The sequence below is a fragment of the Pelophylax lessonae genome, assembly GCF_965119305.1.
Source record: "Pelophylax lessonae genome assembly, chromosome: 2".
In the NCBI taxonomy this organism is placed as follows: Eukaryota; Metazoa; Chordata; class Amphibia; order Anura; family Ranidae; genus Pelophylax; species Pelophylax lessonae.
Window position 1 is genome coordinate 721547292 of NC_138769.1, and position 67500 is coordinate 721614791.

At 45.3% G+C, this 67500-nt stretch overlaps 1 protein-coding gene across 1 annotated transcript; it reads left to right on the forward strand.

The window, feature by feature from the left end:
- The first annotated feature begins 4626 nt into the window (after positions 1-4626).
- On the forward strand, positions 4627-24240 carry LOC309546193 (dicarboxylate carrier UCP2-like). The gene is made up of 6 exons (XM_082245745.1): positions 4627-4821; positions 6324-6531; positions 9428-9631; positions 11909-12010; positions 21680-21860; positions 23809-24240. The coding sequence occupies exons 1-6, from the start codon at positions 4696-4698 to the stop codon at positions 23921-23923; spliced, it is 936 nt and encodes a 311-aa protein (XP_082101871.1). The 5' UTR covers positions 4627-4695; the 3' UTR covers positions 23924-24240.
- Positions 24241-67500: the final 43260 nt, after the last annotated feature.

Genomic DNA, 67500 nt, shown 5'->3' on the forward strand with positions numbered 1-67500 from the left:
TGCAGGAGGTGACTCCGAACTCTGACTTGGCAGGATAATGGAGATGGATCTCATTTCCTGCCCGTGGTGCCTCACCCCGTTCATTAGTGGTCAGCATACCTGATGGAGGTCGCATTTCACAGCCCTTGGCATTCATTGTATCAAGTCAACAAGTCTGACCCTTCGCCCAAATCCCGTCTGCTCTCACTTGAACCCTCACTGAGATTAGATGAGGAAAGCAGACTATGAGCGTATCTGTTCAGAGGTTCCACAGGACAACCTTGAGGGTTCAAGTTTCTATAGAAATGATATTCATTCAGTAGGATTCTTTATGTTGTCTCAGAACAAAGCAATACTGACTGTTGGTGGCCCAGAAATCGGTACATTGATAGTGGAAATCCCAGAAATCAATACACAGATAATGGGGGTCTCAAAAATCAGTGCACAAACAGTTGGGGTCCCAGTAATCGATACATTGACAGTTGGGGCTCTAGAAATAGGTTTACTTATAGTGGGTCTCTCAGAAAGCAGGACACTTATTAGTGGGGTCCCAGAAATTGGTACACAGAGTGTAGTTTCTACAATGACAGTTGGGGTCCTAGAAGATGGTATACTGACAGTGTGGGGTCCAATAAATCAGTACAAAGCTAGTGGGGTTCCAGAAAGTAGTATACTGGTAGCTGGGGTCCTAGAAATTGGTATACTAATGGCTTGTTTCCACTGAGCTTTTTGGTACGGTTCGGTACGGTACGCTATTTATGCCGTTTCCATTATGAATGGTACCCTAATTCCGAACCGTACCGTACCACTTTTTGGTACCCTTTCGTTGGGATACCAAGCACATTAGAACCGTACCAACAGGGTGGAGCTACACTCTGCAGAACTTTGATTGGTTGACAGAGAATCGTCTATCACAGCTTTCCTGCTACACCACGCCTATCATGAAAGGGTACTATTGGCAGTGGAAACGCAATGTGTACCGTTCCAAACCGTACCGTACTGAACCGAACCGTACCGTACCACTCAGTGGAAACGAGGCATGACAGTGAGGTTTCCACAAATCAGTACACTGATAGTGGGGGAAGAGGGGGTCCCAGAAATCAGTACACAGATAGTGGGGTCCCATAAATCAGTTCACATACATTTGGGGTCCAAAAATTTTTATACTTATGGTGTGGTTTTTCAGAAATCGGTACACTGATAATATAGTCTCAAAAATTGATACACAGATAGCGGGGTTCCTAGAAATCGGTACACTGATAGTAGGGTCTTAGAAATCGGAACACAGATAGAGGGAGTCCCTGTAATTGATACAATGATAGTGGGGGGTCCAAGAAATCACTACTCAGATAAAGGGGGTCCTAGAAATCAGTACACTGACAGTGGAAGTCCCATAATTCTGCACACTGACATTGGGGGTCCGAGAAATGATAGTGGAGGTCCCAAAATTCCATAAACTGATTGTAGGGGTCCTAGGAATTAATACACTAACAGATCGGGTCTTAGAAATGGGTATTCTGATTTTTGGGCTCCCAGAAATCAGTACACGGCCAAGACCTACTTAGGCCCTAGGACTGTGTCCTCCCTGAGCCAGCACCTCCCATTAGTAAGTGGATGGTGACCCTAGCCTAGATGATGTCAGAACAAAGATAGCTCCTTCTATCTGAAGAGAAAAGCAGATGAAAAAATTGTCAGAAGGTGTACTGTGATCTCTGTAATAGGTGATAAATACAGAGAACTTACATACAGTATCTCACAATAGTGAGTACGCCCCTCACATTTTTATAAATATTTTATTATATATTTTCATGTGACAACACTGAAGAAATGACACTTTGCTACAGCTTGTACAACAGTGTAAATTTGTTGTCCCCTCAAAATAACTCAACACACAGCCATTAATGTTTAAACTGCTGGCAACAAAAGTGAGTACACCCCTAAGTGAAAATGTCCACATTTGGCCCAATTAGCCATTTTCCCTCCTCAGTGTCATGTGACTTGTTAGTGTTACAAGGTCTCAGGTGTGAATGGGGAGCAGGTGTGTTAAATTTGGTGTTATCGCTCTCACTCTCTAATACTGGTCATTGGAAGTTCAACATGGCACCTCATGGCAAAGAACTCTCTGAGGATCTGAAATAAAGAACTGTTGTTCTACATAAAGATGGCCTAGGCTATAAGAGGATTGCCAAGAACCTGAAACTGAGCTGCAGCATGGTGTCCAAGACCATACAGCGGTTTACCAGGACAGGTTCCACTCAGAACAGGCCTCACCATGGTCTACCAAAGAAGTTGAGTGCACGTGCTCAGCGTCATATCCAGAGGTTGTCTTTGTAAAATAGACGTATGAGTGCTGCCAGCATTCTTGCAGAGGTTGAAGGGGTGGGGGGTCAGCCTGTCAGTGCTCAGACCATACACCGCACACTGCATCAAATTGGTCTGCATGGCTGTCATCCCAGAAGGAAGCCTCTTCTAAAGATGATGCACAAGAAAGCTGAAAACAGTTTACTGAAGACAAGCAGACTAAGGACATGGATTACAGGAACCATGCCCTTTGGTCTGATGAGACCAAGATAAACATATATGGTTCAGATGGTGTCAATCGTGTGTGGTGGCAACCTGGTGAGGAGTACAAAGACAAGTGTGTCTTACCTACAGTCAGGCATGGTAGTGGGAGTGTCATGGTCTGGGGCTGCATGAGTGCTGCCGGCACTGGGGAGCTACAGTTCATTGAGGGAACCATGAATGCCAACATGTACTGTGACATACTGAAGCAGAGCATGATCCCCTCCCTTCAGAGACTGGGCCGCTGGGCAGTATTCCAACATGATAACGACCTTAAACACACCTCCAAGACGACCACTGCCTTGCTAAAGAAGCTGAGGGTAAAGGGGATGGATTGGCCAAGAATGTCTCCAGACCTAAACCCTACTGAGCATCTGTGGGGCATCCTCAAATGAAAGGTGGAGGAGCGCAAGTTCTCTAACATCCACCAGCTCTGTGATTTCGTCATGGAGGAGTGGAAAAGGACTCCAGTGGCAACCTGTGAAGCTCTGGTGAATTCCATGCCCAAGAACGTTAAGGCAGTGCTGGAAAATAATGGTGGCCACACAAAATTTTGACACTTTGGGCCCAATTTGGACATTTTCACTTAGGGGTGTACTCACTTTTGTTGCCAGCTGTTTAGACATTAATGGCTGTGTGTTGAGTTATTTTGAGGGGACAGCAAATTTACACTGTTATACAAGCTGTACACTCACTACTTTACATTGTAGCAAAGTGTCATTTCTTCAGTGTTGTCACATGAAAAGATAGAATAAAATATTTACAAAAATGTTTAAGGGTGTACTCACTTTTGTGAGATACTGCATTATGTAATATAAACTTAACATGGAAAAATATACCTAACACTAGTTCTACTTGAAAGGAACAGAAAATGACAAAAGTAAAGGTTATTTCTTTTTTTTTTTTTTTTTTTTTTAATAATATTTTTTATTGAAAATTCAACAAAGTACACGGATAATAATGCACAACATTGGAGAACAACAAAGCGAGTTGCAAAAAGGTAGCATACAATAGTGCCCAAACAAGATAAGTAGAAGGAGAGGGGAGGGAGGGAAGGGTGGGGAGGGGGAGGGAGCTGTTCCACAACAAGGAGAGTGTACACTCATCATACAACAACTGAATCAACAGTAAATCAAGATCAACAAACTAGACTACTGAACCACCTTACTCATCAGTGAGTACAAAAGTAAGCAGTGAAGTGGGTAAATACCACCGAGAACTAGAGGTACATTTGGCATTTATGCAGAAGAGAGAGAGACGGGAGGCGGAAGGGGACGGTACCACTCCCTAACGTGACACCCATTGGGAACATATTCGCCACAGGGAGGAGCACCATCCCAAATCCGAACACCCGTGTATACAGTAAAGAAGAAGAAGAGAAAAGGACCTTCTTAAACCTGACTAGGAGTATATTTCCAGTGTTTCCAGGCATCGTCAAACTTGGAGAGGGTAAGAGCGTTGACTGCCAACGCTCGTTCACATAGGTAGTTCTCGTTAACTAGTTTAATCAGGTCAGTGAAGCCCGGGATAACCAGGGATCTCCAATTTCTGAGTAGAAGTGTCCTGGAAGCCAGCAAGATGTGCGTTACCATGCCACGAAAACACTTAGGATAGTCCTCGATACCAATATTTAGCAGGGCCATAGCTTTCCTGGGAGGGTTAAGGATGCCCGTACACTCCGCTATGCAGCCAAATATTCTAGACCAGTAGCTCTTAAGTGAGGGGCACTCCCAAAGTACGTGAGCCAACGTGCCCCTACTACCGCACTCTCGCCAGCACTGGTCAGAGACCCCTGGAAAGATCTTTGAAGGTTATTTCTTTAAGTTCAGGGCACCTCCAGGTATAGTACAGCAGACTGGTCCACTGTGTGGCATCAACATACTGCCAGTGATTTGGGAACACCAATTGCTGAGCCACGTGAGTATGCAGACTGCAGTGACACCCACAAGCACACACGTGAGCTCTAATGATATAAAACTCAGATTACGCTAAATTGGGTGCACCGTCTGACTTTAGTACTGTAACATTTCCTAGAACATTAGTTCATTGTTTGATTTTCTTTCTCCCCTCTTTAATACAGCCTTTATTACATTATATGTTTTTAGGTGACCAGTTAAGAAGTGACGTCTTTCTTGACCAGTGAGTCAATAAAACATGGTCGGACTGAAACCTTCTGAGGTTCCCCCCACCCTCATGGTGAAGTTTGTCGGTGCCGGCACAGCGGCCTGTATAGCGGATCTGGTCACCTTCCCCCTAGACACTGCCAAAGTTAGACTGCAGGTATGGCATGAGGGGAAGTTCCCACTAACATTGTTCAGACTGGTTTGTTCCAGGTGATCTAGTTTCCTCCCACAATCCAAAAACACATTAGTGGATTTATTAGCTTTCACCACAAACGGGTCCTGCGGTGTCAGGGTGACTCTGGCAGAACATAGGGGACTCTAAAGTTCCTGAGAGCTCTTTCAATTCTCTGAAGTCAGTTTATCTAAAAGTCTTTGGTAGACTCTCTCTCATGGGGTCTCTATTGTAAGATGATGAGATCTCTGCATTGGGTCTGGGGGTCGAGGGGCTTCCTTCATCCCTGCTGGAATTTTCTATTTTTATATTATGGAGAATATGAACACACAAAGGTGGGCAGAAACATCAAAAACTCCAGGTTAACAAGAATAGATATAAACTATGGCAAGGAGGTCTCCCTCTTGGGTCATACAAGGATCCAGGGGTTGGCTGGCATAGCCCGCCAGGCTCCATCTATAATTACTTTGGGGTAGACTTGCCTATAGTAATGACACTGCAGTTGAATGAACTACTGTATGTGTCACAGCAGCCCTTAAAGCTTATAATGCGGTTGTACTTGGTTTGGGTTTGGGTGGAACCATGAACAACAGCGTTACCCATATAACTACCTAGACTTCTTATGCCACTCTTTGCGTTTGTCTACAACAGAAAATAGCCTAAACGATGGCATCTGAAATCTGGCTAATAATATTTTTAAGCACAATGTCCCTTGTCACAAGCACATTAACATTTCAGGTTCGAACTAGGAATGTGTATCTGTGCATGTTCTTAGTTCTCAGATCCAGCTGTCTAATGACCCATGATCCCAACTTGCAATGCCTATAGACTTTCTAAATTGGATGGTCAGTGGAATAATTTATAGAACAGCAAACTTAATCAGAACACAGTTCTTGATGCCCTGGTATAGTGAAGCAAGGGGCCATCAATATGGGCAAATTTTGGAAACATTCCAAAAGCTGGAGATCACACTATTACTGGCTGATTGGGTATCAGTGTCCAGCTAAAGAATTGGATCAGTTTCTAGGCAGTCTTTGCTTTATGTTTTAGATCATGGGTCTCCAAACTTTCTAAACCAAGGGCCAGTTTATTGTCCTTCAGACCTTTGGGGGGCCAAGCTGTGGCCAGCGGGAGTGGAAATTTTCCTGGTATCAGTGGAACAAAACATCGCCCCATTTGGTATTAGGGGGAGGAATAGTACCGCATTGTTGGTATCATAGAGAGAAATAGTGCCCCATCATTTGTGTCAATGGGAGAAATGATGCCCCATTGTTGGTGACAGATGGCAGAATAGTGTGTCATATCAGTGGGAGAAATAGTGCCCCAAGGGCCAGATATATACTTAGGCAGGCAAAGGGCCACATCTTGCCCTGGGCCACAGTTTGGAGACCACCGCTTTAGATGTTCAACTTTAAGCATGCAAATTGTGCACAGCCCCTGGCCTCATGGCTCATATAATGTCTAATCTCATGTCTTCCCATCTGCAGATACAAGGAGAATGTTTAGCCGAGCCCAGCATCCGGGTGGCACACTACAAGGGAGTGATGGGCACTATTACCACCATAGTGAAAATGGAAGGTCCCGCCAGCCTCTACAATGGCCTGGTGGCTGGTCTGCATCGACAAATGACCTTCGCTTCGATCCGTATTGGGATGTATGACTCGGTGAAGCAGTTCTACTGCCGCCAATCTGAAAGTGAGCTCTACTTCTATGCTAATGTCACCAGGCTTCATATTTACAAGCGAAAAAGGAACATTTGCCCACAGCAACCAATTAGCTGCTCTGTTTTTCAGTATGGTTAGGAAGAATAAAAGAGATAATATGATTGGGTACTTTAGGCCATACAGTATGAGTAGCCCACTGCTTTGTGTGGACATTCTAGGCCCTGCCTTTCAAAAAGGTTGTCTTGAGCAGTGTTCCTCAACCTTTTTTTCATCAAGGCACCCTTCAAAATTATGGACAATGTCGAGGCACCCTTGAAATTTATTGACAGTCTCGATGCACCCTCCAAAATTATGGACAGTCTCGATGCACCCTCCAAAATTATGGACAGTCTCGAGGCACCCTCAAAATTATGGACAGTCTCGAGGCACCCTCAAAATTATGGACAGTCTCAAGGCACCCTCCAAAATTATGGACAGTCTCGAGGCACCCTTCAAAATTATGGACAATCTCTAGGCACCCTCCAAAATTATGGACAGTCTCGAGGCACCCTCCAAAATTATGGACAGTCTCGAGGCACCCTTCAAAATTATGGACAATCTTTAGGCACCCTTGAAAATTATGGACAGTCTCGAGGCACCCTCCAAAATTATGGACAGTCTCGAGGCGCCCTCCAAAATTATGGACAGTCTCGAGGCACCCTTCAAAATTATGGACAATCTTTAGGCACCCTTCAAAATTATGGACAGTCTCGAGGCACCCTCCAAAATTATGGACAGTCTCAAGGCACCCTCCAAAATTATGGACAGTCTCGAGGCACCCTCCAAAATTATGGACAGTCTCGAGTCACCATCCAAAATTATGGACAGTCTCGAGGCACCCCATCCTCAAATGTAAACACCATTCTATTAGTTTTACAAAATGCAGCAACATCCACACATGTAGGAGACCCAATGTTAAAGGTGAAAACTGGTACTGACTAGTATTCCAATGTTTCTCTTCTTCTTCAGTTTTTCTACATCACTCAGCTAATGTGACCCCAAAGCTGATGGAGAGAGGCAGGGGATAGTCAAACAAGGATGCTATACAGACGACTGACATCCTCCTTATCAACTGATGACGCCATTGGTTGTTAGGAGGTTAGCAGCTAGAATGTCCTAATGGTGCACAATGAAAACCCGTGGCTTTGTGTAAATCAAAAGCAGGCTTCATGCACCTTCCACCTTGTATATCATTTTTGGGCAATTTTAAGCCATTTTGCTGAGGCACCCCTGAAGAAACCTCAAGGCACTCAGGGTGCCTGGGCACCCTGGTTGAAAAAGGCTGGTCTAGAGGGAGGTGCATATGACTAATCATTTTACAGCTGTGAAAAATAGGCTATGGGTAACATTGATGCTATACGTAAGCACGCTCTTTTTATATGTGGCGTGTTGTTCTTAGGAAGTTTTAGGCATTTTCTTACACTACCCTTGTGTATTAAACATCATGGGTAAAAAAGGTTAACATGACCCTTGGTTTTTTTTTTTAATTATGATGGTCTAAGCGTATAATACGAAGAATTTCTTTAAATAATTTGATGCTAGATTTGTAAGCCACTCCCACATACCATTAAGCCCCACCCATTTTGAATATGCATGTTATTTTGGCCAGTCTGAGAAAGATAGGTTGTTGGGTGAGAGTTGATTACCACAATGGTGTGCTAAGGATCTTAACAACAGCTTAGCTTGTATGTCACACCTAACCCTGCTCATCCTAATCTCCTAGTTGTCAGTATAACAGGCAAACCGCATTAATACACAGAGGACTAAAATTGTTAAAAAGTTTCATTTTATTATACTTCCAAAATACACTAAAACCATCATCATTGGAAGAACCAACATCTACCACCCCTTCCTTCTTCCTTCACAGTATTATGTTTCTAACCTAATTTCAACTAGATCTATTGTTTATTGATCACCCCCTGTTACCCTGCACATCTCACCCCCTGAACATCTTGAATACTGCTTTGGGAACCCACACCAGTTACATGACCACCAGCCAAAGCAGGATCTTTGCTAAAATGGAGGATATGAGTTCTGACTGGTAACAATCAAAAAATTCTTAGACCAGCCTTTCTTAACCTTGCTAACATGGATGAACCTTTAAAATAACTGTCTGGTCTCAGTGAAGATCCCCCCTAAAGCCCCGTACACACGCAAAGATTATCGGCCGACCGATCGTCCGTCTTTTGTCCAGAGTGGTGTCTGTTGGTTGGAATGTGCCTAGACTGCACACGAATTTTCTCGCCCAACAAAATTCTACTTCAGAAGTGATGTCATATGTTGGTTTGCTTTCTTTGTCTTTCTTCTCTGAGCATGCCCAGACTTGCTCATAAGATTTTTCCCTGTCGAAATCTGTACTGACTGACGGAAAATTGGACGTGTTTTGACGGCGGACAAAAATTTTATAGTCTGCACACCAGATTTTTTTCGGCCGAAAAGTCGGAGTCGGTTGTCGGAAGCATCATACTAACAAGCCGAAAATCGGCAGATCGGTCTTCGGACGAAAATTCCCTGCCGATTTTCGACGCGTGTGTACGGGGCTTTAGAGAAAGCTAAAAAGATCAATGGTGTAATTGGTTACTCATCTGAGAGACAGAAATTGCTAAATGCTCAAGGAACCCTGAGCAACCTCTTGAGGAACCCTGGTTGAGAATGTCTGGCCTAGAAGGTGATCGTGGACCAGCTATGATGGGACCCCAGGGAATTTGTTTCTCATTCTATAGATGTTAGCTTTTGTGATTCTTGTGGATCAACTGGGCAGGATTATAGGGTTTGTAGAGAGGGGTGACAATAGGTCCACTTTAAAGGGTCAAATCTCATTGCCACTTAAACAGTTGGCATGTACAAGAATGGCATATAACAGAACATCATCCAATCTCTTCTACCAGATTCTGGTGTGGCTTGTCGACTCCTGGCGGGATCCACAACAGGCGCACTGGCGGTTACCTGCGCTCAGCCGACAGATGTGGTTAAAGTGAGGTTCCAGGCGCACATCAAAGTCATAGACGGTGATGGTAGCAGGCGCTACAACGGGACGATGGACGCCTACAAGACCATCGCTAAGGAGGAGGGGATGCGAGGACTCTGGAAAGGTAGCAGTACACATTGTCTGACAGACAAGAACATCTTAGCTATAGTAAATTGAGATATAAAAAAAAAACTTATAATAAAAGAACTGGCCATTTAAATTTATTAGTGTAGTAATAATTATCCCATACTCATGAATCCAAATTATGATTTATATCACTTAACCACTTCACTCTCACTTTTAGTGTGAAAGTAAACAAATTAACAAACTAATCGAATAAAAGTTTAAATATTATTAGCTACATAAATAGAAAAAAAAAATGGGGAAGAAGGAGTTATTTATGGCTGATGAAACTAAATAAGAGGTTAAAACGGGGATAGAATACATTTTATTACAAAAAAAAAAAAAACATTTTATCTTTTTACTTGGCAGGTTTTTTTAATGGACATCCTAGAACAAGGATTTAGACTTAAGGGGGGGGGGGGGGGGCTGAAAATGGGCACTGTGAGTGGATATTGTCCTGGCATCAGTGGAAGTAAACAGTGCATCTTTAGCATTAGGGGAGGAGTAGTACACCATCATTGGTGTCAGTGGAAGAATAGTGCTTCATCTTTAGTCTCAGTGGAAGAATAGTGCTTCATCTTTAGTCTCAGTGGAAGAATAGTGCTTCATCTTTAGTCTCAGTGGAAGAATAGTGCTTCATCTTTAGTCTCAGTGGAAGAATAGTGCTTCATCTTTAGTCTCCGTGGGAGAAATAGTGTCAGCAGCGTGTTTTTTAATTAACACGCAGTCCCACACCTGTATAGATGTGAACCTAGCCTAACAGCATCTGTATTTATACTTACACAGCAACTCCCGGCTGTCATTTTGACAGCTAGGAATTGCTGGCAAGGGCAAGAGCAGTAGGCAGGGGAGCAGCAGGGCAGGACAGGAAGTACTATGGTACACATGCCTTAACCACTTAAGCCCCGGAAGATTTTACCCCCTTCCTGACCAGGGTTTTTGTTTTTGCGATTTTTTACAGCGTGACTTTAACGGACAATTGCGCGGTCGTGCGACGCTGTACCTAAACAAATTTCACGTCCTTTTTTTCCCACAAACAGAGCTTTCTTTTGGTGGTATTTGATCACCTGTGCGATTTTTTGATCATGCGCTATAAACAAAAAAAAGAGCGAAATTTTGCAAAAATAACAATATTTTTCACATTTTTTTATATGAAATTCCCCCCAAAAAAATGTAAAAATCAAAATTTTTTAACATTTTTGGCCAATTTTGTTTTCTGCTACCTATGTTTGGTAAAAAAAAATCGCAAAAAGCGTATTTTGATTGGTTTGCGCAAAAGTTATTGCGTTTACTAACTAAGGGAAAGATTTCTGTCATTTTTGGTGTTTTTTTTTTTAACGCGTAATGGCGGCGATCTGTGATTTTTTTTGCGGGACTGCGACATTGCGGCGGACAGATCGGACCCTTGACTGACATTTTTGACACTTTTGGGGTTACCAGTGACATTACTGCAGTAATCAGTGCTATACATATGCACTGTTACTGTAAAAATGACACTGGCAGGGAAGGGGTTAACTTTATTGGAGAGGGAGGGGTTAAGTGTGTCCTAGGGGCGTGTTTCTAACTGTGATGAGACATGTACTATTGTAAAAACAGAGATCAACGGTTCTACATAGTAGAACCGTCTGATCTCCATTTTTACACAGGGGAGAATGACAGGCGGCTTGTTTACATAAGCCGCCTGACTTTCTCCCTCTCTACCGACGATTGTAGTGTGACCGGCGGACATCGGGTCCGCCGGTCACACGCGCGGACTCCTCAGTGAACGAGCCGGGGCGGGTGCGCGCCTCAGCGGGCGCGCGCTCGCCCGCTATTGGCTCACAAGCCGGTCACAGGCTAGCGACGTAGACCTACGTCACTCTGCCTGGCCGGGGCTGACTGCCGCAGTAAATATACTGTGCGCAGTCGGCAAGCGGTTAAGTACTTTAATAGAGTTTTTTTGGGAGTGTGCAGCACTTCAAGTGCTTGCCATGGATCAAATTATTTTTTGTGTATTTAAAGGCTATTTTTTGTTATGGAGTGTAGAATAGTTATAACCACTGTCACATTTGTATTGCTGTCTGTCTGGAAACTGAGCTGCACTGCATTGTCCACAGGCAAATAAAGTAATAATATTAAGTAATAATAAAAGCAATAAAATTGAAAAAAAAAAAAAAACAGCGCATAAACACACAAACATATACAGTATGCAGTATAAAAAAATCTAAACTCACTTAGTTACATTTTTTTTCTTGTGTACCAAAAAACATGGCTGATCCACATGTTCTTTCCTATGTAGGGACCATGCCTAACATCACCCGGAACGCCATCGTAAACTGCGCAGAGCTGGTGACCTATGACCTCATCAAGGAAGCCATTTTAAACCGTCAACTGATGACAGGTGAGAAGGACTCCTATACAGGCAAACTAGGCAGCTGCCAAAGGCAGTCCTGTTCCCAGGGGGAGCAACACAGAAATATAATAAGCGGAAGCACTGTTTATTTTGATATTTTCTCTTTCTTTGCTTAGCAGGGCTGAGCAAAATTAATTTGGTAAAATGTATTTTGCTGCATAAATAGCAATTTCACTGTTGGCTAAATTACGCTGTTAGGTGTTAGCATTCAGTTTCAGTCACTAAGCTGCTAGAGCAACATTTGCTGATGTGACACCCTCTAGGTGCTAGAGAGAGAGTATAGTTTTTGGATCTTTTCTGCTTACCAGAGGGATTGCAGGTAAATCCATATTGTTCTCTGCCTACCAGAGAGCAGGATCTGCTAGTGAGGTCTGCTCATGGTGCAGCTCAGTTTGTCTGGAGAGTGTTTCACACTGGTCCAATGGGGAGGAATATTGGACAGTGGGAAGAAACCTGACAAATGAGTGCACAGGCATTCGTTACAGTCCAGGTGATTGGCAGAGGAAAGTGCCTCGATGCATTCTGGGATATGGTATAAATGCCAAGGGCACATGTGCCCGGGATCTTTCAGCTGGAGAGTGGGGTCCCAGAAGGAGGGGGCGGCTGCCCCTCCTCTGTAGAAGTTGCCATGCAAGCTGGTCGACCTGAGGGCCTGAAAGTCAGAAAGGAGCTATACCCGGAGATCCTGCAGAGCTGACTGGAAGGTAGACACTGGAAAGGATCGGATTCTGCAGTACAGTGAGTACAGATCTGTGTCATAGGGCCTGTCCTGAGAAGGCCAACCCTTCATCTAGAAGAGTCAGTGGACGGTTGTGTCAGTAAAGGGGATTGCTAGAGAGCGTCCTTGTCACGTACCTGGTTGGTGAGCCTGACATGCGGAAGAAGGTCTCTCGTAAAGCTCCAGCTCGAGGGACACTGGGGGTGAGACAGTAGCCGGTGGAGAACGGTGGGGTAAGAGCGCCTTTAATCAGTCCAGAAGTCTGTGTGGCAGACGTGCCAGCAGGATGGCTGGAAACAGGCAGACTGGCTTAAAGCGGAGTTCCAGCCATTTCACTCACCTGTCCAACGGTCCAGCGATGCGGCCACCTGAAGCCTCGATCCTCTCCCTCGGCGCCGGCATCACTGCTGTGGGCACCCGGCTGTGACGGTTTGCGGCTTCACAGCCGGGTACCCACTGCGCATGCGCGAGTCTTGATTGGCCGGCAATCTTCTGGGACCTCTGACATGTCCCAGAAGATTGCAGGGAGGGAGGGGGAGAGGAGAACTTCCGTTCAGGGCGCCGCGGCGCTCCGAGCGGAAGTGGGAGCGGGTACCTGTCAAAACTAGGTACCCGCTCCCCCCCCCAAAAAAATGACATGCCAAATGTGGCATGTCAGGGGGTTAGAACTGCCTAAAGCGGAAGTTCCACTTTTGGGTGGAACTCCGCTTTAACTTGGCTGAAGACACCTGTGGATGCACAGCAGGAAGAAGGTGCCAGAAGATGCTGAGCTGGACCAAAGGAGCCGTAGCAGGCTGGAAGAGCTGGAAGCAGGGTCAGACAAGCCAAGTCGGTAACAGACAAACGGATCAGGCAAGTACAGCAGGCAGCAGAGTAGTCAGGTCACAGGCAGAGTTGGCAATGGATGCGGGATAAATAGGTGCAGCAGGCAGAGGCAGAATCCAAGGTGAAGCCAAGTGTCAAGACAAGTAGCAGACAGAATGGTTGGAAGCAAGCCAGGTCAAGATCAGAGGTCAAATGCAGGAATCAGGAATGCAGGAACTACACAGAACGCTGTAGACCAAACAGCAATTAGCCAGTGCTGAAGTCCTGTTTAAATAGGCCGTTTGGCGCCAGATGCGCGGCTGCGAGTGCGCATTCCCACATGCGCATACGCGTGCACCTGGAAACAACATTAGTGCTATGGCGAAGCCTTTTCTGACAGTCCTGAAGATAATGTAGTTGCATCAAGACTGCTGCTGGAGAGAACAAGAAGACTGAATTCTTCCATACACGTGGCAGTATGGTTTAACCACTTTACCACCGGAGGATTTTGCTGTCTTACGTCTGGGCCACTTTTTGCGATTCGGCACTGTGTGACTTTAACTGACAATTGCGCGGTCATGCAACGCTGTACCCAAACAAAATTGACGTCCTTTTTTTCCCCACAAACAGAGCTTTCTTTTGGTGGTATTTGATCACCTGTGCGATTTTTACTTTTTGCGCTATACGCAAAAAAAGAGCAACAATTTTGAAAAAATAACAATATTTTTCACTTTTTTATATGAAATTCCCCCCCAAAAAATGTAAAAATCTAAAATTTTTATCATTTTTGGCCAATTTGTTTTCTGCTACATATTTTTGGTAAAAAAAAATAGCAATAAGCGTATTTTGATTGGTTTGCGTAAAAGTTATTGCATTTACTAACTAAGGGAAAGATTTCTGTCGTTTTTGGTGGGTTTTTTTAACGAGTAATGACGACGATCTGCGATTTTTTTTGCGGGACTGCGACATTGCGGCGGAAAGATCGGACCCTTGACTGACATTTTTGACACTTTTGGGGGTACCAGTGACATTACTGCAGTAATCAGTGCTATAAATATGCTCTGTTACTGTAAAAATTACACTGGCAGGGAAGGGGTTAATTTTATTGGAGAGGGAGGGGTTAATGTATGCCTGGTGCTTACTGACGTGTGGGGGGAGGTGACTGAGTGACACAGGGACAGATCGCAGGTTCAGCTACGCTGAACCCTGCAATCAGAGCCTGCCTGTCACTTAGGAGATCCGCCCGCTTTGTTTACACAAGCGGGGGGGATCTCCAGACTCGATTCCCCGACGATCGGGGAAGAGCAGCGGCAATCGCCGCTGCTCCTCCCTGTTGGCATAAACTGTTGGCATTAGATCACTCCCAGTGAAGTATAGACTTGATAGACTGCCTCTGGTGCACCACAAGTCTCAGCGGGCCCGGAGACTACTCTGAACAAAGAGACATCCAAAGCGTATAATTGCTCAAAGTCATCTGACGCTTTATTCCTTCCATAAGCTTATATGATAAAAATGTCCTCAACAGGAGAACAATGCATACACAGTTACACCTCCCCTTGGTCACCTGAGATGTTCCCACAAAAATACATTGTTTCATTATGACTTTATATAGAGAGACAAAAACCAACTGTGTCTGGGAACTGTACAGCTATTGCTTGGGAAGAACAAGATAAGGGCAATAAAAGAACACTGAGACCTAACTAGATTTTATTCTCAGCAAAATACATGAGAAATACACTTATTATTTCAACGTTCATAAAATGTCAGCTAGAAAATCAAAATGGTTGAACTATTGCTCAGACAAACTAATAAAGAAGAACTCTTGCTAAAATTCTTCTTTCACTCCCCTGGCCCGACTCCCGCTGTGACTGAATACAGCGGGAGCGAGCCTCCGGCGGCGCGCGCGCGCCGCCGAGAAAGGGGAGTGTCTGGCGACGTAGGTCTACGTCACCAGACGATAACGAAGCACTTTGCGGCAGTAAAGCTCTAGTGAGCAGCGGCAAAGTGCTTAAGCCAGGGATCCTCAAACTACGGCCCTCCAGCTGCTGCGGAACTACACATCCCATGAGGTTTTGTAAAACTCTGACATTCACAGACATGATGAGGCAGAATGGGAATTGTAATTTCTGAACAACTGGAGGGCCATTGTTTGGAGACCACTGGTTTAGGCAGTGTGCCTGCTTCCACAAGTAACCTGGTGAGGCCAAGAGACAGTTGTCCTTATCTACTGTAGATAGTTCCAGTTGGAGTATCCCACTATTCCCTTCTCCCATCCAAGTATCACAAAAAATTCCAAAAACCAAATCCCCTGGACTGTTTATTGAGTAACGAGCCATTGAGAGTAAGGATGAACCTGGGAACTGTCCCCTAGTGACTGTCTGCAGATAATCAGAGGAGTCCCGAGAAGTCAACACACAGCAAGCCCTATGAGGACAGTGCTACACTAAAATCATTTTTTTTTCTTTTTTTTATCTCTAGGTGTGCTTTGGGGGAGTTTAGTCTTATATTTTAGTGTTTTTTTTTATTTCTGCATTTTTTCCTTTTTTTGTGTATTAGATTTTTTTTTTGTGTGTACTGCCACTTTTCATCAAATTTTACATTCTTTTATTTAAATATGTACTATCAACCAAAAATCCCGAAAAAAAAACCACATAATACAAATGTTAAAAACTGAGTTACACTGGTCCAGTGGGGGGGGATATTGGACAGTGGGAGGAAACCTGACAAATGAGTGCACAGGCATTCGTTACAGTCCTGGTGATTGGTAGAGGAAAGTGCCTCAGCGCATGCTGGGACATGGCATAAATGCCAAGGGCACACGTGCTCAGGATCTTTCAGCTGGAGAGCTGACGGATCGGATCAAGTCGGATGTCAGCGGACATGTCTCCGCTGCCATCCGATGCCCCATAGGAACGCATGGGGGGACCGTTCAGAGCCGCCAAAAAAACGAACAGGCGGTTCTGAACGGTCCGCCTGTGTGAAAGAGCCCTAAGAAGGTTCTCCTAATGACAACTCATTATGTGTATAAAAGGCACCTGTCCACAGAATCTCTTTCTTCCATCCAAACCTCACCATCATGGGCAAGACCAAAGAGCTGTCAAAGGACGTCAGGGACAAGATTGTAGACCTGCACAAGGCTGGAATGGGCTACAAGACCATCAGCGAGAAGCTTGGTGAGAAGGAGACAACTGTTGGAGCGATTTTTCACAAATGGATGAAAAACAAAATCAATCGCCCTCGGTCTGGAGCTCCATGCAAGATTTCGCCTTATGTTGTAAGGATGAAAAGTGAAGGATCAGCCTAAAACTACATGGGAGGCGCTTGTGAATGATCTCAAGGCTGTTGGGACCACAGTCACATAATAAATCGTTAGTAACACAATACGCCGCCATGGAATGAAATCCTGCAGCGCCCACAAGGTTCCCCTCCTTAACCACTTTACCACCGGAGGATTTTGCTGTCTTACGTCCAGGCCACTTTTTGCGATTCGCACTGTGCGACTTTAACTGACAATTGCGTGGTCATGAAATACCGTACCCAAACAAAATTTACGTCCTTTTTTTCCCACAAATAGAGCTTTCTTTTGGTGGTATTTGATCACCTGTGCGATTTTTACTTTTTGCGCTATAAACAAAAAAAGAGCGACAACTTTGAAAAAATAACAATATTTTTCACATTTTTTTTATATGAAATCCCCCCCCAAACAAAAATGTAAAAATCAAATTTTTTTTATCATTTTAGGCCAATTTGTTTTCTGCTACATATTTCTGGTAAAAAAAATCGCAATAAGCATATTTTGATTGGTTTGCGCAAAAGTTAGGGAAAGATTTCTGTCATTTTTGGTGTTTTTTTTTTTTAACGAGTAATGGCGGCGATCTGCGATTTTTTTTTGCGGGACTGCGACATTGCGGCGGACAGATCGGACCCTTGACTGACATTTTTGACACTTTTGGGGGTACCAGTGACATTACTACAGTAATCAGAGCTATAAATATGCACTGTTACTGTAAAAATGACACTGGCAGGGAAGGGGTTAATTTTTTATTGGTGATCAAGGGGTTAATGTATGCCTGGTGCTTACTGACGTGTGTGGGGGGAGGTGACTGAGTGACACAGGGACAGATCGCAGGTTGAGCTATGCTGAACCCTGCAATCTGACCCTGCCTGTCACTTAGGAGATCCACCCACTTTGTTTACACAAGCGGGCGGATCTCCACACTCGATTCCCCGACGATCGGGGAAGAGCGGCGGTGATCACCGCCTCTCCTCCCCTGGCCCGACTCCCGATGTGACTGAATACAGCGGGGACGAGCTTCCGGTGGCGCGCGCGCACCGCCGAGAGAGGGGAATGTCTGGCGACGTAGGTCTACGTCGCCAGACGTTATCGAGCCACTTTGCTGCAGTAGAGCTCTAGTGAGCAGCGGTAAAGTGGTTAAATACTAACTTATTGTAGATACTTGAGTAGAAGTCATTACGAATATCAAGTCATATAACCTAACATGAGCAACACAACTGGGGCTAAGTTTTCATTTTGCTTATCCCTTGTGCTTACCAGCCACCATGACACCACCAAGGAATAGGTTGTATGGTGCTATTGAGGGGGTCTCTTCAGTCACAGAAAAAACATGGCTTGTCTGAATTGTGGGACAGAACATGTTCTTCTAGCAGATAACAGCAGATTGCATAAACTGATCATTAAATGGTAATAAAAGATTTCTCAACAGTGTTACACTTAGGATAATTGACTGTCTGTGAACGGTCATATCAGTGCAAAAGTGAGTATAGTGGGAGAAGGTGTAGTATAGCGTGAACTCCATGATACTTGGCTCAGGCGATCCTTGTGGAACACTGTGCTTGTTTTTATGGGCTGCCCAGGGTTCCCTGTTGGACACAAAGACATTGCTCCTATGGGACACCCTGGACCACCAGGCTCAGCCTGGCCTAACCGGAACAGGGGCCCTTTATTCCGCCTACTCTATTTGCAGACTACAATCCCAGCTCATCCCTGAGAACAAACCCATGCTTAAGACTAGTCCACCATTTGTACAGAATGGTAGCAGGCTCCTTTTGAAAGGGTAACAACTCTACTGAAGGAACATTCAGTCATACAGGGCTCTGGTTATGGAAGTATTTAAAAAGTAGAGAGAGAGAACTATGCCCATGCAAAAGGTAGAACAGTGTCCTGGAATTTCTCTAGATGAGGGGTGCTACAAGTCTATAAGTTCCCAGTGTGGGAGAAGTCCTAGTTTTCCCCCCACAAAGGGGAGAGAACCAGATTACATCGTCCCTGCTGGTGAATTCCAGACAGCAAATATACCAATTTATGTGTTGGCGGATCCTCGCCCATTTTATATAACTCATGATGCCAATGGGCAGGTGCCAGAAGGCCCAGATGGGAAGAATAATCTTAAAGGGGCTACACACTGTTATACAAGTTGTGAGCCAAGTACAAAATATGACATTTGGGGGGGTTAAGTTAGGAGACCATCAAACATTGCATAACCTGTGGAAGGAACCTCATGGATCAGACAAGCTTGCCTGTTCCATCGCTTAAAATGCTCCATACTACATTTGTTCAAGGAGATGGGTGTTGGGCGCTAGTGCCAAAGAGGTGTTCACCAGACGCAAAACAGCCAGATGACCAGAGGCTGTTTGCAGATCAGACTTCACAGTTATTGTTAAAATTCAGGGCAGCTCTGGCAGGTAAATAACTGGAAATCCCGCTGGCAGCAAATAGAAGAAAACAGGCGCCACTGAAATTAGCAAGAGGCTTTCTTACATGAAAAACAATATGTAGTAACTCACATGTAATATTGCTCTAATCCATGTTCCATAATGTGGCTGTTCCCCGGATTCAGTCCTCCGTGTTCTGACCGTCCCGCAGCCAGGAGATGACGATCCAGGAAGCTTAACCACGGAGCTGGTTAGATCGGAAGCCGCGGTGAAGCGCAAGCTAACCGGAAGTGACGTAACGCGTTTCGGAGCATGCGCACTCGGCTCCTTCTTCAGACGTAAGCAACAACTATCCACAATAGGGGTTATATAGAGACATACTCCGGAAGTTGCCATGACAAGTATTGACACGGCAAGAATACACAGCGGAAATTGCTTCTAACTTTACAAATATTACATGTATGCAACAATCATATTAAAAAAAAGGGGGAACAGGCTAAAAATAATTTAAAAACAACCTGCTTAAAAGCAAGATACTTAAAAAAATAACACATATCTAAAAGTGAATATATGTAGATGCAGTGTCCCTAGTAAAGTGCATAAAATTACAAAAATAATAAATAATAAAATAAAAATAAAAACAAGAATAAAAATAAAAATAAAACTAAAACTAAAAAATAAACTAAAAATAAAAATAAAAATAAAAAATAATCAAAATAAAAATAAAAATGAAAATAAAAATAAAAATAAATATAAAAATAAAAATAAAAAATAATAAAAATAAAAAGAAGGAAATAATAATAAAAATAAAAGTAAAAATAAAAATGAAAATAAAATAATAAATGGATAATGAATAGATATAATAGCTGTAAGAAACTGTGTCCGTGTGCCACTAGAAAATGTATATAGTAAATGTAGAAATTTACCATCCCAAAAGGTCCCCCGGAGGCTGAGAGTTTCAAGCGACTTTGTAAAAGGGTAACATATTGGATATATGCCCTTAATGTCCTCTCGCCCGGGAGACTTAATGAAGAATTAGACATCAATACTATTCTGTGAGTCATCTACATCTCTGTCTTTTTACATACTTTTAGTAAAATTTGTAAATTTCTACATTTATTATATACATTTTCTAGTGGCACGTGGACACAGTTTCTTACAGCTATTATACCTATTCATTATCCATTTATTATTTTATTTTCATTTTTATTTTTACTTTTATTTTTATTATTATTTCCTTATTTTTATTATTTTTTATATTTATTTTTATTTTTATTTCTATTTTGATTATTTTTTATTTTTATTTTTATTCATGTTTTTATTTTTATTTTTATATTTATTTTTATTTTATTATTTATTATTTTTGCAATTTTATGCACTTTACTAGGGACACTGCATCTGCATACATTCAGTTTTAGATATGTGTTATTTTTTAAGTATCTTGCTTTTAAGCAGGTTGTTTTTAAATTATTTTTAGCCTGTTCCCCCTCTTTTTAATATGATTGTTGCATACATGTAATATTTGTAAAGTTAGAAGCAATTTCCGCTTTGTATTCTTGCCATGTCAATACTTGTCATGGCAACTTCCGGAGTATGTCTCTATATAACCCCTATTGTGGATAGTTGTTCCTTACGTCTGAAGAAGGAGCCGAGTGCGCATGCTCCGAAACGCGTTACGTCACTTCCGGTTAGCTTGCGCTTCACCGCGGCTTCCGATCTAACCAGCTCTGTGGTTAAGCTTCCTGGATCGTCATCTCCTGGCTGCGGGACGGTCAGAACACGAAGGACTGAATCCGGGGAACAGCCACATTATGGAACATGGATTAGAGCAATATTACATGTGAGTTACTACATATTGTTTGTCATGTAAGAAAGCCTCTTGCTAATTTCAGTGGTGCCTGTTTTCTTCTATTTCCATACTACATTTGTGGTAGAGCGAGGAAGGGTTAGAGCGTTTGGTAATGTTTTATTGTTGTCTGCACCTTTGTTAGGTGACAACTGCACCCCTCATACAGGTGTCACAGGGGCACATGGGGTTACAGGTGGAAATAAAAACCTTACACAGATTTAGACTCTTTCTTTCTTACTAGAATCAAAAGAATTGGTTTGGTGGAGAGTTAGGTTTGAACTTTTCTGTACAGTCGACCTCCTTCACCTATACAGACAGTTCCCATTCTGACTACACCTACAATTGCATCATACGCCACTCCAATGAATGATGTCCTATATATCCCTTGGTTCCAGGCCACAGCCCAAACTAATGTCTTGTGAAAATTATCATAAATCATCATGGGAAGCTGTAAAAAGAAAAAAGGTTAACTATCTCCATCGACAATCGGGAGAAAAAATAATTGATACTAGAAAAGATGAAATTAGATACTTTCAAATGTGGGGATACATAATCATACTTGACCCAAGCAGAATTAATTTTTTTAAGACAAGGCAAATTTTGTATCTTCCAGATAACCTACCGTGTCATTTTGTGGCTGCGTTTGGCGCTGGGTTTTGCACGACGGTGGTGGCATCTCCTGTGGATGTAGTGAAAACACGCTACATGAACTCTACGGCTGGCCAATACAAGAATGCTATAAACTGTGCGTTCACTATGGTGGTGAGAGAAGGCAGCACTGCATTTTACAAGGGGTAAGTCTAACGTCAGCAAGATAATGCAACTTTCAGAGCACCCTGGGCTGTCTCAGATCTATGGCTCTCAGTTATGCAAATAGCAAATTCAAGTCCAAAGTCAGAGAACTGACCTGTCTCCTCCTGTCTGCTGCACCCCACTATTGGCTAGTGGGGGTGTGCATCACCCATGGTATGTATGTGAGCTGCTCAAGCTGCTAGAAAGTGTAGTCCTGTGCCTGCTGCTGTGAGTGCTGGCTGGGAAGGAGCTCGCCCATGCTCCAGACAATGACAGATAAGAGCAGAAGATCCCAGGAGTCGCACATCAGAACAAGACCTGCTGTGTGTATACAAGTGGCAGTCTCAGCCTGGACCCCCACCAGGCCACGCCCCCAGCACATTTCACTTCGCCCACTGGAGCTTACGCATGGTCATCCCCATGAGTAAGCTCCAGTGGGCAGAGTGAAATGCATTGGGAGCGTGGCCTGGCAGGGGTCCAGGCTGATACTGACACTTGTATACACACAGCAGGTCCTGTTCTGATGTGTGGCTCCCAGGGGGTGTGCATCACACTGAGGGTTCATTAAAGAGGTGGGAGCAGAATAATGAGGGGAACCAGAGTTTTGACTTCTAAACAGATGTTGGTGAACACATGTTGCTATTTGCATAACTGACCTAGTCAGAGATGAAGTTTCTGAACATAGCTAATTAGCCCAGTCGCCAAACTGTGGCCCATGGGCCTAATTCAGCCCTTTGCTTGACTTTAATGGTCCTTAGAGCACTGTTTCTGCTACTGATACCAATGATGGGGCACTATTCCTCTCACTGACCCCAATGATGGGGCACTATTCCTCCCACTGACACCAATGATGGGGCACTATTTCTCCCACTGACACCAGCATTGGGGCACCATTCCTCCCTCTGCCTTCAATGATGGGACACTCTTCGTCCTACTGACACCAATGATGGGAAACTATTCCTCCCACTGACACTAACAATGGGGCACTTTTCCTCCCATTGACACCAAAAATAGGACACAATTCTGCTTACTGACACCAAGGATGGGGCACTATTCCTCCCGCTGACTCCATTGATGGGACACTATTCCTCCCACTGACATCAATGATGGGACACTATTCCACTTACTGACACCGAGGATGGGGCACTATTCCTCTCGCTGACTCCATTGATGGGACACTATTCCTCCCACTGATATCAATGATGGGACACTATTCCACTTACTGACACCAAGGATGGGGCACTATTCCACACACTGACACCAGTGATGGGGCACTATTCCTCCCACTGACATCAATGATGGGGCAGTATTTCCTTCACTGGCAGCAATGATGGGGCACTATTCCTCCCACTGATATCAATGATGGGACACTATTCCATCCACTGACACCAGTGATGGGGCAGTATTTCTTTCACTGGCAGCAATGATTGGGCACTATTCCTCCCACTGACACCAGTAATTTGGCACTATTCTTTCACTGACACCAACGATTGGACCGTATCTTTTTATTCCCCATATTAACACCGAACATGTGACACTATTCCACCCGCTGACACCAACGATGAGGCACAATTTCTTCCACTGATACTAACGATGAGGCACTATTCCTCCTACTGACACCAATGTTAGGCACTATTCTTCCCACTGACACCAATAATTGGACAGTATCTTTTTAGTAACACCAGTGATGGGGCATTGATTCTGTCATCAACCACAGGCTATAGGCCAATTTTTACTTACAATGCTCACCGACCTTGGGGCATTTTTACTCCCAATGACTCCCTAGCCTGGGATATTGATTACTCCCACCAACAACTAACGCCAAGGCATTATCTACACCCACTGGCCACAGATCATTCCCCATAAGGTCTAAAGGACAGGGGGAGGGGTGCATCTCTTAATACCTTCCAAAAATACTGATAATATGTCTCTCTCTCTCTCTCTCTGTAGATTCATGCCAGCTTTCCTCAGACTCGGCTCTTGGAACATTGTCATGTTTGTCAGCTATGAACAGCTGAAAAGAGCCATGATGATGGTCCATGGCTCCTGGCAAGATCCTCATTAACTGCAGTCAAGGACTGAAGAGGTTTACCAAAAATCTGGGATCAGAAGACCCATGGTCAGTTGGAGGACAATACTCCAGCAAAGGGAAGGCTCTCGTTGAAGGTTCTTCCAACGTGCTTGGTCCACCAAGATGGGGACAAGTCTTAATTCTCCTTCTCTGTTTACAATACAAAGAGAAGGAACTGTACGTAGAAACATCTCAGGATGAATATGCAAGGGAAATTGTAGAAGATGACTGTGATATTTAGGTGTCACAGGCAACTTTTGTTTGCAATGCAGAGTTTGAAAACTTGAAGATAACGAGGATCCGGAGTTATAATGTAGGCAGGGCCAGTGCCAGCATAAGGCAGCCAAGGCGGCCCACCTTAGGGTGCCAGGAGAGGGGGTGGTGGGCGCTAACTCCAGTAGGCCTTGGGTAGTACCTAGACATAAGCTTGCATGGAGTCTTCCGCACTCTGGATACTCCAAATGTCAGGGTCCTATAATGAGCAAACTTTAAACTCCCTGGTAAGTGTCATTTGCTGGTCCATTCTCTTCTAACTTCTTTAACATTCTTATGGAGCAGCAAGGCCCATCCATCATAGTGATTGACCAGGAGGAGGAGGGGTGGGATTTAAGAAAATCTTTACGCTTGTTTATTACAACACCCCAGGATTTGGGGTATCCAGAGCACTGAACACTGCATGTAAACGTATGTCCAAGCAAAGCTTGCTCCTTCATTGTACTTCTGGAGCCTGCTCAGGTACTAACAGGTTTACCATAACAGACAACAGTCTATATTAAAGAAAACTATAGGGCATATGCAAAAAACAGTGATTTCTGAATCCGAAAACCTTATTGAAGGTACATCTTCCTGGTGTAGGTGTTTTAAATGGTTGATTCACCACTAGTAAATCTTTGGTATCCATCCATTGCTTTAAAAGTTTGCCCCCTAGGTATTTATTGTATGTAATTGGCCCAGAAAAGCAAAATTGTAATTTCAATTTTAGAAAAAGCTACACTGGTGCACACACATTGAGTGAAATGTTACACTGCCCCGAAGTGTCAGATATGTATGCAAAGTTTGTGTTCCTCTGTATGGCCTCCTATCCTCCTCACCATGTCGTAGCTGAAAAAGACTTAACCTGGAGAAGAAGCATTGCACCTAGGTAAATCCCTTCAAAATAGGGAAATCTGACCAGGTATCCTTATTGTGAGATTCCTCCTCCATTCTTGTTCTGGAGACAACTCACAATTTTGGATTTGCCCTCACTTTGTGCCCAGGTGGGAATTGTTTTCAGGGTAAATAGAGAAGGTGAACCTGTGGGGACACAAACAGAAATTAAAACCTTAAAGAGGCAGGCTCATGGTGCTGGGTTCGAAATGAAAGTCTGCTCACACAGGATAGCATGGGGGTCTTACAATTTGTTGAGCAATAGACAGCCAGTTCACATACAGTATACTGAGGGCAGGGCAGCCATCAGAAATTTTGGGACCCCTTACACAGCTTTAGGCCGGGGCCCTCCGGGCCTGACCACCAGGTTACATCCTCCTCCTCTGTGGGGGCCTGTGAATGCATATGATTGGTTGCTAGGTTGCCAGGCGGTCCTAGCAACCAATAATTTTGACAGCGGTGGCCAGCGGCAGGATGGGAGTCAGGAGCCAGTGCAGCAGGTGTCACCAGCAGGAGTCGGGACTAGTTGTCAGTGTAGGGGAGGAAAGGAACAAAATAGGTGCCAACTTGGAGCACGGGGCATCCCGAGGGACTGGGCCCCCCGGGACGCCCGGGCCCTCTACATCTGTATGGGCTGTACCCCCCTGATGGCAGCCCTGACTGAGGGTTCTGTATGGACATTTCTGATAGGAACCAAAGGAACCAGGATGGAACACCATACTTAGAATTGATCTGTCCAAAACAAATATCCAACATATTTCATGGGTCATAGGGTGCTTAAAATGTATTGATAAAAGTTGGAGTTGAATAAATGGTGGATTAAGACAGGAGTATAATGTGCAAAGGATAGCTCCACAGCAGGTTGTGGCTGTTATATAAACCTGACAGGGGTTCCAAGTTCCAACCCTTCCATATGCTATCCAAACTTATTGGCTTTAGGTACAAATTAAGGTGGCTGTCACTGCCTACCAATACTATCATCTATAGCATTTACTGGTGTTCCCTTAAATACCATGCATACCTAGGCCGTGAACAACCCTTTCCTGCCAAAGTAACTGATTTCTTTATAAGCATTTTAAACATTAAATATTAACTTTTCAGGCGTAAAGTCATGTGCGCAAAGGGCATGAAAGTGGGCAAAGGGCATATGGCGACTGTACACCAGTTGTCAGAAAAACATGACTATATAAATGTTATCAGATGTAGACTTCTTATAACCCAGTGGAAGGAAACTCCCTCCATGTGAGGTTACGTTGGCCATAAATACACATGGAAATTTTTGTAACTCTTATGTCTGAGACCCCTAAGCGGAGAATGTGGGATGAGGCCAATTTGTAGGGGTGTAGTCTATTAGTAAAAGGCTTGCAGGGGATTCAGTTATAATATACTATAAAACATAGGTAATTTTGGCAGCAATTGTGACAGAAGGTGGTCATCACATGGGCAACCATCATAATACATGGTCAACAAACGGACAATGGCAACAGCACATAATGATAGTCCAGTCTTCCTCATAACGGAAGGGGAAAACCAGAAACAAGATATACAGTATAAGGACCAAATACTGATACAATGGGGTTGACATACTAAAGGCAAATAGATAGTGCAAAATAAACAGTGCACGTTAAAGTGCAGTTGCTCCAGAGCTTAGTAAATGAGGTGAAGCTTCACTGTGCAAAAAATACCCAATCACATGCAAGGGAAATCCAAAAAAACAGCATTTTTGCTTGCACATGATTGGATGATGGAAGTCAGCAGAGCTTCCCCTCATTTACTAAGCTCTGGTGTAACTGCTCTTACAAAGTGCCCAGTCTATGTACCTTTAGTTAGTCAACCCTAACCACTTGCTGACTGCCCGCCACTGATATACTGCGGCAGGCTTTTGTTTTGATCCTATAGCAGAGTAGTAGTTTTTTGCCTCCGTCCCTGTGTATCTAGAGGGGTAATTTTTGTTTGATGCCTCAAGTCAAAGAAGAGGGGGTGGGACTTTTACGGGCAAGTGAGTTTATACACGATTTGTAAAAAATAGTCAAGGTTTATTTTATATACAATATTGTTGACAATGATACATATATCCAGTGCGTATGTGTTTTGGGTTATAGACCCAAGTGGTGTTTAAAAAGGAAGGAAAGTTTTGGAGAATATCCGTGACATAGGTGAAAAAGTGACTTTTATTTTGGACGTTGCTCTCTGTTTTTTCAGGCGTGTTGCTTGAAAAAGTTTCACAGAGATCCAACTGTGAGTCCAAAGCGTATTTCCGACGCGTTTCGGCTATGGGGTAGCCTTTTTCAAGGGCTTTGGGTTATCACTATTCTGTAAAGATAGTGATAGATGTTGTTTGAGTCTTTTGTATTTTAATAAAGTATTTTTTGACTTAGTATTTGTTAATTCGTATATACATACTTTTTCTGTTTATTTCTGTGAGCCTCCTTTTGCCTGGATGGATTCGCAACAGGAACCACTATGGTGCAGTCTGAGGGATATATATATATATATGCGTTATATATTGTTTGTTTGATGTGTATTGTATTAGGTTTGAAGGTAGGTATATGACTTACTGTATTGTTGTCTTCCAATTTTGAAGTTGGAATGTGGGAGGTAATATCCTATTCTTATGATGAATGGATCTGAGAATACATATATATAATGTTTAATGATTGTGCAGGATGGTGAAATGGGTTTTTTGTTGATTTTTTAGGTGGGGTACTTACAGTAGAAGTAACTTTTCCCCTTTTAGTTGATAGTTTTTTTGAAGGTTTTTCCTTTTTTATATTATAGTATTAGGTTTTTCTGAAAGACATTCCAGGTTATTTTGTTAGAGTGTCTCTACACACGTACACTCATATGTGCACATATGTGCATACATGTATGCATGCATACGTATGCACGAGTATACCGGTGTGAGCATATACACTTACTCTTATATCGTATGTAGTAAAGGAGACCTTTTTCCTCCCGCACAATCATTAGTATATGGTAGTCATAGTTACTGTTGGTGAGAGGTTATATGTAAGATAAATGATATATATACACATAGAGTCCAGTGAGCTAAAAAGTGCTGATTTTATTATTCCAGTGACTTGTGGTATTTCCAGTGGATGATGGATCATCCTTAAAGGACTTACTGTTTAGTGGTTGCTTCCTCGTGCTGCCATTCAGTCTCTCCAGTCCCTTCAGTGTGAGGGGATCGTGGGGAGACGTTGGTTCCCCGGCCTTATAAAGCCTGTCGCGCAGGCGCAATGGGTCCCGCACGTACTCGGCTAGATTACGCAATTGGCGCGGTCCGGGTTACTGCGCATGCGCCCGAAGGTGCGCGCGCATCCCGAGGTCCGTCATTGCGTATTGGCCGCCGACACGGAGAGGAGGAACCAAGATCCCTGGGAGGGGGATCTTGATGTGGAAGATGGTATGTCCCAGTGTTCCATCTTAACCCCTGGTTGTCCAGGGGCTTACCGTGCCGGGTGCGATTTTATCCAGGCTGATATGAGGTTCAAGTAAACAAACAGAGTAATCATATAATTGAAGGAAATCAAACATTGATGTCACATAATGAGTCATATATACGCAAGTAATAGAGCAAGAAGAATAAATGGAAAACAAAGTTAGTTTTAACAGCAGTTTCAAGAGTATAATTCTCTGGTTTATATGGGGGTAATCAGGCTTGGGGTATATTCTGGGAAGAGGGAGGGAAAAGGGATAATATAGGGATAATAATGGTGGGGGATAGTAAATAATAAGAAAAATAAAAAATATTAAATAAAAATAAAATAGAAGATATATAAATGCATAAAGGATAATAAATAGTAGATGGAATAAGATAAAAGGGAGGGAGGGGGTGGTGAGGGGGTTTTTTATTTTGTTTTGATGAACCTGGGTAAGAGGTTCCTTCATGGTCAGGTATCTCTATGGGAGAGTATCCTGTGGGGTGGGTGTCACATTGTTTTTAGGTTAGCAGGACTATGTACAAGAATTTGGTGAATGGATGAGAATACTTCCTTTTTGGGAAAAATGGGTATCTATTATCATATTCAGTCAGTTTTTCCCGAGGCGAAACCCTCAAGGAAGGGACGGAAACTTACGATCTCGTTTAGGCCTGGTGGTCTGGTTGCCTTTAAATGTTGTATCCATCTTGTTTCTATTTGGAGGAGTCTTTTGTTCCAGTCTCCTCCCCTGTGTGGAATATGTATTCTCTCAAGAGCAATAAATGTCACTTTGGGCATTTTATAGCCGTGTTGATATATTACGTGTCTCCCCAAAGGGAGATAGGGGTTGCATAGCTCCATACTGTTTATATGTTTGTTTATTCTCTTTCCCATCTCTTGTTTGGTTTTGCCAATGTAATATGATCCACATTCGCAGCGCATGAGGTATATTACTCCTCTAGTCCTACAATTAACGAAGTGTTTGGGTCTGAATTCTTCACCGTTGGGGAGTATTGTATCAGTACATTTTTGGATGACCTTACATTGGGCGCAACTTCCACAGGGGAATGTGCCTTTGGCCTTACAGGGGTCTTTCCTGCTTCCCTCTTTATATTCGCTATGCGTGAGGTTCTGTTGTAGGGAGCCAGCTTTTCGGTATGTAATCCTTGGGGTATCTGGTATAAGATGTTGTAATGTAGGATCTTCTTTAAGTATAGGCCAGTGTTTTTGTAGTATCCTTTTGATCTTTGGATATTCGTTAGTATATCTCATTATAATCCTGGTATTGTCACTTTCCTTCGTAGTTTTTTTCTCTTTCTTTTTGAATAGGATTTCTTGTCTTGATTGTATATTGGCCTTATTGTAAGCTTTTCTGAGGGTACTTTTTGTGTATCCCCTTTGGATGAGTCTTTCCGTTAGGAGTCTTGCTTCCTGTTGGAAGTCTTGATCGGCTTTACAGTTTCTTTTAAGTCTCAGGTATTGGCTATATGGAATAGCTCTTTTAAGGGGTGTGGGGTGAAAGCTGGAGGCATGTAGGATAGTATTTCCTGCAGTCTCCTTCCTGTAAAGTGTTGTCTGTATTTGGCCAATTTCATCTTTTATTATCCAGGTGTCCAGAAATGCTACTTTTGTATTGCTATAATTTGATGTAAAAAACATGTTATGATTGTTGGTATTCATTTTATTTAGGCATCCTTTTATTTTTTCTTCTGGTCCATCCCATACGATCAGGATATCGTCCAGATATCTTTGCCATAATAGTATATGGTCGGTATACATACGGTTTTCTTCATTGTTTAGAAATTCTCTTTCCCAGTCTCCCAGATATATGTTGGCGTAGGATGGGGCACAACTTGTGCCCATCGCTACGCCACATGTCTGCAAATAGTAATTCCCATCAAAGGTGAAGTAGTTATGATTAAGAATATATTCCAACATCTGGGTGATGAATTCATTAAATTTACTTTCACGGTCACTTCTTTGACTTAGTGTTTTTTTAATAATATCTATTCCTTTTTTGTGTGGGATATTATTATACAGCGATTCTACGTCAACTGTAATAAGGAATGCTGTTTCTGGTATAATCATATCTTCCAAGATTTGAAGGAGGTGTACCGTGTCCTTGATGTATGAAGGTAGGTTGGTGACGTACGGTTTTAGGTGTGCGTCAATTACCTGACTTGTAGTCTCAGTGATATTTCCATTTCCTGAGACTATAGGTCTGCCTGGTGGGTTTATTTTGTTTTTATGTACCTTGGGGAGGGCGTAGAAGGTTGGTGTTCGTGGATGTTTAATCTTCATGAAATTCCATAGGGTTTCCGTAATTATCCCTGCATTGAGGGCTTTGTCTAGTATTATGTTGAAATCTTCATTAAAGGCGTTAATCATAACTGGTGATATTCTTTTGTAACAGTTGGGGTTATTCAGAATACTGCGGCAGGCTTGCTCGGCTGTGCAAACCGCCGTACCTGTATGGCGGTTCGCGGGAGCAGGGCCGATGCTTCCACTAGGCAAACTAGGCAGCCGCCTAGGGCGCATTGCCCCCTAGGGGCACAGCCAGGAGTCAGCACTCTCTCTCCTTTATTAATGATCCTTGTGAGCTAAGGGGAGGGGCGGCAGTGGGGGAGGAAGAAGGGACATAGGAAGATGCCAGGTGTCTGGGGCAGTGGCGGAACTACCAAGCCTTGGCTTTGGGGGGGGGCCCCAGAAGGCAGGAAGGGAGCCCACCAGAGTGCTGCCTGCATGATGATCCTCTTCAGCTGGAGCTGAGCGGCCTAAACCCCAGGCAGGAAGTGATTCTCTGCACTGAGCTGGTGGGCAGTCGTCTTTTCTCTGGGACGGTATTAAGCAGGGAGCAGAGGAGAGCTGAACCTGAGCCGGAGCTCGGCACTGGAGGGCGAAACCTTTACTGGAGCAGAAGCGACGAGGCAACGGAATGGTCTGAGGATGTTGGTGATGAAGGAGGTGCGGAGCTCTCTGACTGCTGCTTCTTCCTCCACCAGGAGCCTGTTGGAGCTGTGGTGAGCACTGTGGTCCAGGAGAGGAGCGTCCTGGGAAAAGGAATCACAGTGAAGAAGAGGAGAGTGCAGGCCACTCTCTTCATACCACCCAGTGAGTGTCCCCAGAACAAGGGATCCGGGAAATTGGGGTCACCAGATGTGCCATGGGGAATGAGAGTACCCCGGTGTAACATGGGGGATAGGGGTCACCGGGTGTAACAGGGGTTCGGGGTCACCAAGTGTGCCATGAGGAATTGAGGTCCCCAGGTGTGACATGGAGGAACATCAGGGTCCCCAGGTGTGACATGGAAAAACATCATGGTCTCTCCAGGTATGACATGGAGGAACATCAGGGGCCCCTGGGGTGACATATAGGAACATTGGGGTCACTGGGTATGACAGCATAACATGGAGGAACCATCAGATCAGGATCACTGGGTAGGACATAGAGAAGTTTTTAACCCCTTCCTTTTTATTTTTTTTTGGGGGGGGGGCGCAAGTAGCTGGTCTTGCCTAGGGCGTAAAATAGTCTAGCACGGCCCTGCGCGGGAGCACACCTGGAAGCACACGCCGCCACCATTAGGCAGCAGGAAAGCAGATCCATGAGGCCTGCGGCCGTGATTGCCGCCAGGCACCCACGATCGCTCCCCGTGGAGAGAGAACAATGGTCTGCTGTTGTAAATACAGCAGACCGTTGTTCTCTCTGGAATGAACACAGAGCGCCTGTTATACTCCTATATAAGAACACGGGTCTCTATGATCATTTCACAAGTCCCTCCCCCATACAGTTAGAAAACACCCCCCTAGGCTCACACTTAACCCTTTGATCGCCCCTGGGTTAACCCCTTCCCTGCCAGTGTCATTATTACAATAACAGTGCATATTTTTAGCACTGATTACTGTATTAATGTCATTGGTCCCCCCCAAAAGTGTCAAAAATGTCAGTTAGGGGTCCGATCTGTCCGCCGCAATGTCGCAGTACCGCTAAAAAATCGCAGATTGCCGCAAGTTACTAGTAAAAAAAAAAAATAAATAAAAATGACAGAAATCTTTCTCCTAGTTTGTAGAGGCGATAACTTTTGCACAAAGCAATCAAAATATGCTTATTGGGATTTTTTTTTTTAACCAAACAATATGTTGCAGAAAACAAATTGGCCTAAAGGATGAAAAATTTCATTTTTACATTTCTTTTTGGGAATGTTCTATAGCAGAATGTGAAAAATATTGTTTGTTTTTTTTTCGGAATTGTCACTGTTTTTTTGTTTATAGCGCAATAAATAAAAATTGCAGAGGTGATCAAATACAGTAACAACAAAATAAAGCTCTATTTGAGGGGGGTAAAAAAAAGGACATCAATTTTATTTGGGTACAGCGTCGCATGACTGCGCAATTGTCTTTTAAAGTAACGCAGTGCAGAATCGCAATAAATGGCCTGGTCATTAAGGGGGAAATCCTTCCGGTCCAGAAGTGGTTAATGTACTGTATTCATGAAATGTGTTCTTGCTTTAATGTATTTCATGTTTGATTCCTAATCATTCCATAACTCTTCTGTTTTTTGTTTCAAATTAAAACTTGAAATGGAATTTTGATGTTTGTGAAAAAAAAAAATCAATAAAGAAATATTCAGCATCCGATCCTCGTTCTGTACTATGGTCTCTAAAGCAATACAGGGGAAGAAACGAAAACGAATGCTGGCCATACACCTATAGATTTTTGGATGAGAACATTTGTAGAACATTCGTACGACAATTCTTTGAACATTCGATAAATGGACAAATATCGTTCGAAAATTGTCTTTTGCTTTTAACATTAAATTTTAAAATGAATTTAGTTTCTGAGGGATAACCAACATACACTGCCTATAAATTTGTTGACCAAGAAAAGTTTTCTTTCCTGCCCCTTCCAATTTTCCCGTCACTGCAGTCGAAAACAGACATCGATTTGATCCCACATTAGAAAAATCAAAAAACTTTCTTAAAACAAAAATTTCCAAACAAAAATTTATACGTGGATGGCCAGCATTATAAACAACAAGACATTTCCCAGCACACCTACCAGCTAGCCTGCAAAAAAAAAAAGCCCTAAAAATTCATGTCAAAGACAGAGGGTTTAGTTGCACACATTTGCAAATATACATAAAAGCCGCAGTGCTTATGTCAAGGCTCCTCTGTGTTCTGTGGTCCTAACTCCAAATTTTTTATTTTTTTTTTGGAATCTGTACTTTGTCCCAGCTAAAAAAAAGCACTGAGAGGTACTACATTGTATGCAGCTGTTGGTCTATCTATACATTCTTTTTTTTTTAAATTCAACCAGTGTGTTGAAAGAAAAAAAAAAATGATCCATACGGCATTGGGCCGTACGTGGGCCTACAAAATCATTTGGTCCAGCCACCCATGGCACATGTCATCATGTGTCTCGGGCCAGCATTTCCCAGCAGCAGTACCAGCCAGCTGTATCCACCAGCAGTACCAGCCAGCAGTACCCACTGGCAGTACCCACCAGCAGTACCCACCAGCAGTACCAGCTAGCATTTCCCACCAGCAGTACCAGCCAGCAGTACCCACAGCAGTATCAGCCAGCAGTACCCACCAGCAGTACCATCCAGCAGAACCAGCCAGCAGTACCAGCCAGCAGTAACCACCAGCAGTACCAGCCAGTAGTACCCACCAGCAGTACCGGCAAGCATTTCCCACCAGCAGTACCAGCCAGCAGTAACCATCAGCAGTACCAGCCAGCAGTACCAGCCAACCAGCAAAGAGTCGACTGCGCTCCAGACTGACTGACGCAAACCTGGAAAACCAGTTGCGAGTAGCATCATCATCAATACCAGCTAACATCACACACCTCACCAAAGAGAAGCAGTTCCAGCTATCACAATAGGGGTGAGTTAATTAAATGTTTGATCACCTATAACAGGCTCGTTTTTTAAAGTTGATCATTTTGTACGGCCCCAGAAATAATGTCATAAATATCCAAATGGCCCTTGGCAGAAAAATGGTTCCCCAGCCCTGGTTTGGATCAAAGCATATTCATGTGTTAGAATGACCCAGTCAAAGTCCAGACCTAAATCCAATTGAGAATCTGTGGCAAGACTTGAAAATTGCTGTTCACAGACGCTCTCCATCCAATCTGACAGAGCTTGAGCTATTATGCAAAGAAGAATGGGCAAAAATGTCCCTCTCTAGATGTGCAAAGCTGGTAGAGACATCGGCTCTGCAGCATGCTTCCTCCAGCGCGGCTCACGCTCTCGCTCCGTTGATGTCATCATGTGTCTCAGGCCAGCATCTCCCACCAGCAGTACCAGCCAGCATTTCCCAGCAGCAGTACCCACCAGCAGAACCCACAGCAGTACCAGCCAGCAGTACCCACCAGCAGTACCAGTCAGCAGTACCAGTCAACAGTACCCACCAGCAGTACCTACCAGCAGTATCATCCAGAATTTCCCACCAGCAGTACCAGCCAGTAGTAACCACCAGGAGTACCAGCCAGCCAGCAAAGAGTCGACTGCGCTTCGGACTGGCTGACGCAAACCTGGAAAACCAGTTGCAAGTAGCAACATCATCAATACCAGCTAACATTACACACCTCACCAAACAGAAGCAGTTCCAGCTATCACAATAGGGGTGAGTTAATTAAATGTTTGACCAAATATTAAAGGCTCATTTTTAAGTTGATAATTTTTAACGGCCCCGAATGATGTTATAAATATCCAAATGGCCCTTGGCAGAAAAATGGTTCCCCACCCCTGGTTTAGATCAAAACATATCCATGTGTTAGAATGACCCAGTCAAAGTCCAGACCTAAATCCAATAGAGAATCTGTGGCAAGACTTGAATATTGCTGTTCACAGACCCTCTCCATCCAATCTGAAAGAGCTTGAGCTATTATACAAAGAAGAATGGGCAAAAATGTCCCTCTCTAGATGTGCAAAGTTGGTAGAGACATCCCCAAAAAGACTTGCAGCTGTAATTGCAGGGAAAGGCGGTTCTACAAAGTATTGTCTGGGTAGTATTGGGTAGTAATCCCCAAAAAGGGGGTCTCTGTGTGTGGGAGTCACCTCCGTAGGTCAACGCGTTTTTCTGTATCGCCTCAGAACTGAAATCGGAGGAAATAGGGGTATCAGAGTACAGGGGGTGAATACAAATGCACACCACATTTTTCACATATTTCTTCGTAAACAAATTTGGAAAACTATTTATCATTTCCCTTCCATTTCACAATAATGTGCCACTTTGTGTCGGTCTATCACATAAAATCCCAATAAAATACATTTACATTTTTTGATTGTAACATGACGAAATGTGGAACATTTCAAGGGGTATAAATACTTTTTCAAGGCACTGTATCACTTTTATTCCTCTATAATGGCATTATGAATTTATGGAATACGTATCTCTGTGTAAAGCAGCAGGATAGGGACTCCATCACTGAGCAGAGTATGGCAGCTTATTGAGATGACAGCGGTGCAATCCCGGGGTCGCACTGATCTCTGGTTTTCAGTCTTTGCAGCAATCATTGTAAAAGCCTTTAATGAGCCGAGCTTTGAACCAGGAAAATGCCCCATCCTGTAAAGCATCAGCTCTGCTCCTGCATGAGTGTGCTGAGTCCCTTGTTCAGTTGGAGTGGTTCTTTAATCACTTGCCGCCTGCCATATAGCAAAATGAAGGCGGCAAAGTGTTTGCACTATCCTGACTGGCCGTCATATCACATCCAGCAGGATAGTGCGCTCTGCGCGCCCCCGGTTGTTGCGCAGAGAGGCGATCGGTGATGCGGTTTGTCACTCTCCGATCCCGGTAAAGAGCATAATGACGTAGGCTCTTTACCATGTGACCAGCTGTGTCCAATCGCAGCTGGTCCCATAGTAAATAGGAAGTGCCGTTGATCGTCATTCCTCAGTTTGTGCCCACCCATGACAACCAGGGATGCCCACCCATGCCACCAGGGATGCCAATCAGTGCTCAGGGAGCCTGTCAGTGCCCTCATCACTGCTGTCCATCATTGCCATCTATCAGTGCCGCCCATCATTGCCATCTATCAGTGCCGCCCACCTATGCCTATCAGTGCCGCCTATCAGTGCACATCAGTGCCGCCTATCAGTAAGAACCAATGCTGCATATCAGTACTACCTATCAGTGTCCCATATCAGTGCCCATCAGTGCTGCATATTAGTGTCGCCTATCAGTGCCCATCAGTGCTGCATATTAGTGCCGCATATCAGGGCCCATCAGTACTGCATATTAGTGCCTCATAATAAGTGCCACTCTATCAGTGCCACCCCACCGGTGCCTCCTTATCAGTGCCCACCAATGCTGCATATCAGTGCTGCCTATCAGTTCCACCTATCAGTGCATATCAGTGCCGCCTATCAGTGAGCACCAATGCTGCATATCAGTGCTACCTATCAGTGCCACATATCAGTGCCCATCAGTGCTGCATGTTAGTGCCGCATATCAGTGCCCATCAGTACTGCATATTAACACCTCATCATCAGTGCCACCCCATCAGTGCCACCCCACCGGTGCCTCCTCATCAATGCCGCCTACCAGTGCCCACCAATGCTGCATATCAGTGCTACCTATCAGTGCCACATACCATTGCCCATCAGTGCCGCCTATCAGTGCCCATCAGTGCTGCATATTAGTGCCTCATCATCAGTGCCACCCCATCAGTGCCTCCTCATCAGTGCCTGTCACTGCGGCCTAATTAGTGCAGAAAAAAATATATTTATTTACATAATTTTATAACATAAACAAGAACATTTTTTTTTTTTTTCAAACGTTTCGGTATTTTTCTGTTTGTTCAGCAAAAAAGAAAAACCTTGTGGTGATCAAATACCACCAAAAGAAAGCTCTATTTGTGGGGAAAAAAATGACATAAATTTGGTTTATGTACAATGTTGCATGACCGCGCAATTGTCATTCAAAATGCAACAGGGCTAAAAGCTGAAAATTGGCCTGGGCAGGAAGGGGGTGAAAGTGCCCGGCATTGAAGTGGTTAAGGTATAGGTTTGGAAGGATGATGACGAATGTCCTTCCCCATCCACAGGAACGGTGTCAGAGGAAGCAGAGAATCGGTGACACCTCACCAGGACATAGAAAGAACTTCCTGTCTGAACGGGACACCAAGAATTGTCTCTTCCCAACCCAACCATCAGGACCATGAAATCTGACCTCCAGCTTTATGAAAACTATTAGGTTTTCCTGGAGCGTGTTCTTAGCAGTCTGCCTTTTTCTGGTGCTGCATAATGTGACCGTGGCATTCCCATAATACCGATAACAGTGGCTGGGACAGGACTGGATCAGACCGGTTCCTGTTTACGGACTCCGCACATACAGGCCACCGCTGATACACACAGCAGACAGCTGGAGCGGGTCACATGACTAATATTAGGCACTTGAACTTCACAAAGGAGCATCGTGTCCGTGCGGCTAAATATATACCGGAACCTCTCCGGGAGGAGTATACGGCTTCCTACGCTTAGAACATGACAAACGTTAAATCACTCCAATTTCAGAAAATAGAAAAGAAAAGCGGATCCGGAGTGTATCATAAATCATAAAATCCCTATAAACCCAGCCCCCCAAACCTCATAGAAGATTTAATATATTAATGTCACTTCAAAGCTCTTTTCAATCTTTGTAAATCTGCAGCTTTCATTAACCACTTCAATACCGGACACTTTCACCCCATTTCCAGCTTTCAGCGCTGTCACACAATTGCGCAGTCATGCCGCGCTGTACCCATATGACATTTGTAAAAAAATTTTGAGACAGAGTGATCTTTCTTTTGGTGTTATTTAATCACCCCTGGGTTTTTTATTTTTTTCGCTATAAATAAAGACAGAAAATTTTGAAAAAAAAAAGTTTTTCTTAATTTCTGTTATACAATTTTGTAAATAGGTAATTTTTTTCCTTCACTGATGTGTGCTGATGAGGCTGCACTGGTGGGCAGTGATAGGGGCACTGATGGGGGCACTGATGGGTACTGATGAGGATGATGATATGTTGCTCTGATGGGGTTGCACCGATATGATGTAGTGATAGGCACTGATATGCTGCACTGATGGGGTTGCACCGATATGATGTAGTGATAGGCACTGATATGCTGCACTGATGGGGTTGCACCGATATGCTGTAGTGATAGGCACTGATATGCTGCACTGATGGGGTTGCATCGATATGCTACACTGATGGGCACTGATATGTTGCATTGATGGGCACTGATGGACACTGATATGCTGCACTGATGGGCACTGATATGCTGCACTGATGGGAACTGATATGCTGCACTGATGGGGTTGCACCAATATGCTGCACTGATGGGCACTGATTTGCTGCACTGATGGGCACTGATATGCAGCACTGATGGGCACTGATATGCTGCACTGATGGAGTTGCATTGATATGCTGCACTGATGGGTACTGATATGCTGCACTGATGGGGTTGCATCAATATACTTCACTAATGGGGTTGCAGCAATGTGCTGCACTGATGGGCACTGATACTCTGCACTGATGGGCACTGATATGCTGCACTGATGGGGTTGCATTGATATGCTGCACTGATGGGGTTGCATCGATATGCTGCACTGATGGGCACTGATATGCTGCACTGATGGGGTTGCACCAAAATGCTGCACTGATGGGGTTGCATCGATATACTTCACTGATGGGGTTGCATCAATGTGCTGCACTGATGGGTACTGTTATGCTGCACTGATGGGGTTGCATCGATATGCTGCACTGATGGGCACTGCTATGCTGCACTGATGGGGTTGCACCAGTATGCTGCACTGATGGGGCTGCATTGATAATCAAGGCACTGATAATCAGTGTAAATGTCCCCTGTAATTGGAAAGCTGGTTATCGGCTTTCCTTTCCTCAGACACTGACTGATAACCGGCATTAGTTTACGTGTGATCGGCTGTGATTGGACACAGCGGATCACATGGTAAATAACCTATGTCATTGGCTCTTTACTGTTGTCACCATCAGAAGACCCGCCCCGAGAAATGCATGTCCTCTAAGAAATGCATGTAGACAAGAAGCAGCTTCAAAGAGGCTGCAGGAGATCAGCAGAACTGAGAGGCAACAAATAAAAAAAAAAATGTAAAAATATATTTTTTAACCACCGCCCACCGTATATTTACGTCAGTATTTTGACATTAAATAATGGGGTTATGACAGAAGCAAGCTGCCATAACCCTGGTATTTTTTTTACACAGCAGGCGATCTGAAATCGCCACGGGATCACTTTTATGAGCAGCGGGTGAGGACCCAACCCCCAGCACCCCCCCCCCCCCCCGCCGCTTCCCGGTCATTTCCCGACGTCAGTAGTGGGGGAAATGATCTGCTGGGGGGATGGGTAGGAAGCTGCGTGAGGGCAAGATGGCCCCCACTCAACTCTATGCCCCTGGAGGACCGGAGCGACGTTAAACGTCACTTCTGCCCAACGGCCTTAAAGGGACAATTTTTTTAATAGTAAAAGTAAAATGACTTTTTTTTTTTTTTGCTGTTATGTGTAAATGAGAGATCTGAGGTCTTTCTGACCCCACATCTCTCATTAAAGAGGTCCTGTCATGCTTATTTCTATTACAGGGGATGTTTACATTCCATTTATTAGGAATAAAAGTGATCACATTTTTTTTTAAAGGGACAGTGTAAAAATAAAATTAAAAATGAAATCAAAAAATAATTTCCCTCTGAGTTTGTGCGCAGAAGCAAACGTATACGCAAGTTGTGCCCACATATGTAAACGGCGTTCAAACCACACATGTGACGTATCCCCGCAATCGCTAGAGTGAGAGCAATAATTTGAGCCCTAGACCTCCTCTGTAACTCTAAACTGGTAACCTGTAAAAAAATTTATAGCGTCTCCTATGGAGATTTTTAAGTACCGTAGTTTGTCACCATTCCACGAGTGTGCGCAATTTTGAAGCATGACATGTTGGGTATCTATTTACTCATTGTAACATCATCTTTCACATTTTATAAAAAAAAGTGGACTAACTTTACTTATTTCTTATTTTTTTATTCAAAAAAGTGTATTTTTTCCCCAAAAATTTGCTTTTTTAAGATCGCGGTGTGATATAAAATAATGCAATGATCTTCATTTTATTTTGTAGGGTCTCTGCTAAAAAAATATATATATATAATATTTGGGGGTTCCAAGTCATTTTCTAGCAAAAAAATACTGATTTTAACTTATAAACAACAAATGTCAGAAATAGACCCGGTCCTTACGATACACGGGGCCTCAGCAAGCTAAATATCATTCATTTCCGGTTTACAATACTTTCTGTTATAAGCGTACTTTTGTTTCTTTGAATGGAGAGTATTTTTAGTGAGCTTGTATTTTGCATTGACCCAAAGAATTTTTTTGATGCGACGTTTACATTTTATGCATGTTTGCTGTACCATATTTACATACAAGTAGAGAGGGCTCCTGTGGTCGGACCTGAATGATTGGGTCCACATAAGTATGGAAGACAGGGACGCCGATGGGGGTAGATCCAGCCCTTCTGTGCCGAGCCCAGACCCCATCACTTCTGTGCCGAGCCCAGACCCCATCACTTCTGTGCCGAGCCCAGACCCCATCACTTCTGTGCCAAGCCCAGACCCCATCACTTCTGTGCCGAGCCCAGACCCCATCACTTCTGTGCCAAGCCCAGACCCCATCACTTCTGTGCCGAGCCCAGACCCCATCACTTCTGTGCCAAGCCCAGACCCCATCACTTCTGTGCCGAGCCCAGACCCCATCACTTCTGTGCCGAGCCCAGACCCCATCACTTCTGTGCCAAGCCCAGACCCCATCACTTCTGTGCCGAGCCCAGACCCCATCACTTCTGTGCCAAGCCCAGACCCCATCACTTCTGTGCCGAGCCCAGACCCCATCACTTCTGTGCCAAGCCCAGACCCCATCACTTCTGTGCCGAGCCCAGACCCCATCACTTCAGCAGGGGCCCCAGGGCAGAAATGGGACTCATTGAGTAGTGGACCTTTGCATAGTTGCCAACATTTTAAAAATATTTCCAGGGACACTTGCAGTGCAGCTGCCAATTACTTACCACACCCACTTCCCTGAAGCTCCACCCACTCCACATAATTAATATCCGCCTACTTATCAGATTATAGGGTCTACTTCATAAAGAGAGAATTACAGGAAATTGAAAAGGGAAATGTGACATACTTTCCTTCCTAACATATTACCCAGTCCATACCAGTATAGATCCTAACATATTACCCAGTCCATACCAGTATAGATCCTAACACATTACCCAGTCCATACCAGTATAGATTCTAACACATTACCCAGTCCATACCAGTATAGATCCTAACACATTACCCAGTCCATACCAGTATAAATCCTAACACATTACCCAGTCCATACCAGTATAGATCCTAACACATTACCCAGTCCATACCATCCTACACATTACCCAGTCCATACCAGTATAGATCCTAACACATTACCCAGTCCATACCAGTATAGATTCTAACACATTACCCAGTCCATACCATCCTACACATTACCCAGTCCATACCAGTATAGATCCTAACACATTACCCAGTCCATACCAGTATAGATCCTAACACATTACCCAGTCCATACCAGTATAGATCCTAACACATTACCCAGTCCATACCATCCTACACATTACCTAGTCTAAACCAGTATAGATCCTAACACATTACCCAGTCCATACCAGTATAGATCCTAACACATTACCCAGTACATACCATCCTAACACATTACAGAGTCCATACCAGTATAGATCCTAACACATTACCCAGTCCATCCAGTATAGATCCTAACACATTACCCAGTCCATACCAGTATAGATCCTAACACATTACCCAGTCCATACCAGTATAGATCCTAACACATTACCCAGTCCATCCAGTATAGATCCTAACACATTACCCAGTCCATACCAGTATAGATCCTAACACATTACCCAGTCCATATTATCCTAACACATACCAAGTCCATACCAGTATAGATATCCAGCATGAGATTTTTCCCATTGAGGATTGAGGTCTGTTTTCATTTTTTGAGCAATATATATATATATATATATATATATATATATATATGTATATATGCACACACATACACGGATATGTACACACATTTATCTAGAGATAGAAAACTATATATATGTATCAATTAACAGGTGTAAAAATTATATCTATAAAAAAACATTATTAATAGTAGTAATTAATGGAGTGTGAGGCCTCCAGCTTGTCGGAAGGTGCTCTGCCTCCCCCTGCTGGCGGATTTTGGAAAGTGCACCATGCTGACACCCTGCCTCCGGTGACACGTTAAATTTGCGACAGATGGGAAGAGTGAGCGGGCAGAGAGAGAGAGACAACCTGCTGCCAGAACTACAACACCTAGCTGGCGTGAGAGTGACACTGTGTGGCACAAAATAAAAAAAAAATAAAAAAAATTTTTTTTTTTTTAAATGATTTACATTGTCCCTGATTAACAGGGACAATGTAAATCACCCGGGACAGGCTCCTATTTGCCGGGATTGTCCCGGGAAAAACGGAACAATTGGCAGGTATGCCTTTGAGCACAGGCGGATTTATTCTGCAGTTCCCAGCAATTTAAAAAAAGTTCCCTGGAGGTTCCATCAGAGGGGGCTGGGGACAGTGAAGGGACTATTTTCTCATTTTCGGGAGCAGGTGGGGTAATTCCTTGTGTCACAGCTCCTGATAATTACATTGAAGTTCTGGCCTCTTCCTATATATCAATCCTCCTCCAGGACAGGCCAGAACTGTCAGTTAGGATGTACAGGACCCAGGCCTGGTCAGTTAGGCTGTACAGGACCCAGGCCCGGTCAGTTAGGCTGTACAGGACCCAGGCCCGGTCAGTTAGGCTGTACAGGACCCAGGCCCGGTCAGTTAGGCTGTACAGGACCCAGGCCCAGTCAGTAAGGCTTACAAGACCCAGGCCTGGTCAGGTAGGCTGTACAGGACCCAGGTGCGGTCAGTTAGGCTGTACAGGACCCAGGCGCGGTCAGTTAGGCTGTACAGGACCCAGGCGCGGTCAGTTAGGCTGTACAGGACCCAGGCCCAGTCAGTAAGGCTTACAAGACCCAGGCCTGGTCAGGTAGGCTGTACAGGACCCAGGTGCGGTCAGTTAGGCTGTACAGGACCCAGGCGCGGTCAGTTAGGCTGTACAGGACCCAGGCACGGTCAGTTAGGCTGTACCGGAACCAGGCACGGTCAGTTAGGCTGTACAGGACCCAGGCACGGTTAGTTAGGCTGTACAGGACCCAGGCCTTGTTAGTTAGGCTGTACAGGACCCAGGCCTTGTTAGTTAGGCTGTACAGGACCCAGGCCCGGTCAGTTAGGCTGTACAGGACCCAGGCCCGGTCAGTTAGGCTGTACAGGACCCAGGCCTTGTTAGTTAGGCTGTACAGGACCCAGGCCCGGTCAGTTAGGCTGTACAGGACCCAGGCCCGGTCAGGTAGGCTGTACAGGACCCAGGCCCGTTCAGTTAGGCTGTGCAGGACCCAGGCCCGGTCAGTTAGGCTGTACAGGTTCCAGGCCCGGTCAGTTAGGCTGTACAGGACCCAGGCCCGGTCAGTTAGGCTGTACAGGACCCAGGCCCGGTCAGTTAGGCTGTACAGGACCCAGGCCCGTCAGTTAGGCTTACAAGACCCAGGCCCGGTCAGGTAGGCTGTACAGGACCCAGGTGCGGTCAGTTAGGCTGTACAGGACCCAGGCCCGGTCAGTTAGGCTGTACAGGACCCAGGCGCGGTCAGTTAGGCTGTACCGGAACCAGGCTCGGTCAGTTAGGCTGTACAGGACCCAGGCGCGGTTAGTTAGGCTGTACAGGACCCAGGCCTTGTTAGTTAGGCTGTACAGGACCCAGGCCCGGTCAGTTAGGCTGTACAGGACCCAGGCCCGGTCAGTTAGGCTGTACAGGACCCAGGCCCGGTCAGTTAGGCTGTACAGGAGCCAGGCCCGGTTAGTTAGGCAGTTAGGCTGTACAGGACCCAGACCCTGTCAGTTAGGCTGTATAGGACCCAGGCCCGGTCAGTTAGGCTGTACAGGAAGGCAACCGCACACCAACTTGAAAGTAATAGTAAATGATAAAAACCTTTTATTGAAAATCCATAAAATCCAAAACCACAAACCAGGGACAGGAGGGCAAAAAACAGTTGACGCGTTTCACGAAACTATGTTCGCTTAGTCATAGGTTATGACTAAGCGAACATAGTTTTGTGAAACGCGTCAACTGTTTTTTGCCCTCCTGTCCCTGGTTTGTCGTTTTGGATTTTATGGATTTTCAATAAAAGGTTTTTATAATTTACTATCACTCTCAAGTTGGTGTGCGGTTGCCTTCTTCTAATTGTACAGCTGCCGGGACTAAGGACCTAACCTGCACCCTTCTGATTGTGAGGACATTTCAACACCAGAGCGGTCTCTGTGCTCTCATATCTATTAGGCTGTACAGGAGCCAAGCCCGGTTAGTTAGGCAGTTAGGCTGTACAGGACCCAGGCCCGGTCAGTTAGGCTGTACAGGACTTATTTTTATGCACACTCATGAAAGACATTGTTGACCTGGATGAACTTGTGTCTTTTTTCAACCTACTAACTATGTAACATACCGCACCTTAATACATGTCCATTAACGCCCTGCAAATATGCATTAAGGGACCCTAAAAGTGACAGTATTGTACTTGCTTAGACCTATAGCCTTCAGTGACGGCTGCCTATGGGGTTAAACCTACTGAAGTCAGCAAGGATGATGATGCAAGCTTTACATAAGCTGTTTACTGTAACCCCGTAATAGCACGCCATCCCATCCGTTAGAGGCAGGTGTCCTTTCCTGCTGTCCAATTGGCTGCCTGGCTGGGGGCGCTGTCCTGCTCCACTAATAAATCAAGCTGGTGAGGAGGATCTGGAACTGGAAGGAGGAGGATCCCCCCCCCCCCCCCCAATCAATATGGTTTCATCATAGGGTAGAGTCTAGGAAGAGTATAGTGCAACATGAGACCATATATGCTTAAAGAAGATTGTTATCCTGGATGGCAGGGCATGCTGGCACTTGTAGTCCCAATGAACCAGATGTCTGACAGTGGTCCTAAAGTAGTTATTATTAATGTTTGTCAGTCTGTTTATCAGTATTAGACCTTACATTTGGCCACTCAAGTTATGGGCAGCCAGTTTTCTTTATGCGGCACTTGCCCAAACTCCTGCATCATGTGACCTCCTGCTTCTGGACTACATGTCCCATGATTTCTTGTGCCCAGCCCATAATGTGCATATGTGCCCGCTGTAGTATTATCAGGTGGCCACTTGTGCCCTCATGCCCAGCCCATAAAGCGCACACATGCCCACTGTAATACTATGAGATAGCCTCCTGTATCCTCGTAGCCAGACCATAAAGGGCAAAGCGCATGTGTGCCCACTGTAATACTATGAGACGGCCTCCGTGATCCTTGTGCCCAGCCCATAAAGCACATGCGTGCCCACTGCGATACCATGAGATGGCCTCCTGTATCCTTGTGCTCAGACCAAAAATGCACATGCGTGCCCACTGTAATACTATGAGACGGCCTCCTGTATCCTCGTGCCCAGACCATAAAGTGCATGCTTGCCTACTGTAATACTATGAGACGGCCTCCTGTATCCTCGTGCCCAGACCATAAAGTGCATGCTTGCCTACTGTAATACTATGAGACGGCCTCCGGGATCCTCGTGCCAAGACCAATAAAGAGCATGCGTGCCCACTGTAATACTATGAGATGGCCTCCTGTATTCTTGTGCCCAGCTCGTAAAGTGGATGCGTGCCCACTGTGTTACTATGAGACAGCCTCCTGTATCCTTGTAGAGAAAAATGTTGAGGCGCTAACACATGAGTACAACCAAACGTAAATATTGATCACAATAAATGGCAAACTCAATACAGGACATAATATTACTATATCACCAAAATGTGACAGTTATCAGTGCAAAACAAACCAAATAAGAAAATAAAAAAATAAAAATATAGTAGCAACCTGGATCAATTCTTACCAGTGCATGAAAAACAAAATGGGCATGCGTACCCATTGTAATACTATAAGATTGCCTCCTGTATCCTTGTGCCCAGACCATAAAGCGTATGCGTGCCCACTGTGATACTATGAGACAGCCTCCTGTATCATTGTGCCCAGACCTATAATGCGCATGCGTGCCCACTGTAACACTATGAGATGGCCTCCTGTATCCTCATTCCCACACCATAATGTGCATGCGTGCCCACTGTGATACTATGGGATGGCCCCCTGTATCCTCGTTCCCACACCATAATGTGCATGCGTGCCCACTGTAATACTATGAGATGGCCTTCTGTATCCTCGTTCCCACACCATAATGTGCATGCGTGCCCACTGTAATACTATGAGATGGCCCCCTGTATCCTCGTGCCCAGGCCATAAAGCGCATGCGTGCCTACTGTTATACTATCAGGTGGCCTCCTGTATTCTTGTGCCCAGACCAGTAAAGTGCATGCGTGCCCACTGTCATACTATGAGACGGCCTCCTGTATCCTTGTGCCCAGACCATAAAGCCCAAGCGTACCCACTGTGGTACTCTGAGATGCTAATAATTACTATAGCTACAGCTGTAGATATAGTAAGTATTAGCACCCTGAAACCAAAAAAGCTATTTCAATAGTTGAGCAAGGCTGCTTCGAGCACTAGTACAGGCACAGTAGAACTTAAGGCTGGTCATGTTTTATTTCCTTTTTTTTTCCGGGCTGGGTGGTCTATACTGAGACTACTCAGTAAATGAAGGGCATCATGGTAATTTATCCTCGGGGGCGGAGCCATGACACCCTGCACAGTATTTGCTAAATCTTTCAGGTGGGTGGAAGACTGAGGGCATCTTGTGTCAAAGAAGAGGTATTGTGGGGGAAAGCCATAGAATGAAGTTGAGTATTGAAGCCTAAAGCCTGGTAGTGGTACATACTAGAAGTTTTTTTTTTTTTTTTTTTCAACCCAGCGGGCTGAGCAAAAAAAAAACTGAAGTGCTCAGGAGGAGCTCACTTTGCTAACAATTGGTGTTAGTACAGCGATCTGCCCCACTGAGCCATTGTGTACTGACAGGAGGACAGTGTTTTCTTGAAAACTCCAACTTGCCGAGATCTCCAATGACGTTATTTCCGGTGACTGTACACCAGGAATAATTGGAGATTTCGACCACTTGGTGTTTTCAGATGCTATACTTAATGCAGATTGTTAGTCAGCCCGCTAGTTGTCGCCACCTTGGAGGCGGCCATGTTTTTGGTTACTCGTGGGCTGTCAAGGTCTTACCTTGCCTTCCTGTTGGCAGCCATCTTGGACATGTGCAGACTGCTGTCTCTTATAAACTCTGTTTGCATCATCACTTGTCTGCTGCCTGGGCGTCGCTCAATGATGATGTTGCACACCTGACTATAGATATCACCTGATGGCTTTCAGACCTTGCCCTTGCGTTTGTGCTCCAAGGTGCATCACTGCTAGCAGTCCTCTGTGTTTTCTCTGTGCATGACTTGGCTGACGACCTTCCTGGATCTTGATTCCACATTGGCAGATGACCCCACATCGGTTGACTTTGGCAGACTACTTGCTTCTGGACTCGACTCCGGCTTGGATGACTACCCGCTCCTGGACTTGATCCTGGCTTGGATGACTACCTGCTCCTGGTCTCGATCCCAGCTTGGATGACTACCCGCTCCTGGTCACGATCCCAGCTTGGATGACTACCCGCAACTAGTCTAGATCCCAGCTTGGATGACTACCAGTGGTGGCCCGTGCATAGCGGGCGCCAGGGCTCCGCCCCCCTACCCCAAAAAAAAAGGAAAAAAAAAAAAAAATGACAGCGAACAAATAAAGTTTTTTTTTAAAAAAAAAAAATTGGGTTCGCCGGCCTTTGTAATTGAAGTGGTGGCTAGGGGGGGGGGGGGGGGGTTACGTCCCAGAAGAGGCGCCGATCGGCAGCCTTCTGGGGGCGTAACCCGATCGCAAGTCCTTGCGATTGGACACCCCCACTTTCGGATATCCTGGCTGTGATTGGTCCAGTCTCCAGCCTGGACCAATCATCATCCAGGACATCCGATCCCTGACGTCACAATGGGGGCGGTGCCGGTGCGTGAGTCAGTCACTCACCGTCACCGCCGCTCGGAGGACGAGGGAGAAGCCGCTCTCCTTCCCGCCGCCGCCGCCGCAGAGAGGACGGACTGGATCGAGGAGGGAAGAACCCGCCGCCGCCGCCGCCAGGTAAGTGCATTAAATTGAAGGGAGCACGCACGCTGCACTCTGCATTGATTGGGGGACAATGCTGTGGGCACTCTGCATTTATTGGGGTACATTGCTGTGGCACTCTGCATTTATTGGGGTACAATGCTGTGGGCACTCTGCATTGATTGGGGGACAATGCTGTGGGCACTCTGCATTTATTGGGGGACAATACTGTGGGCACTCTGCATTGATTGGGGTACAATGCTGTGGGCACTCTGCATTGATTGGGGGACAATGCTGTGGGCACTCTGCATTGATTGGGGGACAATGCTGTGGGCACTCTGCATTTATTGGGGTACAATGCTGTGGGTGCTCTGCATTTATTGGGGTACAATGCTGAGGCGCTCTGTATTTATTGGGGTACAATGCTGTGGTGCTCTGCATTTATTGGGGTACAATGCTGTGGGCACTCTGCAATCATTGGGGTACAATGCTGAGGCGCTCTGTATTTATTGGGGTACAATTCTGTGGCACTCTGCAATCATTGGGGTACAATGCTGTGGGCACTCTGCAATAATTGGGGTACAATGCTGTGGGCACTCTGCATTTATTGGGGTACAATGCTGTGGGCACTCTGCATTTATTGGGGTACAATGCTGTGGGCACTCTGCAATCATTGGGGTACAATGCTGTGGCACTCTGCAATCATTGGGGGACAATGCTGTGGGCACTCTGCAATCATTGGGGACAATGCTGTGGGCACTCTGCAATCATTGGGGACAATGCTGTGGCGCTCTGCAGTGATTGGGGACAATGCTGTGGCGCTCTGAATTGAAAGGGGCATGCACGCTGAACTCTGCATTGTGGGGGAACAGCACAGTGTTTATTGCATTGAAGGGGGCACAGCACAGTGTTCATTGCATTGAAGGGGGCACAGCACAGCGTTCATTGCATTGAAGGGGGCACAGCTTCAAAGTCACGCAATTTTTTTACTGCGTTTTTTGGCGCGAAGCAATACCTATTACATTTTTCTTTTTGAGCCCCCCCAAAAATTTTGAACACCAGCCGCCACTGATGACTACCCGCTCCTGGTCTCGATCCCAGCTTGGATGACTACCCGCTCCTGGGTCTCGATCCCAGCTTGGATGACTACCCGCTCCTGGTCTAGATCCCAGCTTGGATGACTACCCGCTTCCGAACTTGACCCTGGCTGTTCTTGATTTCGCTCCTCTCTCTTGCTGTGCTTTTATTATTGTTGCATTAATAAACTGCTTTTTTTTTTACTTGCATCTTCGTGTGGTCTGGTTTCCTGGCACCCTGACATGGGCGGACTAACACTCTGCACTAATTATAGCATCTACCGGAGTGTAAAGGCAACCGGTGTTGTGTGAAAACACCAAGTGGTCAAAATCTCCAATTATCCTGATCTACACTCACTGCACTGGAAATAACATAATTGGAGATCTCAGCAAGTTGGAGTTTTCGGCAGAACAACAGCCCCCCTGACAAAACACACCGGTCAGCACTCTAAGTCATTGGATTGGATGCTGATCGGCAGACCTTTTTCGATCATGCCCTTTGACAGAATCTGAACGTTTGGCCAGTTTCTGTTGGACCAGCTGCCGTACACACAGACCGAATGTCAGACGATTTCTATTGAACCAACCAATACCGCCTGATATTTAGCCCATGTGTACGGGGCTTTAGCCATTTTTTGTTACACAGGCAAGACCTGTTTGAACAAACTAAAGTTTAGCCTTGAGATGGGCTTTTAAAGTTATTCTCCAAGCAGATAAAACAAATAATACAGCAATGCATTTAATAAAACAACTGTAGCACTGCCCCCTAGAGCAGGGGATGTTGTTTTTGTGGTTTTATTGAGAACTTGGTAGGAGAAGGGATGAGTGGGATACTCCAACTATTAACTATTCACAGTCTTGAGGACAGCTAACTGTAGAATGCGGCAAGGCTGCTGCTTCACTCTGCCACTAAAGTGAAGTTGCTTTAAATGTTCCTGCTTGGATATTCTCTTCAGGGTTCTAAACTTGTCACCAGGGGCGTTGCTAGGTGAGAAAAAGACCAGGGGTTTCAGCCCGAAGGTAAATTTGATGACCCCGCCCACATTTTAAAGTAAGTCCCGCCCAAGCTCCACCCAATACCCCACCATAAAATGTTATAAAATGTGACCACACGCATGTTAATCTCTCAACTTTCTAATCTCCATTTTTACTTGCAACTCTTCCCATAAAAGCAATTGAGAGCACCAATTATGACAATCAGCGTGCCCCATGTAGAAGCCTTTCTGGAGGCTCCTCTGGAACTGCTTCAGCCATTTTCGAAATAGCAGAGGTCCCAGAACATCCACAACACACAAGAGAAATTAATTTCCCAGTAGCCTAGATGAAGCACCAACGCCAAATCTTTCCAAATTGGCTGTAACCAGAAAATGGTGAGTCAGTTCCTCTATGACTTCCTGGGAAAGTTGAACATCAAGGGCTTGTTCAAGAAACCGTGCACAAAGCAAAATGTTAAGTGTTACTGACATCACACTAGCAAAAGATGAATTCTAATTGGTTGTCACAGGGTTTAGAGTGCCTTTGTACAGTTTCAGTAAATTAGGTTGAAAGGCTACAGACTGCAGACATGATACAAGTGATGGTCAGAGACTGAGGACATCATACAAGTGATGGTCAGAGACTGAGGACATCATACAGGAGATGGTCAGAGACTGTTGGCGTGATACAAGAGACGGTCAGAGACGGCAGACATGATGCAAGAGATGGTCAGAGACTGCAGACATGATGCAAGAGATGGTCAGAGACTGCGGACATGATGCAAAAGATGGTCAGAGACTGTGGACATGATTCAAAAGATGGTCAGAGACTGCAGACATGATGCAATAGATGGTCAGAGACTGCGGACATGATGCAAGAGATGGTTAGAGACTGCGGACATGATACAAGAGATGGTCAGACTGCGGACATAATACAAGAGATGGTCAAAGACTGCGGACATGATACAAGAGATGATCAGAGATTGAGGACATGATACAGGAGATGGTCAGAGACTGCGGACGTGACAAAAGAGATGGTTAGAGACTGTGGACATGATACAGGAGATGGTCAGAGACTGTGGACATGATACAGGAGATGGTCAGAGACTGTGGACATGATACAGGAGATGGTCAGAGCCTGCGGACATGATACAGGAGGTGATCAGAAACTGCAGACATGATACAAGAGATGGTCAGAGACTGTGGACATGATACAGGAGATGGTCAGAGACTGTGGACATGATACAGGAGATGGTCAGAGACTGCGGACGTGACAAAAGAGATGGTTAGAGACTGCGGACATGATACAAGAGATGGTCAGAGACTGTGGACATGATACAAGAGATGGTCAGAAACTGTGGACATGATACAAGAGATGGTCAGAGACTGAGGACATGATACAGGAGATGGTCAGAGACTGCGGACGTGACAAAAGAGATGGTTAGAGACTGTGGACATGAAACAAGAGATGGTCAGAGACTGAGGACATGATACAGGAGATGGTCAAAGACTGAGGACATGATACAGGAGATGGTCAGAGACTGTGGACATGACAAAAGAGATGGTTAGAGACTGCAGACATGATACTAGAGATGGTCAGAGACTGAAGACATGGTCAGGAGATGGTCAGAGACTGCGGACGTAACAAAAGTGATGGTTTGAGACTGCGGACATGATACAAGAGATGCTCAAAGACTGTGAACATGATAAAAGAGATGGTCAGAGACTGCAGACCTAATACAAGAGATGGTCAGAGACTGCAGTTATGATAGAAGATAGAAAAGCACTAGGGGGGCCGGAGAGCACAGGGGAAGCAGACAGCACTGGAGGAGCTGAAGGGCATGGGGGGGGCGACAGGAGAGCATTAGGGGGTTGGGGGGACTGGAGAGAATTAAAAGGGAGGTTTGGAAAGCATTGCAGGGGGGTTGGAAAGCGCAGAGGTTGGAGAGCACTGGGGTGGGGGGCAGGGAGCACTGTGGGGGGCAGGGAAACCCAAGGGGACAGAGAGAATGTGGGGAGGAGGGGACTGGAGAGCACTGGGGGGAACTGTGGATCACTGAGTGGGGGGAGCCAGGGAGCACTAGGGGAGCCAGAGAGCATGGGAGGGGGGGCTTAAAAGCACTGGAGGAGGGGGGCTAAAGAGCACATGGGGGGCTAAAGAGCACTGGGGGGGGGGCGGGAGAGGGGGGGGCTGAAAGTGGGGGTGGGGTGCTAGACAGCACTGGTGGGCCAGCAAAATACGTTGTATAGGAGGAGTGGTGGGGCAGCTGCATATAGATTAAAGTAATTGATCTTTCCATATTCCTCCTGTAGCCACTGAATGCCTACAGAAGGGAGAGGAGGAGAATCAGGCATTCAGCGACTGCAGGAGGAATATGGAAAGATCAATTCCTCTATATGCAGCCGCCCTACCGCCCCTCCTATCCAGTCACATACGGAGACTTGCTAGGGAGCAGGGCACTTACGTACCTTCTTCCCTCTACTGCCGCCGCCGCCTCTGAAATGTAGACCGAAGAAGAGGGAGGTGGGTGGAGGCGGAGCCAATTCTAGGCACCGAGGAGCAATTTCAAATCCTCCTCCGCTCTGAGCAATGGGAGCCTCGCCTGCTGGCTGCTGTTGTCACGTGACAAGTGACATCACTGGTTGCTAGACGCCAGGGGATACTAGCAACCAGTGTGGCAGGCCAGGCAGTACTGTAGAGGCCATACGGAGAGGATAAGGAGGAGCATATCGGACAGTGGACACTCGGGGCTAATAACACTAAATGATCCAAACGAGACCCGGGGCTTTTTGGGGCCCACTCAGGACTATAGCCCCGGTCAGCCCCCCCTCCCGACGCCACTGCTTGGCACCCCCTTTACTCTCACTGCCTGTGTGCTGACACCCGTCCGCTGACTCTAACCTCTGGAGTGGTCCCTTTCCTGGCAGACCCCTGGGCGAGTTCCTCTGTACTCACAGACACTGTTTTTCCAGAGTCACCATTGCCTCCAAACTCCACCAGTCAGCCTCCACCGGACCTTTGGGTTCAGCCACACTTTCTGGTTTACCAGGCCGACCTTCCACAGCTTCAGAAGAGGAGACAGCCATCACCCTCCTTCTGGGACTTGGATTTCCACCCAAAGACCCCCTGCCTCATGTGCGCTTGGCTTTTATTCCCTATCCCAGGATGCACCTCTCTCTGTGTAAACCCACTGAGACAGTTACAAAAGCCTGTGCGTCATTGGCCAGATTTCCTCCACTGTCCAATGAACCTCCTCATTGGATACAGTGGGGACACTCCCTCAGCCCACATTAATCGCACATTGAGCACACTGAGTAGGCCTAACTACTGATCAGGCTCCCCTGATAAGCAGACAGAGAAAACTATATTTTACCTGCCTAGCACCTATCTAGGAGGTTGCTACACAGCATTACATTAACTTATGCATGTAAGTAGTGTCAGTTCCTGAATTTGTCTCTTGTTACCCCCTGGTTGCACAGCAGCACTCATACTGGGGGCAGGGGAGGAAACAGCCAATCAGGCTCTGCTGCAGTTCATATGTCTTAACAGGAATCTTACTGGCAAGGGTGTATTAATCATAAAACTGTTTTCTTTGTATTCCTTTGGAACTTGAAACAGTTCAACAGTTATCTAGAACATCACACTGTAATTGGTAACGCCAAGTAGATTTACCTACTTATCTTTATTACAGACATTATCCCTTGCCAGCTCCACCTTCTGTCCCCAACCACTTATGGGTTCATGCAGTTTTAATATAACATGATGTTTGTTAAATAGATGTGACTATGACTAGCCCATTACTGTTCCTCATGTCTCCTCACCCTATTTAGACTATATGCGCTTATGAACATGGCCCTCAAAACTTACATTTTAGACACACTCCTAAACCATGTGGACAGACTTCCCAGAAGAGTTGAAGCTGTTATAGCTGCAAAGGGTGGGCCAACTCAATATTGAACCCTACTGACTAAAACTAGGATGCCATTAAAGTTTATGTGCGTGTAAAGTCATAGTCTATAATGTTCTGTTCTTTGATTATGTTGTGATTCTCTATCTAGAAGTTAATTGGCCGTGGAACACGCTGGTACTTCAGTAATACATTTACATTTATTTACACCTGTACAAATAATGAAATGTAAAAAAGAAAAAAAAAAAAAAAAAAAAGCTTGTAATCAACTTTCTATTTATGTAAAAATATTGACTCAAAGCTGTTCTTTTCACAATAATCTGCCTCTGGGCCACAAACATTAGAGTTCTTGAGTGCATAGCGTTGGGTAAACGGCACACCCATTGCTGTACCCTGAATAACCAGTTTGGGTAATGAATAGAGCTAAAGGAATCATCTGTGATGAAACAACAATATGGGTGTGATCTCTTTGCTTCTTTCCTTCCATAGACAACATCTCTTTTTGCCTTAGGCCATGAATTTCCGACCACACCAGGTTTCTTCCTAGGTTTTATCATTGTGGTCTTTGTGACTTGGTCATTGTTTTTGTTACAGTGATGGGTATAGGTATTTCATTCTCTTTAAAACTAGACGTTTTCAAATAAGCTTCTTCTGGAAGGGAAGAACTTTCCTATGAAAGATTTTTCCGCAAACACTGATGACTTTATCCATTAAGAAAATTTTCCATGTGTAAGGAGTCCCTGTTGTGTTACCAAAATTGGAAATGTCCCACAGATCAGTTTTATTAAACATTGATTCCAGGGCACATGCAGTATCTTATTTGCTCACCTCTCATTAACCCCCTAATCCTTTTTCTTACACTTGTTGCTTACAAGTTAAAAACTGGTAGAAAATTACTTAGAACCCCCAAACATTATATATATATTTTTTGCCCTAGAGAATAAAATGGTGATCTTTGCAATATTTTATGTCACACTGTATTTTGGAAGAAATACACTTTGATGAATTAAAAAAAAAAAAAAAAAACAATAAAATTTTCTTGTGAAAGATGTTAAACCGAGTAAATAGATACCCAACATGTCATGCTTAAGAATTGCGCACACTCGTGGAATGGCGACAAACTACGATACTTCAAAATCTCTTCCTGTCTGGCAGAACGGTGGTCTGCCTTGTTTACATGTCTTCTGTCATTCTCCTGAATGATCCCGGGAGGCCATTGCAGCTGCCGGACGGCCCGGACCGGCTGATTGGCTCACGCTGTGTCCAATCACAGCGGAAGCACTGCTCCGGCGGCGCCCTCCCCCTAGAGACAGTTTACAAAATTGCATACGGGTATGTGATTTTGCCACAGTAAATGTATGTGGGGCGGTCCTTAAGTAGTTAATTCGAACACTTCTACTTACAGCACCTGGTTTAACTGTGTCACCTTTTTCTTCATTACTATTCCCCAATTGTGTCACCTTCTTCTTCATTATTGCCCCCACTTGTGTCACCTTCTTCTTCATTACTGCCCCCCACTTGTGTCACCTTCTTCTTCATTACTGACCCCCACTTTTGTCACCTTCTTCATTACTGCCCCCCACTTGTGTCCCCTTCTTCATTACTGCCCCCCACTTTTGTCATCTTCTTCTTCATTACTGCCCCCCACTTGTGTCCCCTTTTTCTTCATTACTGTCCTCCACTTGTGTCCCCTTATTCTTCATTACTGCCCCCCACTTGTGTCCCCTTCTTATTCATTACTGCCCCCCACGTGTGTCCCCTTCTTCATTACTGCCTCCCACTTGTGTCCCCTTCTTATTCATTACTGTCCCCCACTTTTGTCATCTTCTTCATATCTGTCTCCCACTTGTGTCATTTTTATTTCATTACTGCTCCCCCTTGTGTCACCTTCTTCTTTATTACTGCCTCTATTTGTGTCACCTTCTTCCTCATTACTGCCCCCACTTGTGTCAACTTTTTTATTACTGCCCCCACTTGTGTCACCTTCTTCTTCATTACTGCCCCCACTTGTGTCCCCTTCTTCATATTGCCTCCACTTGTGTCACCTTCTTTATTACTGCCCCCACTTGTGTCACCTTCTTCTTCATTACTGCCCCCACTTGTGTCCCCTTCTTCATATTGCCTCCACTTGTGTCACCTTCTTTATTACTGCCCCCACTTGTGTCACCTTCTTCTTCATTACTGCCCCCACTTGTGTCACCTTCTTCTTCATTACTGTCCCCACTTGTGTCACCTTCCTCTTCATTACTGCCCCCACTTGTGTCACCTCCTTCCTCATTACTGCCCCCACTTGTGTCACATCCTTTCTCATTACTGTCCCCACTTGTGTCACCTTCTTTTTTATTACTGCCCCCACTTGTGTCCCCTTCTTCTTCATTACTGTCCCCCACTTGTGTCACCTTCTTCTTCATTACTGCCCCCACTTGTGTCACCTTCTTTTTTATTACTGCTCCCACTTGTGTCCCCTTCTTCTTCATTACAAGTAAAGGGTAGATACATAAGTGTGCCCAAAACCAAAGCCTACTGTCCCTTCCCCAAACTAATTCGTGAAAGAAACCAAGGAAGTGTCCCTGGGGAATTTAACTGGACAAGGCTGGAGTAGTAAAGGAGTATGAGGAAGTAGAAACACAGAGTAACTCTATGTTTCTACTTCCTCATACTCCTTTACTACTCCAGCCTCGTCCAGTTAAATTCCCCAGGGACACTTCCTTGGTTTCTTTCACTTCTTCTTCATTACTGACCTCCACTTGTGTCCCCTTCTTCTTCATTACTGTCCCTACTTGTGTCCCCTTCTTCTTCATTACAGCCCCCCACTTATGTCCACTTCTTCTTCATTACTGCCCCCCACTTGTCACCTTTTTCTTCAATACTGCCCTCCACTTGTGTCCCCTTATTCTTCATTACAGTCCCCCACTTATGTCACCTTCTTCTTCATTACTGTCCCTACTTGTGTCCCCTTATTCTTCATTACTACCCCCACTTGTGTCATCTTCTTCTTTATTACTGCCCCCCACTTGTGTCACCTTCTTCTTCATTACTGTCCCCCACTTGTGTCACCTTCTTCTTCATTGCTATCCCCCTCCCCCTGTGCCCCTACTTGTGTCACTTTCTAGACGGGTGCAGGGTGGAGAAGAATTCAGGCACTGTGGCCAGTTGTTGATTTGAATCAGCTTAGCAGATGCCGCCGGGATGTGGGTGAAGGAGGTGGGTGGAGACAGTGACACTGGAGTCTGGAGTGAAGAAGATCCGCCCCTGCCCTGCAAGTCACCCTGGAGTCTGACCGCTGGAGAAGGAGAAGGTGGGTGGAGACAGTCAGCAGTGCAGCACTAGACGCAGGCCTCGTTCCCCTCAGCCTCACCCTGAAGCTCTGACTGTGTGTGACGTCACTGGTTGCTAGACGCCAGGCGGGCCGGCCCTAGCAACCAGTTCTGGAGATCAGTTAGGGTGGCTGTGTGTCCTCTATTTCATTCCGGGACACTGTATTGTCTTGGAATGAAGGTGCCTGGGACACAGGACACAAATGTCAATTGCGGGACAGTCCCGGGTAATCCGGGACACGTGGGTAAGTACTACCTCATCAGTAGTAGGTAGGTCTGTGGTGTCTCGTCTCATGGAGGGCCCTCAAAACAAGTCCTGTCAGATATAACTAATTTATGGAGATAGGTGAAGAGCGTCATAAGCAAATAAAAAGTCCTGGAAACTCTAGCCGGTTTGAGGACAATAATAACTTTTATGGCATAGTCCTCTCATTCCTCTTGTACCAAATTGGATTGTAGCTGTAATGTCTGCCTTCATTTTGTAAAGCGCTGCACAAACTGTTGGAATTATATAAATCCTCTATAATAATAATAATATATAGCCAGAATGTCTCAGATAAATTGGATTCCCCTTCTTCAAGGCCAAGTAGTGTGGAAATAAGAATTACAGACACCCACAGATGTATAAAATACTACTGTGCATGTCTCTACTAAGGAGATTTCATTCCACTTCCTGTTCCAGAGATCCAACAGGAAGTGAGAGGAAATCTCTTTAAAGTGAGGGGAAATCCCCTTCAAGACAGTTGTCACCAGAACAGGTGATCTCCTCTGTTTTCCTGTTCTGTAACATTTTTTCCTATTACATTTTCTCTTAATGAGACAAACAGAGAGGGCGAATCTCACCCAGCAGGAACAGCAGTAAAACCCTGACAGGGGTTCTAATCCTCACTACTCCATCAAAAACTAAAAAAAGATATATAATCTGCTGAGACAAATATAGAGGTTGACCTATACCCAATGTAACAATTAACGGTTTCCAACAGCCCGCCTCAGTTTTACTGCAGCAGGCTGGCTCTCCTGCGCGAACCGACTTAGCTCTAGGTCAGTCGTGCGCAGGGTGCTGGGGTGCGAGCGCGCGCCGGCGCGCTCCCACCCCCACTAGGCAGCGGGGATGCCGACATATGGGGCCGGTGGCTGCGATTGCCGCCAGGCATTCGTGATCGATCTCCGCTGAGAGAGAAGGATGGTCAGCTGTTGTAAACACAGCTGACCGTTCTTCTCTCTGAAATGATCAAAGAGCTCCTGTGATCCTTCTATATAGGATCACAGGTCTCTATGATCATTTCACAAGCCCCTCCCCCACAGTTAGAAAGCACCCCCTAGGCTCACACTTAACCCTTTGATAACCCCAAGGTTAACCCCTTCCCTGCCAGTGTTATTAGTACAGTAACAGTGCATATTTTTAGCACTGATTAGTGTAGTAATGTCACTGGTCCCCCCAAAAGTGTCAAAAATGTCAGTTAGGGGTCCAATCTGTCCGCCGCAATGTTGCAGTCCTGCTAAAAATCGCTGATCACCGCCATTACTAGTGAAAAAGAAGACATAAATCTTTCCCCTAGTTTGTAGACGCAATAACTTTTGCGCAAACCAATCAAAATACGCTAATCGCAATTTTTTTTTTAAAGACAAATATGTAGCAGAATAGAAATTGGCCTAAAATTATGATTTTTTTTTTCTTTTTTGGGAATCTTTTATAGCAGAAAAAGTAAAATATTGTTTTTGTTTTTTTCAAAATTGTCGCTCTTTTTTTAATTATAGCGCAAAAAATTTAAATCGCACAGGTGACCAAATACCACCAAAAGAAAGCTCTATCTGTGGGGAAAAAAGGACATCAATTTTTTTTGGGTACAGCGTTGCACGATCGCGCAATTGTCCGTTAAAATAACTCAGTGCCGAATCGCAAAAAATGGCCAGGTCATTAATGGGGCAAATCTTTCCAGTCCAGAACTGGTTAATAAATAATTAATAATTTCAGGTATTGATTCCTTTTAATGGATGGATCTAATAAAATCGCATAGGTTTTATCTTCATCATGGTGCCGGATTTTCTTCTCTTTGATTGGCCGATTGAACGCCTGAGTACCGGGGCTATCCGAGCATATGAGTCTCCATCTCATCCTGTTTATTATTAAGGGTTATTTTGGGGTAGCAGCACCATTTCTATAGATATAGCCAATGTAAGGTTCCAGGCTGTCATGCTAATCCCCAGTCAGTGACCTGGAACAATCATGCTGCCAGTAAAACACCAAGACTTTCTTCACTGAGCGCTCCTAAAAGTGCCAGTTACCTGGCTGCCATGTTACTCCTCTTTCTTCCCATCACTTAGACTCCCACAAAGGATCTTCTAAATGTCATGGAGTATATACCGGTCCCAGGTCCGTGTCTGATTAAGTAGCAAAGCCAGAGGATCAGCATAACAGCCAGGTGACAAGGAAAAATGTTCTGCATTGGCCTCACTCTCATGACGACTTAGTGTGAACTCAGATTTCCTGGTCAGTGATTTAGAGAGAATTGAAGCCAGAGGGCCGGAATGAGCCCAGAAAGCAGCAAAAGAGGTCAGGGTTGCTTTATGGATGAAGATGACATATCAGTTTAGTAATGTTTAACCACTTCTCGCAAACCGATCCACCTGTAAGTCGCTTGCAGAAGTTGTTGCAGCTGCAGGCATCACCCTGGTATGGATTTTTTTAGAGCCGGCGGTTGGCTTTCAGGAGATAACAGCCGCTTGGCCGTTATCCCAAAAATCGGGAGGGGACGTCCCCCCACCCTTCCGCCGCCTTCCACGGCTCTGGCCAGGTCTCCTGTCCCACCTGGAGACCCAAGCAACCAGCCGGCACCTCCGCCCGCTGGCTGGAGTCCCAAACCATGCCAGATTTGGCTTTGATCAGGTCTCCGATCATGTAACCCGGAAGCGACGTCACGACGTCACGACGTCACAACGTCACTTTCGGTTTACTCAGCTGCCAATGGCGCTGATTTCAAAAACATTTCAGAATTCAAAAATGCAGATTTCAGCATTTCGAATACTTTGAAGTGCAGTGGAGGCATTGGGGTCTTTTAGACCCCCGATCCCTCCATAAAGAATACCTGTCACTGCCTATTACTGTCACAAGGGATGTTTATATTGCTTGTGACAGCAATAAAAGTGATCAGATTTTTTTTTTTAATAAATTAAATAAATTAAATTAAAACATTTTTTTTTTAAAGGGACCCTGTCCCCGTGAGCTTGCGCACGAAAGAAAACGCATACGTACGTCGTGCCCGCAAATTAAAACAAAAAACACGTGAGGTTTTGCCGCAATCACCAGTAATGTCTCTAGAAAAAGACCTCCTCTGCAACTCTAAATTGGTAACCAATAAAAATGTTTAAAGCGTTGCTATAAAAGTACCATAGTGTGTCGCCATTCCACGAGTGTGCGCAATTTGAAACCATAAAATGTTGGGTATTTTTTTCTTTTTAAATGCAGTGAAGTTTATTTTTTCCTAAATAATTGTGTTTGCAAGACCGCTGCGCAAATACCGCAGAAAAATATTGCAACTACCACCATTTTATTCTCCAGAGTCTTTCCTAAAAAAATACTGATTTTAACTTGTAATTGTAAACAAGTGTCAGGAATAGGCCCGGTCCCTAAGTGGTTAATGGAAGTATTTTGGGGAGTGAAGGGTGATCTGTATACACCTTGTCTGTATACTGCATTCCAGGAACCTGACCCTTGTAAACACTTTGTATCCTGCATTGTACACAAAGTTATTATTATTGTATTATGTGATCACTTTGTGTCACTGTCACAGTTTTCTACAACAAAGATAAAAGCTGAGAATGTTCCCAGAAGACTTCTATGAGGTCACCAGCCCAGCCAAGGCTGCAGATCCTCACCTTTTCCATACACATACAATGGATTGGAAAATAAAGTAACAACTCCTGCTTGCTACCTAGTGGCCATATTCCAGTACTGCAGCTCAGGATGGATATACAGTGTATATATAGGGGGGCAGCTGCTGCTGGCCTGTTTATTAGAGGGTGCATGGGAGTAGAATTAAGGGCACAAACTAGTTTATTTCAGAAGGGGAGTGCAGGCTGTACACTTCCTAAGGGATTATTCTCAGATGTGTTGAAGCATGTTGCATTGGTCTATTCATTTCTAATGTGACCTAAAGGAATGTCTGTGCACCAAAATGTACCGTGTATATAAAGGGGCGTTCGGGCAGCAAAATACACGGTATATATATATATATATATAAAGGGGTGTCTGTGCATCAAAAACGCACAGTATATATAAAGGGATGGCTGGGTACCAAAATGCACAGTATATATAAAAGGGGTGTCAGATACCAAAATGAACTGTATATATAAAAGGGGTGTCAGATACCAAAATGCACTGTATATATAAAGGGGTGTAAGATACCAAAATGCACCGTATATATAACGGGGTGTCAGGGCACCAAAATGCACAGTATATATATAAAGGGGTGTCAATATATAAAGGGTGTCAGGGCACCAAAATGCACAGTATATATAAAGGGGCATCCGGGTACCAAAATGCACGATATATATATATATATAAAGGGGTGTCAGGGCACCAAAACGCACAGTATATATAAAGGGGCATTCGGGTACCAAAATGCACGATATATATATATATAAAGGGGTGTCAGGGCACCAACATGCACAGTATATATAAAGGGGTATCCGGGCACCAAAATGCACAGTATATATATAAAGGGGTGTCAATATATAAAGGGTGTCAGGGCACCAAAATGCACAGTATATATAAAGGGGTGTCAGGGCACCAAAATGCACAGTATATATAAAAGGGGTGTCAGATACCAAAATGAACTGTATATATAAAGGGGTGTAAGATACCAAAATGCACCGTATATATAACGGGGTGTCAGGGCACCAAAATGCACAGTATATATATAAAGGGGTGTCAATATATAAAGGGTGTCAGGGCACCAAAATGCACAGTATATATAAAGGGGCATCCGGGTACCAAAATGCACGATATATATATATATATATATATATATATATATATATATAAAGGGGTGTCAGGGCACCAAAATGCACAGTATATATAAAGGGGTGTTAGATACCAAAATGCACAGTATATATAAAGGGGTGTCAGGGCACCAAAATGCACAGTATATATAAAGGGGTGTCAGGGCACCAAAATGCACAGTATATATATATATATAAAGGGGTTTCAGGGCACCAAAATGCACAGTATATATAAAGGGGTGTCAGGGCACCAAAGCGCACGGTATATATAAAGGGACATCTGAGTACTAAAATGTACGGCATAATAAAAGCGATGGGGTTCATTGTTGATGACATCGATGTGTGTTGGGGACCCATTATTTGGGGACTCCCCGATGTTCATGCACCATACGATGATACAACATGCGTTGGCGCACCTAGGGCATTATCACACAGCAGATATCACCGTGCGATGTGAATGATGCGTTCCTATAAGGGATTGCCGCACTCACTTTCTTTTATAACTTCTATGTTAATGTTTATGTACTGCAGAGCATTAATATGTGTTATTATCACATCTAACCCAGCTGTGCTGCTGAGGAATAGAAGAATCCATTGTGCACCATTCACAATGCTGGTGTGAGGTTTGATGCAGCACTGAATGGGGTGCCATGGCTCTGCACTGCAGAACAACGCACCGTGCTGCTGTGCGAAGACACAAACAAAGTGTCATTATGTGACATTACCAATAAAGTTTTTAAAAAAAATATTAACGCATGTGATGTGCTGATATATGCGCCACACCGCTCTCTGCTGGCCAAAAGGTGCAAATATTATTCTGAACATAGGTATCGTCCTTCTCCCAATGCTCATTGGAACCTTCAGTGCTGCAGAAATGTTTCTGTACCCTTTCCCCCAGATCTGTGCCTCCATACAATCCATACCCTTCCCCTAGATCTGTGCCTCCATACAATCCGTACCCTTCCCCCATATCTGTGCCTCCATACAATCCGTACCCTTCCCCCAGATCTGTGCCTCCATACAATCCGTACCCTTCCCCCAGATCTGTGCCTCCATACAATCCGTACCCTTCCCCCAGATCTGTGCCTCCATACAATCCGTACCCTTCCCCCAGATCTGTGCCTCCATACAATCCGCACCCTTCCCCTAGATCTGTGCCTCCATACAATCCGTACCCTTCCCCCATATCTGTGCCTCCATACAATCCGTACCCTCCCCCCAGATCTGTGCCTCCATACAATCTGTACCCTTCCCCAGATCTGTGCCTCCATACAATCCATACCCTTCCCCCAGATCTGTGCCTCCATACAATCCATACCCTTCCCCCAGATCTGTGCCTCCATACAATCCGTACCCTTCCCCCAGATCTGTGCCTCCATACAATCCGTACCCTTCCCCCAGATCTGTGCCTCCATACAATCCGTACCCTTCCCCCAGATCTGTGCCTCCATACAATCCGTACCCTTCCCCCAGATCTGTGCCTCCATACAATCCGCACCCTTCCCCTAGATCTGTGCCTCCATACAATCCGTACCCTTCCCCCATATCTGTGCCTCCATACAATCCGTACCCTCCCCCCAGATCTGTGCCTCCATACAATCTGTACCCTTCCCCAGATCTGTGCCTCCATACAATCCATACCCTTCCCCCAGATCTGTGCCTCCATACAATCCATACCCTTCCCCCAGATCTGTGCCTCCATACAATCCGTACCCTTCCCCCAGATCTGTGCCTCCATACAATCCGTACCCTTCCCCCAGATCTGTGCCTCCATACAATCCGTACCCTTCCCCCAGATCTGTGCCTCCATACAATCCGTACCCTTCCCCCAGATCTGTGCCTCCATACAATCCGTACCCTTCCCCCAGATCTGTGCCTCCATACAATCCGCACCCTTCCCCTAGATCTGTGCCTCCATACAATCCGTACCCTTCCCCCATATCTGTGCCTCCATACAATCCGTACCCTCCCCCCAGATCTGTGCCTCCATACAATCTGTACCCTTCCCCAGATCTGTGCCTCCATACAATCCATACCCTTCCCCCAGATCTGTGCCTCCATACAATCCATACCCTTCCCCCAGATCTGTGCCTCCATACAATCCGTACCCTTCCCCCAGATCTGTGCCTCCATACAATCCGTACCCTTCCCCCAGATCTGTGCCTCCATACAATCCGTACCCTTCCCCCAGATCTGTGCCTCCATACAATCCGTACCCTTCCCCCAGATCTGTGCCTCCATACAATCCGCACCCTTCCCCTAGATCTGTGCCTCCATACAATCCGTACCCTTCCCCCATATCTGTGCCTCCATACAATCCGTACCCTCCCCCCAGATCTGTGCCTCCATACAATCTGTACCCTTCCCCAGATCTGTGCCTCCATACAATCCATACCCTTCCCCCAGATCTGTGCCTCCATACAATCCATACCCTTCCCCCAGATCTGTGCCTCCATACAATCCGTACCCTTCCCCCAGATCTGTGCTTCCATACAATCCATACCCTTCCCCTAGATCTGTGCCTCCATACAATCCGTACCCTTCCCCTAGATCTGTGCCTCCATACAATCCATACCCTTCCCCTAGATCTGTGCCTCCATACAATCCGTACCCTTCCCCCATATCTGTGCCTCCATACAATCCGTACCCTTCCCCCAGATCTGTGCCTCCATACAATCCGTACCCTTCCCCCAGATCTGTGCCTCCATACAATCCGTACCCTTCCCCCAGATCTGTGCCTCCATACAATCCGCACCCTTCCCCTAGATCTGTGCCTCCATACAATCCGTACCCTTCCCCCATATCTGTGCCTCCATACAATCCGTACCCTCCCCCCAGATCTGTGCCTCCATACAATCCGTACCCTTCCCCAGATCTGTGCCTCCATACAATCCGTACCCTTCCCCCAGATCTGTGCCTCCATACAATCCGTACCCTTCCCCAGATCTGTGCCTCCATACAATCCGTACCCTTCCCCCAGATCTGTGCCTCCATACAATCCGTACCCTTCCCCAGATCTGTGCCTCCATACAATCCGTACCCTTCCCCCAGATCTGTGCCTCCATACAATCCGTACCCTCCCCCCAGATCTGTGCCTCCATACAATCCGTACCCTTCCCCCAGATCTGTGCCTCCATACAATCCGTACCCTTCCCCCAGATCTGTGCCTCCATACAATCCGTACCCTTCCCCCAGATCTGTGCCTCCATACAATCCGTACCCTCCCCCCAGATCTGTGCCTCCATACAATCCGTACCCTCCCCCCAGATCTGTGCCTCCATACAATCCGTACCCTCCCCCCAGATCTGTGCCTCCATACAATCCGTACCCTTCCCCAGATCTGTGCCTCCATACAATCCGTACCCTTCCCCCAGATCTGTGCCTCCATACAATCCGTACCCTCCCCCCAGATCTGTGCCTCCATACAATCCGTACCCTTCCCCAGATCTGTGCCTCCATACAATCCGTACCCTTCCCCAGATCTGTGCCTCCATACAATCCGTACCCTTCCCCAGATCTGTGCCTCCATACAATCCGTACCCTTCCCCCAGATCTGTGCCTCCATACAATCCGTACCCTTCCCCAGATCTGTGCCTCCATACAATCCGTACCCTTCCCCCAGATCTGTGCCTCCATACAATCCGTACCCTTCCCCCAGATCTGTGCCTCCGTACAATCCGTACCCTTCCCCAGATCTGTGCCTCCATACAATCCGTACCCTTCCCCCAGATCTGTGTCTCCATACAATCCGTACCCTTCCCCCAGATCTGTGCTTCCATACAATCCGTACCCTTCCCCAGATCTGTGCCTCCATACAATCCGTACCCTTCCCCAGATCTGTGCCTCCATACAATCCGTACCCTTCCCCCAGATCTGTGCCTCCATACAATCCGTACCCTTCCCCAGATCTGTGCCTCCATACAATCCGTACCCTTCCCCCAGATCTGTGCCTCCATACAATCCGTACCCTTCCCCCAGATCTGTGCCTCCGTACAATCCGTACCCTTCCCCAGATCTGTGCCTCCATACAATCCGTACCCTTCCCCCAGATCTGTGTCTCCATACAATCCGTACCCTTCCTCCAGATCTGTGCTTCCATACAATCCGTACCCTTCCCCCAGATCTGTGTCTCCATACAATCCGTACCCTTCCCCCAGATCTGTGCCTCCATACAATCCGTACCCTTCCCCAGATCTGTGCCTCCATACAATCCGTACCCTTCCCCAGATCTGTGCCTCCATACAATCCGTACCCTTCCCCCAGATCTGTGCCTCCATACAATCCGTACCCTTCCCCAGATCTGTGCCTCCATACAATCCGTACCCTTCCCCCAGATCTGTGCCTCCATACAATCCGTACCCTTCCCCCAGATCTGTGCCTCCGTACAATCCGTACCCTTCCCCAGATCTGTGCCTCCATACAATCCGTACCCTTCCCCCAGATCTGTGCCTCCATACAATCCGTATCCTCCCCCCAGATCTGTGCTTCCATACAATCCGTACCC

What these genes read in the sequence shown, in the direction of transcription:
- LOC309546193 (XM_082245745.1), top strand. Translation starts at nt 4,696, where the DNA reads ATGGTCGGACTGAAACCTTCTGAGGTTCCCCCCACCCTCATGGTGAAG. An exon ending in CTACTGCCGCCAATCTGAAA is followed by an intron (nt 6,532 to 9,427) that starts GTGAGCTCTACT and finishes CTCTTCTACCAG; the next exon opens with ATTCTGGTGTGGCTTGTCGA. An exon ending in AAACCGTCAACTGATGACAG is followed by an intron (nt 12,011 to 21,679) that starts GTGAGAAGGACT and finishes TGTATCTTCCAG; the next exon opens with ATAACCTACCGTGTCATTTT.